General features: G+C 39.1%; 1 protein-coding gene across 1 annotated transcript; it reads left to right on the top strand.

The window, feature by feature from the left end:
• The first annotated feature begins 18,240 nt into the window (after window positions 1-18,240).
• LOC122797925 (zinc finger protein 271-like) lies at window positions 18,241-48,579 on the top strand. The gene is made up of 2 exons (XM_044066444.1): window positions 18,241-18,298; window positions 46,030-48,579. The coding sequence occupies exons 1-2, from the start codon at window positions 18,241-18,243 to the stop codon at window positions 48,480-48,482; spliced, it is 2,511 nt and encodes an 836-aa protein (XP_043922379.1). The 3' UTR covers window positions 48,483-48,579.
• Window positions 48,580-72,089: the final 23,510 nt, after the last annotated feature.

A 72,089-nucleotide genomic window follows, 5' to 3' on the forward strand; every position in this document is an offset into this window, starting at 1 on the left:
GGAGGAAAGTTGGCACTTTTCAAACAAAATTGGCATTTGGTCACCCAGGACAAATGGGTGTTGGAAATAATAAATCAAGGCTACAAGTTTTATTTTCACACTTTTCCTCCTTTCAAAGGCATGCCAGATGTACCTCCTCAGCAAAGGCTGGAGGCTCAGGAACAAATTTCCTTGCTTTTACAGATGGGAGCAATCCAGGTGGTACCTCCATCAGAAGTAGGCCTAGGGTTTTATTCCCGTCTATTCCTAGTGCCAAAGAAAGGAAACACTTGGAGGCCAATTCTGGATTTGTCCATTCTCAATACATACCTAGACATTCCAAAGTTCAAGATGCTAACATTACAGCAACTTCTGCCTATGCTAGGCAAAGATCACTGGATGGTAACTCTGGATCTCAAAGAGGCCTATCTTCACATTCCTATCAGGCTCAGCTGCAGGAGATTCCTGCGATTTCGGCTGGTACTTCTCATTATCAGTTCTCTGCATTGCCCTTTGGTTTATCTACTGCCCAGGGTGTTCACAAAGGTTCTGGCTCCTGTAATAGCTTTCTTCAGACTGAGGGGAATACAAATTTATCCTTATCTGGACGATTGCCTGATTCTTGCTCAAGACAAAGACAAGTTACTTCAACATCTACAGTATGTAATGGCAGTTTTAAGGTGCCTAGGGTATTCTGTGAATGAAATAAAGTCCAGTCTAGTACCCTCTCAGGACATGTGCTTTCTGGGTGTGAGACTGAATACAGCCTCTCAGATGGCTTTTCTGATCCTGGACAAACAAAGAACTCTTCACATATACTTCCAGCAATTATCGGTACTGTCCAGGCTGACTGCAAGGACAGTCCTTCAAGCCTTGGGGTTCATGGCATCTTGCATTCTAGTAATTCCCAATGCCAAACTGCATATGAGGAAGTTACAATGGTATCTCAAAAGTGTATGGACTCAACACTGCCACGATTTGGACACTGTCATTCAGATAATACCTTGCATCCAGAAGGAATTCTTGTGGTGGGCACAGGAATGTCACCTAAACAAGGGACTCTCTGTGACCTGACCAGAGGCGAGTCAGATCATAACGACGGATGCCTCAGACCTGGCTTGGGGAGCACACTTCAATGGGAAATGGATTCAAGACACGTGGCCTCCCAGACTACAGCATTTGCATATCAACATGAAGGAGATGTTAGCAGTCCAGTTTGCCCTGATGGCTTTCAAGGGCCTACTTCAACCAGGACAGGTGTTGATTCGAACAGACAACACTACAGTCATGTGGTACATCAACAAGCAGGGGGAAACCCATTCTTACCCTCTCTGCAGACAAGCAATGATATTGTGGGAGACTGCTCTGAGTTTGCACATCACTCTTCAAGCACGGTTTCTGCCAGGAGCACAGAACTCCCTAGCAGATGTATTGAGCAGACAAATTGTGGATCCCCACGAGTGGAAATTGGATCCTCAGGTATTCCAACAGTTGACAGTGGCTTGGGGAACTCCAGACATAGATCTGTAAGCTTCTCCTCTAAATTTCCAACTACCAAAATTTTGCACAAAGATGTTTCACCCAAAAGCTTGGAAAGTGGATGCTCTATCTTTCAGTTGGAACAACCTTCACGTCTATGCTTTTCCTCCTCTGCCTCTCCTTCCCAAGGTACTCTTGAAAGTCAGACGGGACAAGCCTTGCATGATTCTAATAGCACCAGATTGGCCACGTCAGCACTGGTATCCTCTGCTGAGGAGTTTAATTCAGGAACCTCCTTGGCCTTTGCCACAGCTTCCTCACTTGTTGTCCCAGTCAAGCAGTCATTTGCTCAATGTCAGGGTGCAGTACCTGCATCTAACGGCCTGGCGTATTCTGTTTTAGAGCCTGTGGGATCTCAACTTCCTCAATCGGTTTTAGATGTCATTTTGGAAGCCAGGCGGCCCAGCACTAGAAAGGTTTATGCTGATAAATGGAGGAGATTTTTTCTTTGGAGCACAACAAAGGACTTTGATGTCTCGGTACCTAATTTGACTTTTACACTGCAGTACCTTACTGAATTACTAGACAAGGGTTTGTCGTTTTCCTCTGTGAAGGTTCATGCTGCAGCCATTTCTGCTCACTATGATTGTGACCCTCCTTTATTTTCTCACCCTTTGTTTAAGCAATTTCTTAAAGGGGCAAAAAATATAAGGCCCCCACGTAGAGCTCCTACTCCTTCCTGGGATCTCAATTTTGTGTTGGAGAAGCTTACTTTGCCTCCTTTTGAACCTGCAGCTACGTCGGAATTGAAGTTTTTGTCTTGGAAGACTGCCTTTTTGTTGGCCATTACTTCTGCTTGAAGGGTATCTGAATTGCAGGCTCTCATGGCAGTTGAACCCTTTCTAATATTCCATAAGGATAGAGTTTCTTTGCGTACTAACCCTACTTTTATGCCCAAAGTGATTTCCAATGTGGCCTTGAACCAGTCTATCCATTTGCCTACTTTTTATGCTGATCCCCAAAATAAGGGGGAAAAAATCTTGCATTCTTTGGATATACACAGGCAGTTACGTTACTATTTGAGCAGAACTAAGGAATTCCGACAGACTCAACAGTTATTTGTTTCTTTTGCTTGAGTTCACAAGGGAAAGCTGTTTCAAAGCAGACTATTTCAAAGTGGATTGGTCATTGTATTGCTTTTTGTTATTCTCATCATGGGAAGAATGTTCCTGCTGGGATCAGACCTCATTCCACTAGGGCTACTGCCACATCTACTGCTTTTTTGAGGGGTGTAGCTACTAAGGATATTTTGGAAGCAGCTACTTGGAGTTCTGTTCACACTTTTACTAAGCATTACCATCTCCCTCTTTATTCCAAGTCCAGGGCTGGGTTTGCCACTGCAGTCTTACAGGGCATGTTAGCAGCCCCTAATGCTTTTTAGTTTGCCAGCCTCCCTTTTCCTTTGCTTTGGGATTCTACCCACAGGTTATGACTGCAGCAATGTGAGACGAAGAACATAGTACAGTTTTGTACCTACCATAAATGTAGATGTTCGAGGATCCACATTGCTGCAGTCCTATTTTCCCTCCCTCCTTCCCCTCTATGGTTTGGGGTTGTTGTTGTTGTTCCTTTGGGATAATTGTTATTTTCTCCCTGGTGGTTGTTGGACATTTTCTTTTTTGGCTCTGGCCTTTCCTTTTTAAGGCCTTCTGACATCTGGGGCAAGAAAGACTGAGGAAATGGCGTCGGTCATGCGCTTAAGTACTACTACGTACTGACGTCAGCTCCGGGCGACCATGACCGACGCCAGCCTAACTCTTTGGTATTCGGGCCGACCGAGGACAGCGGACTACCCACAGGTTATGACTGCAGCAATGTGGATCCTCGAACATCTACATTTATGGTAGGTACAAAACTGTACTTTCCTATCATACCTTGCTTACGCCTAGAGTTCCTTCAGTGGGCAGAGGCCTACCACCAAAACAGGGGACTACCTTTCACACCACCCCCTGCCGCCCAAACCCTAACAACAGATGCATCAGACTATGCATGAGGGGCTCACCTGGCAGGGAAGTGCATTCATGGCAAATGGAACCCAAGTCAAATGCACCTGCATATCAATCAAAAAAAATGTTAGCTGTACAGAATGCTCTGACAGCCTTCAAGGACCACATTCTTCCAGGACAACTAATGGTAAAGACGGACAACACCACTGTTATGTGGTACATAAACAAGCAGGAAAGGTACACATTCTTACACACTCTGCAGATAAGCCATGGCATTGTGGAACAGCCTTGAGCTACCAAGTGCACCTACAAGATCAATTCCTGCCAGGAAAATTAAATACACTGACAGATAGACTAAGTAGAAACCTTATGGACCCACACGAGTGGAAACTGGAACCAAGGATTTTCAACATGTTGACAAGCAAATGGGGAGGCCAGATATAGACGTGTTTGCCTCTCCCCAGAACTACCAATTGGACAAATTTTACACAGGGACTCCCACAAACAAGCCTGGAAAGTGGATGCTCTGTCCTTCAGCTGGAAAAACCTATCAGTCTATGCCTTCCCCCCTCTGCCTCTGCTCTCCAAAGTACTACTAAAAATCAAACAGGACAAACCAAGGATGATTTTGATTGCTCCAGACCTGCCGTGCCAACACTGGTACCCCTTCCTGTGCAGTGTATCATGGTTATCCCCATGGCACCTGCCTCAGACACCTTCCCTATTGTCTACGCAGGAGAATCAGATTCTGCACCCTCATCTTCTAACACTGAACCTTGCAGCCTGGCTAATTACATAATCTTTCCTTTAACATCCCTAGTAAACCTGTGATGGATATCATTTTAGAGGCAAGGAGGCCTAGTACTAGAAAATGTTATGCTGAAAAATGGAAAAGATTCTGTGCCTGGAACCAAGCTCAAGGGATGAACACAGCAGCACCCAATTTACCTCAGATTTTACAATACTTAACTGAGATGCTTCACAAGGGCCTGTCTTTTTCCTCCATTAAAATTCATGCCTCAGCCATTTCAGCTCATTATAACACAGAACCTCCTGTCTTCTCTCATCCACTGCTCAAGCAGTTCCTCAGAGGGTCCAAAAATTTGAGACCACCCAGGAGAGCTCCAACCCCAGCCCGGGACATTAACTTTGTCTTGGAGAAACTCACTCTACTTCCTTTCGAGCCAGCTGCTACTGCAGACTTAAAATTTCTTTCTTGGAAAACAGCTTTCCTTTTAGCAATCACTTCAGCTAGAAGGGTATCTAAATTACAGACCCTTATGGCAGAGGAGCCATTCATCATCTTTCATGCGGACAAGGTGTCCCTCAGAACCAATCCATCCTTCATGCCCAAGGTGGTATCCAGTGTGGCTCTTAATCAGTCCATTCATTTGCCAACCTTCTTTCCCAATCCACAGAATAAAGGGGAACGGATACTGCATTCTTTAGATGTGCACAGACAACTTAGATTCTACTTGGACAGGACTAAACTTAAAAGGAAATCTGAACAACTACTGGTGGCATTTGCTGCAGGGGCAGAGAGGGAGGCTATTTCAAAGCAAACCATTTCTAAATGGATAAGCCATTGCATTCATTTCTGCTATAAGCACCATGGAAAACCTATCCCACAGGGGAATCAGACTTCACTCCACCAGGGCTACATCTACCTCTACAGCCTTTCTCAGAGGCGTCCCTACTAGGGACATCCTAGAAGCTGCTACCTGGAGGTCTGTACATACTTTCACCAAGCATTATCATTTGCCAATTTTCTCTAAATCCAGAGCTGGCTGATAAATCCTCTGGATTCAAGAGATGCTACTCATGCAGTCAGAAGATGCCATGTTCCAACACGCATGAGGAGTGGCTTTGTTGCTTAGGGTCAGTGCACCTGGAGGGCCCTCGGGGAGCACCACAACAAACATTTGAAGGCCTTGGCTCAGGGGGTTCCTCTGCCCTCAGACTACCTTTCCAAGCACCTAAAAAGAGGCCTCCTCCTCCTCTATCAGGATCCTCTTCCTCCTCCTTGCTTTTAAAAAGGCCGAGGATCTCAGATGGCAGATCCACAGATATGAGTACATACTCTTCTGCTTTGGATCCAAGATCCACCATTCTGAAAGCTTCTGATCAGACTCTCAGATTCCATACCTTCAAGGAGTGGAGACCTTCGGATCCAAGTAGGTGCAAGCTGTCCCTGGATCTGACTAGTCTGTCAGAATCAACTGGCACACTGTCTAAGCCCTCAGATACAACTCTTGGATCTGACAGTTCTATTGGATCCTATTATAATTGAAGGCTCACCCTCTCAGTCCTCCAAAAAGTTGGATGCATCCCATTGGAGTGGATCCTCTTCCCAGGATTATAGAACTATGGGATCCAGGGTAGTATCCCCTGCAAGGTCAGGACACTCATCAGTCTTGTCTAGGTCCTACATTAGTCTACTTCTCTTGGACATGGATAGGTTGATGATGAGCTTTCTCAAGGCTCAAACTGAGTTGAGCTTGTTGCTGTCCCATGCCCAGCTATCCAGGGGACCCTCTAAATATACAGGACTCCACTGTCCTCCTCCAATCCCTCAGGCTTTGGAACATCAGGACCAAGGGATTTCCATAGAGAGGCTGAAGGTGTTGGGTATGCCTCCCTTCTCAATACAGTAGGGTCCCTGGTGGGCTCTGCTTTATTGCCCTCAGATCAGGGTGTGCCTTGCCTCTGAGATGTTGGTGTGGGCTCAGGTCCAAACTTTTCTGACCATTCCCTCCTCCTGGGAGCTTCAGTTCTGGACATCTCAGGCCTGATATTGTCAAGGTGCTTTGGTGCTGCATTGAGGTCCTTTCCTCCTTCCTGGATGGCCCCAGCTGCTGGGGAGGGGGGGAGGAGCCTTGTCCAGTCCGTCGGTCTTCCAGGCAGTAGAGAGGACCTTCTCCAGTTTGGCTGTTACCTCTCCATCTTCTCTGTCTTCTCTCCAGCCTTTCTCAGGTTTGTATGCTGAGGCCTCATCATCTGTCCAAGGTCAGCCCTCCCACAAGCACCTTCAGGTGGGCACTGCCCCACTTGGGCAGTGCCCAAGCGGGGCCAGTGTCCACCTGAAGGCACTGCCCCACTTCGGCTGTCTCTTTGAAAGTCCTCCCTTGAGTGCCCCCCTCTGAAGAGAATATGTAGGAGGAGACACTTGAACTCCCCCAGAGAGTCTCTAACTTTTATGCTCAACTCCTGAGAGACTTGCTTGGTTACAAATATCTGCATCACAAGCTGAAGCTAAGTAAAACTTGCAGTAGTGAATTTTAGTCTTTTGTTAAGTGCAAACTTGCAGTTTTAAAAGTACTGTATTTTCATTTTTTTCTGTTTCCTAATTGTGTGTTTCTGAACAGTGTGATGTGTGTCTCTCTGCAGTTAGTACCCCACACACCATCCCTGTTCTTGTGTTGGTATTAGTGTTGGTGGCTCTGGAATTGCCCGCCCCTCCTGTAAGTCTGTATTAGAACACTCCTCTTGGGTCCATCTTATTTGCTCACTTAGCCAAGTACAGTGAGATCATATTCAGAGTCTAGTGTTCACTCTACTTAATACAGAGAGAAGATTTTAGAAGGCCAGCCCACTTAGTTTATTCCTTCTTCTCTTGTTGCACTTAAAGAAAAATTTGCACTTTATTCATTTGCTTTTACTGTTTTGTGTTTCCTCCTACTTTATTTTCCTTTTCTTAAAAGTACTTAGTTTTATTTATTCTGCTGCATTTATTATTGATTGGTCATAGCCTGATTAAATTGTAACTGTTATTATAAGTCTTTTGGTTTAAGCACTTGGGCTTCATACAGGCTGTTTTATGTTAAGAAGGTTTGTGGTCTGCACTGTTGTGGCAGGACAGGTAGCTTACATCTTTCTAAGTTGGGAATTGCTGATTGGAGGCCCAGTGTCTGCTATTCTAAAAGTGTAATAGTTCTGGCTTAAGCACTTGGGCTTCAGGCCAGTTATTCTACATTAAGAAGGTTTGTGGTCTGCACTCTTGTGGGAGGAGAGGCTGGATTCTACCCTTCTGAGCTGGGAATTTCTGGTCACAGGCTTATTGTGACTGCTTATTTGAACTGTTTCTTTCTGAAATTGGTGCGCCTTGTTGCTGTAGCATAGACCAGATTCAGGCCTGCTGAATCTAGCTTTGTTTGTATAACTTGAGACACTGATCCAGGCCATCTTTTTTTGGAGAAGGTTCTACTGCACCCTAGTAAGCAGAGGTGTGCAGTTAGAACATGTCTGGTTGAAGACTGCTGGAACAGGCCTCAGTTTTGAGCTTTTTTCTGGTTAATTGGGTAACCTGTTTAAATCAGTTTGTTTGTTTTCTATTGTTTTATTTATTTATATATATATATATATATATATATATATATATATATATATATCTATATATATATATATATATAAATATAATATATATTGCACTTTATTCATCTGCTTTTACTATATTTGCTATATTTGTGTTTCTTCCTACTTTATTACTGGGGGCATTGACTACAACTCTGATCTGTGATATATAACAATAATTATCCTTTTTCTGTGCTTTTAAACTGTTTTTTTGAGTGTATCTGCTTTATTTTCTGAAAAAAAAAAAAAATATATATATATATATATATATATATATATATATATATATATATATATATATATATATATATATACTTGTTTCCCACCTTTCTAAGCTAGTATAGTCCAGTTTTCAGGTCAGTGCTAAATTCTGGGCTGTGTTACAAATTTTGCCCATACCTTACTTGGATAGAAGGAAGTTTCTGTTTTCACCTGTGAGAGAGGGGAGCTTTGAGCAGCCTATCTATCCCTGGAGGAGTGGTTTCAGCCCAGAAATTAGTAGTTTATTGGCTATTTTGGGCTAATTTCTACCTCTTTCATTTCTCTGCTGTAAATACCATATTTGCCCGGTTTTGCACGCCAGGCAGCTCCAGTTAGCAAGGGTAAAACTATTCCCGGCTCCACAAAGTCTCTTCTTCAATTTTTCCCTTGGAACTAGACAAACTTTCAACTTACGCACTCAACCCATTCATTTCTCAGCCCAGCACTTGCTCAAAACTTATAGCAAGCACTTATAAACTCAAGCACTAGACCCTCCTGTACTGTACAGAAGGACAAGGCTTTCAATTCGACCTCACCAGCCATCCAGTAAAACAGCTCACTGTACCTATCCAGGCATGTCCAAAGGGCAGTTTCAGGTGTACTCTCCAGTCCAACTGGTGAATCTGGGCATTTTGAGGCAATGTTACAACTGCCTCATGTACACAGACAGCCCCCTCCTCCTATCACCAAACACTAATACATGCGAGAGATGCATTTATACAGCCAAACTAGAGGCTAAGCTCTCTCAACCCAAGACTGGATCAGACAGACAAGATGAGAAGGGAAATACTTGCATCACACCACCAGTCATACATAGACCGGCTAAACCAGCACCGGCAAAAAACACACATAAATACATGAAAACATACTCGGAGGCTCTAAATAAAAATCTGCAAAACCAACAGAGACCTCCAAAGCAAACATCCAATTCACCTCCACCCCCCAAACGCAAACCATGAGACACATACTTCACAAAACCAGTGTGCCATGCAATCACAGCCCTTAAGGCAAAATAACATACCCAACATACTAGTAATAGGTGACTCTATAGTCAGGTACACTGACGTCCCACTCTGGGCTGAATAAGGAGAAGGCTACTGTTAGCTGCATGTCGGGTGCCAGGATCCACCATATAACACAAGCACCCAGGTCGCTCCAGAACAAGTACAAATATGACTCTGTCCTTGTCCATGTTGGTGTGAAAGACCTGAGCTGTACCTCCCTGGACTACATGAAAAGAGACATGGAGGAGCTCACTGATCATGTAGCCCAGGCCGGTATGACCCTGAGTAGCATCCTGCCCTCGCCAAGAATGATACTACGGTATTAAGAAAAAATTCTCGATTTCAACAATTGGCTAAGTTTCTGGTGTCATTCAAAGGTTATCCAGTGTCTGTCCACCTGGGATGACATGCTCGACAAGCCACGCTGCTTTGCTAGAGATGGCTTGCACCTGTCACCCTTAGGCTTTCAAATACTTGTCACCCCCACAGTGCCTTTTTTAGGCAAGGCTCAAAAGACAAACCCATCGCCATAAATAGCACAAGTAACAAAAAACTGAGGATAATGCTACTCAATGCCAGAAGTCTAAACCTCAAAATGCATGCACTTGAGGTACTCCTCAGTATTTTTATTTTTATTTATTTTATTTTACATTTGTTGACCGAGATAGTCCGACTGGATGCATGTCCATTTTCAGCGGAGGCCCGGGGAGAAAAGCGCCAAGGGTAAGCAGATACAGCATTACATAATACCAGCATTACATATTACAAACAGACTATTTACAGAGATTATGTAAGTAAGCAAGTTAAACAAGTTCCACAGGTTACAGTTAGTCCTGAGCACAAGACAGGATTAAATTAAATTACACAGTAAACTGGTTAACAGATTTTTACACATTCGAGTTAGCCAGGCTTGATACATTGACATAGCCAGTTAAGTGACAAATGTTGTCTGAGTCTAGTTTTAAATTGACCTAAGGTGGAAAGTAAGGTAATATCAGCTGGAAGAGAGTTCCATGATCTACTTACAGAGTTTGCAAAGAGAGAATCACCGGCTGTGTTATTAATTTTGCTAGTCTTAATTAGTAGTTTGTTAGAGGATCGAAGCGGTCTAGGATTGTTATAGGGGGTGATAATATTTTTAAGTGCAGGAGTATTGTCCTGATTATAGAGGATTTTATAGGCCATAATCAGTTGGTTATACTGGATTAGGCTAGGTAGTTCAAGCCAACCAAGCTGATTTAGATTGATGCAATGATGTGTCCTAAAAGGCAGCCCAGTGGCAAACCTAGCAATGTGGTTGTAGCAAATTGTGAGTTTATTAAGGGCAGTCTTGTTCAAATTCGAGAGCAGAGGGGATGCATACAGAAGGGTTGAAAGAAGGTGACAGCGAGCTATGGCAATTTTAGCTGGAGGGGTTAGGAAGGCTTTTATTCTGTAAAGTGACCCTAGTTTTTTATTGATGGTTTTGATAGTTTGGTTAAAATGTAGGTCAAATTTTAGATTATTGTCTATGATGACAGCTAATAGTTTTGTAGATGGGTCAGGGGAGATTATTGTGCCATCATTTGATTTTATGGTAAAGGTGAAAGCGGTAGACCTACGTGTTGGTGAAAATAACAGCATTTTAGTTTTTTGGGGATTTAGGATCAGATGATATTCAGAAAGCCAGTTTTCTATTGTATTAAAAGTGGTCTGGGTAGCTGACCATAACTCTACTAGAGATGTGGCTGAGCAAATCAGAGTAGAGTCATCAGCATATTGAATACAGCTGACTTTTGGGATGACAGTATAAAGGTTGTTAATGAAGATGGAGTACAGCAAGGGCCCTAGTATAGAGCCTTGTGGTACTCCGAGGGTGTTAGGTAGAAGGTTAGAGAGTTTGTTCTGCCAGAGGACAGCCTGCTGTCGACCATTCAGGTAGGATTGAAACCATTGGAGGGCTCTAGTATCTAGACAGAATGTTTGTAGGGTGTGGATTAAAAGTTGGTGATCAACCATATTGAATGCCTTGGAAAGATCCAAAAAGAGGGCTGAGGATATATAATTATTGTTGCGATTATGGTTTATGGTGTTAGTAAAGGCTAGGAGGGCTGAAGTAGTGCTGTGATGAGGACAGAAGCCATGCTGAGTGTCTGCCATAAGGCGATTTTGGATTAGGTGGTGCATGAGTTGTCTATGAATACATTTTTCCATAATCTTTGCAAGTGGAGAGAGTATAGCTGTTGGCCTATAATTGGAGAATTCAGTACAGCTGCCTCCTTTGTGAAGTGGGATTACATAGGATATTTTCCAGATGGTGGGAATTTTAGCTTCTACTATGGTTCGATTGATTAGTATTGAGACAGGGTAAGCAATAGCGTCAGCTGATTTTTGTAGGTACTCGGCAGGGAGTTGATCAGCAGAAAGTGTAGTGGGTTTTAATTTTTTGATCAAGGTATGGATAAGTGAAGTGGCGACTGGTTGGAAGCTGAACGCAAGTAGGTTTCTAGGGGTGCTACTGGAGAAAATTGATATATGTGCAGTAACAGAAACCTGGTTTAAGGCTCCAGCGAGCACCCCAGCACTACCAGGCTACACCTCATACCATACATTTCGGCCACAGAACCAAAACTGAAATACAAAAGGCAGGGCCGTATCCATACTCATCAAGGATACCCACACCTCCAGGTTAGTGGCACAGCACGATGCTTCAGAGATCATCCACATGCAACTAACAATGGGTAAAACTGCAATTCAAATTGTAGCTTGCGACAGATCACCCACCATGTCCCAGGACCCCCATTCTGCATTTCTGGAAACACTGGGAAACATAAAGGTCCAACCAAACACCCTAATATTGGGTGATTTCAATTACCCAAACATTAACTGGGAGAACTACTCAAGTACTAACTCCCTTGCCCAACTTTTCCAAGAATTCATAAACTCAAATGCCCTGGTTCAAATGGTCAACACTCCCACCAGAGGTGACAGCATATTCCACCTGGTCATCACCAACATGGGCGACCGGTGTTCAACACCAGAGGTCAACCCCTCGCTGGTTAGATCTGACCATAAACAAATCCCGTTGGATATACATATTCCACCCCCACCCCCGGACAAGAAAGCCACCATGAAAAACCTTTCAAAATCAGACTTCATGTTAAGACCGAGGTGGAAAGTTTCAAAGCCCCCATGTTGAAGGATACCACTGTCCAAGCTGCAAAATCCTTTACTAATGCATTTTATGGGCAGCTGCAAGAATGCATGGATCGCACCATCCCAAGCAAAACCAAGACTCACTCCTCCAAGAAAAGGAAACCAGTCTGGTGGACTCCTGCCATAAACAAGCTATACAATAGAAGGAGGAAACTAGTTCAGAAAAGAGTAAAATCCCAAGAAGGGAAGACATCCATGATCAGTATCAGCAAGAAACTACGATCCCTCATAAAATCATCCAAGGCGAGCTTTGAAAAAAAAAATTGCCAAGGACTCCAAACATGACCACAAGGCATTCTTTAGCTATGTCAAGAATCTAAATGGCAATGCTCAGATCTGCTCGGAGTTAGTGCACTGAACTGACTGATATCACCAACATTCTTGACAGACAGGTTCAGCGCAAACTTTACCCCCCCCTCACCCCCAAAAGGGCCCATAACCATACCAGAAGAATGTAGAGTCCCTGAAATCACAGACACTAAGGTTAAAACAGCCCTCTCCAAAGCCAAAAATGCAGCATCAATGAGACGGGACGGTGTCCCGAGCTGCGTCCTACACGAGCTCAAAGACTAACTAACCCCTCACTTAAACAAACTATTCAAACTCAGCATCTCCACAGGCTACATACCCATAGAGTGGTGCACAGCAATGGCTATTCAGCTCCACAAAGGTGGAGCCACAACAGACCCCAGGAACTATCGCCCTATAAGCCTGACTAGCTTGGTCTGCAAGGCTATAGAGTGCATCATCATGGAACTCATTAACAGAGACATTGGGAACCTCCAAACACTGGACCCTACCCAGTTTGGCTTTGTTAAGGGCAGATCATGCCTCCTAAACCTGGTGGACTTCTTTGAGACAGTTACCAAGGCTATAGACGAGGGAAAGGTGGTACACACAGCCTACCTAGACCTCGCTAAGGCCTTCAACACCATTCCCCATTCTGGTATTATGGACAAGCTTTTGCCAACTGGCTCACGGACAGAACCCACATGGTGAGAATTGCGGGAGTTAGGTACATCTCTAAACCGGTTACAAGTGGTGTTCCCCAAGGCTCAGTCCTAGGACCCCTCCTGTTTGGCATATACTCCTCAGAGTTACAGGCAAGCACAGGAGGACTATGGCTGACCAAGTTCACAGATGACTGCAAACTAGGGGCTATAATTGACTCTCCAGCTGATTAACATCCTCCAAAAGGATCTCACTGAGACGGATACCTGGTGTCAAAATCATGGCCTCAAGCTAAATGCCAAAAAGTGCATAGTCATCCCCTTTGGAAAAAACAAAGTACCCACAAACTACCACATAGGTGGTAGTCCCCTAAATACGGAAGACGTAATAAGGGATTTGGGGACCCAAGTAGATAGTAATCTCACCTTTGATAATCGCATTGCCAAAGTGGTTAGAAAATCCTTCTATGTGGCCCACCTAATCACAAAAGAGTTTGCATCCAGATCAAAAAAGGTCATTGTGCCCCTCTACTCATCACTCATCAGACCCATCTTAGAGTACCACGCCCCATTTGGGGTGTACCTTACAAGACACCTGCAACAGCTGAAAAGACCACAGAATTACCTCACCAAGAGGATCAATGGCCTCAAACAGATGCCGTATGCAGCTCGACTGAAGAAACTCCAGTTGTACTCGGTTGCATACCGCCTACTCAGAGGTGATCTCTGCCTGACATACAAGGCCATGTCCAACCCAGAATTGATGGACATGCTCCACCTAAAGAAAACCTTATCCCCTCGAGCCACATGCTCTAGGGATCTAACCCTCAACACAACAATAAATAAGACGTGCTGGAGGGATAGATTCCTGTCCCAGAGACTTTCCTTGCTTTGGAACAAGATCCCAATCTACATTAGGCAGAGCTCCTCGCTAACACTCTTCAAAAGAAACCTTGATGAGTGGATAGGAAACAGAACGTTTACCTTTGGGATCACCTCAGTGGCTCTGCCGGACAGAGGCACAGGGAACTAATCTAAGTGGACAGGGAAAGCCAACACATTCTGGCTAGGCTTATAAATGCCTTTGGGCAGATAGTGTAGTATCCACCTATGAACAGAGGACATGGTGTCAAGGAAGGGAGATGGATCCCCCAGACTTCCACCTGAGGAAGTGTCCTTCAGGGACATCCTTGAGATTTTCAAGCAAAAAGGCAGTTGGTCTCCTCCCACTTCATCTTTGGAGGAGTTTGTCTTCCTGAAAGCCTTCAGGATGGGCTCATTTTCTTCCTGGGTGTCCCCCCTGCTGATGAGCTTGTGGATGTTATGACCTGCAGGGCTTGGAAGGAGCTGGACGTGGTGGAACCTGTTCCCAAAAAAAGCAGACTAATTCCTCAGTCCTCCCAAAGACAGAAGTTTTTGGAGCAAAGGTGTCCCAGTCAATGGTACCATAGTGGCCGCTACTACTAAGAAGGAGCTAGCTGAGGAAAGCTCCTCTGTCCATCCCCCAAACAGGGAGTCCCAGGTGATTAACCATTTTGGAAAGAGCATGTTTGTCTCGGCTAGTTTTGGACTGAGAGCAACTAATTATTTTGCCCACTTTACCTGGCTTCAGAGGGACATGATTTCGGATCTTACCACTTCCCTTACAGAGTTGTTGCCTCCTGAGAGTCTTAAGCTGGTCTCCCCGAAGCTGTCTTCTCTGACTTCCTTGGCTAATGCTTCGATGAGGTTGATCTCCAGTCCGGCAGAGGCCACATCTTGAGTGACAGGTACTGTTGTTGCCATTCGGCGGCATGCCTGGCTTCACCTTTGTGGGTTTGCAGTACCTTTCAAGTTATCTTTCACTAATGGCTCCACTTTTTTTGGTCTGTCTGTTAAGGAAACCTTAACCCATAGTGAGTAGGAAGGTAAGACTCTTTCCATGGTAGGGATCAATTTTTCTACTCTCCAGTGATTCTTCTCTAAGACACAGAAGGGAAGTAGGAAACTTAGGTTCTGGACGACTCAGTCTTCCTTCCATGATGCTCCCCAGGAATCCTCTTTCATCAGCTGAGGTAGGGGATTCAATGGCAGATGCCATCCCAGAGGCAGAGGGGGTCCCCAAACTAGGGCTCCCGGGAACCCTTCTTGGAAAAGTACTTTCAGCATTCCTGAAATGCTGACCGACTGTCCTTCCCCTGGAGGCAGTTGGGGGGTCGACTCTCCTTTCACCCACTAGCCTGGGCAAGTGTCACCTCTGATTAGTGAGTACTAAAAATTATTTTCAGGGATTAGTCCATTCCTTCTCAGCCTGCTCCAATATGAAAATGTCTCCTGTACATTCCATCCTGCAAAAGGGAGTTGGTCTGTCTTGAGGGTCATCATTTTCTTCAAAAAAGTGCCATCCAAGAGGTTCCAACAGGACAACAAGGGTCCAGAACTTACTCTTGCTTCTTTTTGGTGCCAAAGAAGACAAAGGACCTGCGTCCTATTTTGGACCTTGGCTACCTGAAGCCATCTGTCAAGAAGTCCAAGTTCCAGATGGTCATTGTTTAGTCCATTCTGCCTCTCTTGTGCAAGATGATTGGATGTGCCCAGTGGATCTCAAGGACACTATCATATAGAAATAGACAGATGCTCCAGGTCAAACTCATCCTTACAGTTAGGGGCTAATCATTACCATTTCAGAGCCCTACCCTTCAGTCTCACCACAGCCCACTGAGTGTTTACCAAATGCATGGCAGTGGTGGCAGCTCATCTCCAACTGCAAGGGTTCCAGGTCTTGGACAGTTGGCTCCTCACAGCTCCCATGAGGCATTGACCATCAGTGGCCACCGATCATACCCTCGGGTATTTCCAGCATCTGGGTATCACTGTGAGTCTGCCCAAGTCCAACCTTGTTACATGCAAAAATCTGGAGTTCATCTGTGTACAGCTGGACACAATATCAGAAACTTCAGCACTGCCTCTCCATAGGATTCAACTCATTCGAAGCCAGGTTTCTGTCTCTTGCTGGACCTACAATACCTATCGGCTCACTTGATACTCCAAGTGTTAGATTCTATGTTGGGGGCCATTTAGTTCATCTCACCAGATATCACCAGTGGGTGCTCCAGTGGACTCTGGCAGTCCAGTGGTCCATTCTGGTAAAATCTATGTCCATGACTATAAAGTTGACTTGAGTGTGCAGGAATCACCTTGTTTGTTGGCTTTAGTCTCAGGATCTGTACCTAGGCAGGCCATTTTGTCTTCTCCCATCTAAGGCCACAGTGACCATGGATGCCTCCCTGTTGGGGTTGGGGGCATTTTCAGGGCAAGGCAGTTCAAGGTGTATGGTCCCCCATAGAGACCAAATTGCGCACAAATTTCCTGGAGATGAGAGCCGTCCTTCTAACATTGCAAGCCTTTCAGGACTGCCTCCCTCTGGGGACTGTAGCAGTTCAAACTGACAACATGGCAGTCGTTTGATATATCAACAAGCAAGGAAGAACATGGTTTTATCCTTTGTGCAGAGAGGCCATGAGAGTGTGGGAATGGGCGATGTCTTCCAGGTGTTTTATTCTTGCAGTTCATATACTCGGGAGTTCCAACGTGTTAGCCGACAAACTCAGCAGGTCCATCTTGAGTCCTCATGAATGGTCCCTAAATCCATCAGTGGCAAGGCTAATCTTTGATCTTTGGGTTCAACTGTGCTGCAGTCTCTTTGCTTTCCTAATCAGTCACGTGCAGCAATTACTTTGTCTTGCTCCCCCATCTGGGGAGTCAACAGGGAATGCTCTTCATGATTGGCCTCCGGTTCTCTTCTATGCTTATCCTCCTATCCCTCTAATATCTAAGGTCTTACAGAGAGGTCATTGCCTGAAGTCCTCTCTTATCCTAATTTCCCCTTTCTGACCTCATCACGCATGGTTCCCCTTCCTAAGGTCTCATCTGCGGTATCCACCCTGGATACAAGATTCCATTCTGGATCTCATTTTCCATCCCTGGAGGTTTCCACTTCCCAGCTCAGGACCCTTCCTCTAATCACATGGTTTCTCCAGTTCCAGTAATCCTTTCACAGTCTGGGCTTCCTTCTCCAGTGAGAAGTATTATTTTGGCTTTTCAAAAGTCTACAAAGAAGGTTTATTCCAGTAAATGGAAAAGGGTTTCCATTTGGGCTAGACAAAGGAAGCTAGATCCTTTTTCATCCCCTATCCCTGATTTTTTGTTCTTCTTATCTTCCCTTTTTCTGGATGGGGTGAGTTTTTAGACCACTAGACTCCATTTGTGATAGACATCTCTAATTTTCATGTCAGCGATTAGCCTACCTTTTCTTCCAAATTGTGTAAAGGTTTTTTTGAAAGGAGTTTATCTCCTTCTATTCTCATGTTGTAGTATTCATAACAGTAGGGAGTTGCTGCTTGCAGCGCCACCGTCCGGCCAGTATACCAAAGTCTTTGTTTCAGGAGGGTATGTGTGACATCTCTTACCAGGGCTATAAACAGATGTTAGGTATAAAAGTGACATCTGCACGTACCCTCATCAGAATTTTTCTGCAGCAGTGATCATCAGATGCCCATTTACCAGTTCCACTTGTGCATCGCGTTTCTTCAGACCAAATTCCAGATCGTTGGAGACCAGATTACCACATTTGACCATTACAGATAAGTGCCCTTTGGGGTTTTCTTGCTTAATTTGCTTACTGTTTAGACTTGCATGTCAGCTAGGAAAGGGAAATGTGCTTGTGGGAGACAAATTCCTCACAAGGACACACACGATAAGTGTATTTTTTGTCTAGGTGTGGCCCACGAGCATACATGCTGTCCAATTTGTAAGTCGTTCATCCCCAAGACTCTCCATAGCCAATTAGTGGCTTTGAATCTATATCTAGAGAACCAAAGACTCCGACACTTGGCGTTAGGCATGGAAGGAAGAATAGGCCCATCTGACAAGCCGCCTCGGAGGAAGGTGAAAAAAGTTAGGCTGGAATCCCAGGCTGCGCCTCAGGTATCCAAGCAGGCTCTATAAGTGATTGAAGACCTGGAGTCTGTTCAGATGATGGTTACCAAAGCAGGCCTGGGAACCTTAACAGAAGCCAGGGTGCAGGAAACTGAAGGTACGTCCACTGAGGTAATTCAGCCATCAGAGTCTGATGGCGGAGGGGAACCATGGCTCGCGTTTTCGGAAGCCCCTGCTCCACCAATTCATGCTAGGCTGATGTACGCTTCTCTTCTGTCTGTTCCTAGAACCCCCTTGAAAAGGAAGCAAAAAACCAAGCCCTCTGAGCCTCCACAGATGCCAGGTTGGGAATCATTCTCTCAAAGTCTGTTTAAGGCATTTCAGGCCTTACAAACACAACTTCCCCCTACTGTCATGCCTCAACAACCCCCCATGTGTCTGAGGAAGATTACTCCTCTTCTGAGGAGTCCTTCTCCTATGAAACACAAATTGAATCCCCCAAGGAATTCATTACACCAGAGGAGGAGGACTCTATTTCTCCTGAATCCCCAGGAGAATAATTCAGCTTTGGGGATACTATCTCCCTCATGAGGGAACATTTTAAGTGGCAGACCTCTGAAGTTTCAGACTCCAAGAAAAGGTAATTTGACCTTTTCCAAATGGAGCATTGATCTCCCTCAGCTGTGCCTCCCTTACTGCCTGCTTTTCAGGATGCCTTCCTAGCTGCTTCACAGTCTCCTGGTTCTCAACCCCAGCAGCTAAATGACCTGATCAATTTTATAGGGCCCCCCAAGACACTCTGTTTCTTTTCAGGAACCCTCCAGCAGACCCAGCTGTTATAGCTGTTTCTGCAGATAAGACATCCAGACAACTACCTTCTACTGCTCTTTACCCAACTGATAAGGAGAGTATATTTATGGACAAGACAGGAAAAAAGGTATATACCTCCTCCACTCTGCCCAGTAGGGCCTTGAACTACCAAACACACATGGCAAGGTATGTTCTAGACACCATTTCTAAAGCCTCCACCCTTCTATCTGAGGTTCAGGATTCCCCTATCAGAGCACAATTAAATTCACTTCTCTCCACAGCATCCCAAGTGATCAAACACTCTATTAAGTGCAGTTATAATGCTATGGAAGCTTCATCCAAAGCTGCAGCTTCTGGATCAGTACTTCAACGTTACTCCTGGGTAAGGCTTCAGCTCCTCACCATGGATGTTCAAACTAAACTAATGGATGCACCCTTAGACAATATATCCCTTTTTGGCCATGCTTTTGCTGAGCTTCTCAAATCCATCCAAGAGAAGGGTAAAGAATTACAGAACCTCAAATACCTTTTGGTGTCCCCTATTCCTAGATATCATAGAAATGACCCTCAGAAGCCCTCCTTTGTTAGAAGGCAAGCTTTTCATTCAGTGCCACAATCAAAGGGATGTAGACAGCCGAGGAAGTCTTCTACCCCCATATTTCCCTCCAGCTCCTCTACCACACCCTTTCCAATCCAGGCCTCATCCACTGCGACTCCCCCCTTGCATCCAGCAACACCCTTATCCCTTCACCTCACGCTCTCCCTTCCCTCTTGGCAGAGACTAACAGCAGAACAATGGGTCCTCTCCATCATCCAGAGAGGATATTACATGACTTGGTGGATGTTCCCACCTTTCCAAGTTATTCCTCAATCATCAAACAATCAAATCCACCTATAATCACCTATAATCACCTATAATCACCCATCATTCATCAACTTCTAAATCAAGGCACCATAGAACCAGTGCCCACCCCTCAAAGAAACACAGGATTTTATTCCAGAATGTTTCTGGTACCAAGGAAAGAGGGTCCCTGGAGACCTGTCATGGATCTATCCTTTCTAAACCTCTTCCTCCACATTCCCAGTTTCAAAATGATCAGCTTACCACATCTCTTGCCTCTGATCCCCTCCCAGGCATTCATGGTAGCACTAGATCTCAAGGATGCCTACCTCCACATCCCCATTCAGCCAGATTACAGGACATTCCTCAGATTGTCAGTAGGCTCCTGTCATTTTCAATTCTCTGCATCACCTTTTGGTCTCTTCACTGCCCCCAGAGTGTTTACAAAATGTCTAGCTCTCTTCATTGCAGGACCCAGGGTATACAAATATACCCATACTGGATGACCTGCTCATCCTTCATCAAGACCACCAGCTCCTACTTTTTCATTTACAACAGGTGTTGAACACCCTCACTCTTCTGGGGTTCACACTAAATGTATAAAAATCTCACCTGATCCCCTCACAGGACTTGATTTTCCTGGGGTGCAGACTCTGCGCAGACTGCATGAAAGCCTTCATCCCAGACCAAAGGATTCAGTAATTCTGCCTATACGTCAATCAAATCCTTACCCAAAACACCCTGTCAGCTCAGGAATTCCTGAGAGTGTTAGGCCACATGGCATCCCTCATCCCCATGCTGCCTTCGGCAAAACTCCACATGTGCAAAATTCAGTGGGTGTTAGAAAACATGTGGACCCAACACTCCCAACCCTTGGACTCTCCGAGTCGACTTCTCCTGTGCCTAAAATAGCAGATCCAGTGGTGGATGTCTGCAATGCAGACCAACCCAGGGACCCACCTTTAGATTCCAGCCCCACAACAACTGCTTTCAACAGATGCTTCAGATCTGTGCTGTGGTGCAGTGTTACAAACAAACCAACAGCACCTCTCAGTACAAGGAAAATCATCTACTCTAAGGAAAAAGGGCCACATCAACATTAAGGCAATGAGGGCACTGTTGTTAGCCCTTCTAACATTCAAGCTGTCTATCCTGCCAAGAACCCTAAAAGTAATCACAGACAATATGACTGTCCTGTGGTACATAAATAAGCAAGAGGGGACCAGGTCCTACACACTATGCAGCCTGGCCATCGAGATATGGAACCCAGACACTTCTCTCAGGGTCCACTTATTAGCTATGTATATCCCTTCAGCAGAGAATGTTATGGCAGACACACTCAGCAGAACCTCCGCCCCCTCTCACGAATGGATGCTTCAGAGAGGTTTTCCTAAACCTGATACTCAGGTGGGGTATTCCAAAAGCAGTCCTATTTGTCTCTCCACTCAACAGGCAAATGCTTAACTTCTGTACAAGTAACCCACATCCACAAGCTTGGAAAGTAGACACCTTCTTCTTCTCTTGGGGGGGTGGTGTACCTGTACACCATCCCCCTTCATTCTAATTCAAAAAGTCCTTCTAAAAATTCAGAAGGACAAACCAAAAATCCTACTGGTAACCCCTTTTGGCCAAGACAGCATTGGTTGCCCCTCCTACATTCTCTAGCCAAGGGAAATCACCACAGGTTACCCCACCATGTAGACCTACTCACACAGAACAAGGGATCCCTGCTACACCCACAGGTGAACAACCTAAAATTGACCTTATGGGTGATAGGATTCTAATCTCTTGCAGACACCTTTATTCAGAGGACGTACTCAATGTTCTGTAGAAGGCTAGAAAACCTAGCACTAGGAGAAACTAAGTAGCTAATTGGCACAGATTCTCCAATTGGTGTCATAGGAACAATTAGGACCCCCTCAGTACTCCCATACCAAGGGTCCTATCCTACATGTGTGAGCTACTCCAATCAGGGCTAACATATTCTTCAATCAAAGTCCATTTGTCTGCCATTTCTGCCTGTCTGCCCATTTCACCCCCCTGGCATCCAGACTGGAAGTCAAAGTTTTTCTGAAGGGAGTCCTCCACATCATCCCCCCACGAATACCCATCCCTCCTCTGTGAGACCTAAACTTTGTATTAATAAAGCTAACCTCACCCCCTTTGAACCAGCACACTCTATTTCTCTGAAACTATGCACAATGAAAACAGTCCTGCTAGTAGCCCTCACCTCCGACAGGAGGGTCTCAGAGATCCAAGCCCATATGGCCACCTCTCCCTACCTTGTTTTCCACAAGGACAGAGTAGTCCTCAGAACAAACCCTTTTTTCATGCCCAAGGTAGTTAATGAACTGATGCAAGCACTCAACTCTCCTTGTTAATAAGGAGAAATTAATCATAGGCACTAAACAACCTATAATTGCAAAGTACCTTGCAAATGTAAGGGAAAACAGCTCTTGTACTTTACAAAAAAACACCAAACCAGGCATGTCCAAGGGTCAGCTTCCATTGATTTCTCCTGTCCACCCAGTGAATCTGGGCATACTGGGGCAAAGCAGCAGTTTCCTCATGTACTCAGACAACCCTCTCCTCCTACCGCCCAACACTACAACTGCAAAAGATGCCCTTACATAGCCAAACAGGAAACAAAGCTCTCTCCACCCAAGATTGTACTAGATAGTCAAGAGGAGAAGGTTAACACCTGCACTACACCTCAAGCAACACATAGCCTTTTTAAACCCACACCACCAACACCTCATATAGCAACACTAAACTCTCCTATGCGGAGGCCCTTAACAGTAACCTGCCCAAGCAACAAGGAACTGCGAAGCTGAAACACAAATAAACATCAATCACAACTGAAGTGTCACCTAGCTCACAACACCAGTGTGCCACCCAACAACAGCCCCTAAGGCAAGACAACGTACCCAACACTTTAGTCATAGGTGAATCTATAGTCAGGCACACTGATGTCCCACTCACCAGGCTGAACAAGGAGAAAATTACAGTCAGCTACCTGTCGGGTGCCAGGATCTGCCACATAATGCATGCACTCAAGTCACTCCAAAACAAGTACAAATATGACAAAAGAGACATGGAAGAGCTCTCGGATCATGTGGCCCAGGCAAGTATGACCCTAGCCCTGAGTAGCATCCTTCCTTTGCCCAGAATGATACCACAGTATAAGGATAACATGATTGACTTCAACAATTGGCTAAGCTTCTGTTGTCATTCAAAGGGGATCCAGTATCTGTCTGCCTGGGATGACATGATCAACCGACCTGTCGCCTTTGGGATTCAGGTTACTAGCTAAGGCTCTTGCCACCCATATAGTGCCTTTTTTAGGCAAAGTACAAAGGACAAAACCACCACTGTAACAGGTACAAGCATGCAAAATCTGAAGGTAAATGCCACTCGATGCTAGAAGTCTAAACCTCAAAATGCACTCTCTCGAGGCACTCCTAAAAATGGAGAACGTTGATATCTGTGCAGTAACCGAGGACTGGTCCAAGGCTCCGGAGAGCACCCATGCAATACCAGGCTACAACTTTTACCACACTTTTTGGCCACCAAACCAGGACCGAAACACGAAAGGAGGAGTGTTCATATTCACCAAGAATATTGACACCACCAGGTAGTTACCCAACACAATGCATCTGAAATTCTCCAGGAGCAACTAACACTAGGTAAGACTGTAATCCAAATTGTAGCTTGATACAGATCTCCCACCATGCCCCAAGATTCTCACTACACCTTTCTAAACATACTGTAAAATGTTAAGATACACCAAACACCCTAATACTGGGTGATTTCAACTACCCTGCCATTAACTGGGAAGACTACTCATGTACCATCACCTTTGCCCAACGGTTCTTGCAACTCATAAATTCCAATGCCCTGGATCAACTAATCCATAGTCCCACCAGGGGCTCCAATATCCCAGACCTGGTCATTACCAACATGGGAAATTGATGCTCCACACCAATGGTCACCCCCTCGTTGGTCAGGTCTGACCATAAACTAATCACCCTTGACATCCACATCCCTCCCCCACTCCCAGTAAGGAAACCTCGGTAAAAAACTTCTCCAATGCCAACTTCATGCTACTCAAATCAGAAGTGACAAACTTCATGACACTCATGCGGACTGGAACTGAAAGTTTGACTGCTGAATCCCATACTAAGGCACTGTACGAGCACATCCACTCATGCATGAATCATGCCATCCCAAATATAACCAAGTTGCTCTCCTCCAAAAAAAAAATAGAAGCTAATCTGGTGGTCCCCTGCCTTAAACAAACTTTACAAAAGGAAGAAACTGTTTCAGAAAAGAGGAAAAACCCAGGATGCAAAAAACTCCCTTACCACCCTCAGTAAGTAAGAAGCTCAGATCCCTCATAAAATCCTCCAAAGCTAGTTATGAAAATAAAATTGCCAAAGATTCCAAAGACACCCACAAGGCATTTTTAGTTATGTCAAGAATCTAAATGGCAATGCTCAGATCTGCTCTGAGCTACAACAGAATGGCATTAAATATACTGATCCCAAGGATATTATCAATATCCTGGCAGATCGATTGAGTGCCAACTTCTCCCCCCTCTCACCCCCTAAAGAGCCCATTTCAATACTGAAAGATTGCCAAATTCTGGTAATAATGGCCACACAGGTAAAAACCACACTCTCCAAAGCTAAGAATACAGCATCCATGGGACCAGACGACATCCCAGGCTGTGTACTACATGAACTACAAAATGAAGTGGCACATCACCTAAGTGTCATGTTTAATCATAGCCTCACCTCAGGCTTCGTGCCCACTGAGTGGCACACAGCTACAGTTATCCCACTCCGCATGGGGGGGAATCCACCTTGGATCCTGGGAACTACCGTCCCATCAGTCTGATGACCCTGATCTGCAAGGCCATGGAATGTATTATCATGAAACTTATAAACAAAGACACTGGCAACCTTCAAACACTGGACCCCACCCAGTTTGGGTTATCGAAGGGCCGATGTTGTCTCCTGAACCTGACTGACTTCTCTGAATCAGTCTCCAGAGCTGTGGACGAGGGTAAGCTGGTCCACACAGCCTATCTGGACCTCGCCAAGTCCTTTGACACCATCCCCCCACTCTGGAATCCTAGATAAGCTTACTAAGCTAGGCATTAATCCCTACATCACTCGATGGGTTGCCAACTGGCTTACTGAGAGCACCCATACTGTAAAAGTAGCCAACTCCAAATCCAGCTCCAGACAAATGACAAGTGGAGTACCTCAGGGTTCAGTCCTGGGACCGCTTTTTTTTGGCATCTACTTCTCTGAAGTACAGGCCAACACTAAGGGACTCTGACTAACAAAATTTGCAGATGACTGCAAACTGGGAGCCATTATTGAATCCCCAGATGATGTGGATATTCTACAAAAGGGCCTTACAGAAAATGATGCTTGGTGCCAGAGCCATGGGCTCAAGCTCAATGCCAAGAAATGTATAGTTATCCCCTTTGGGAAAAACATGTACCCATAAATTACCACATAATTGGCAGTACACTAAAGACCGAAAGTGTGATAAGAGACTTAGGGACACAGGTGGACAGTGGACTCAGCAGCTCACATCAGTCAGGAAATCCTTCTATGTGGCTCACCTCATCACTAAGGGCTTTTTGTCCAGAAAAAAGGAGGTCATTGTCCCACTGTACTCATCTCTCATTAGACCCATTACAGAATACAATGCCCCGTTTGGTATGTACCTCTCAAGACATCTACATCAACTGGAAAGGCCACAGAAATACCTTACTAAAAGAATCACAGGCCCAAAGCAGATGCCCTATGCCGACCATCTAAAAAAACTCCAGATATACTCTGTCGCATATCGTCTACTCTGAGGCAATCTCTGCTTAACATACAAGGCCATGTCAAACCCAGGGCTGTTGGACATGCTACACTTAAAGAAACCCCAATCCCTCAGAGCCACACACTCCAGAGATCTAAACCTTGTCATCACAATGAACAAAACATGCTGGAGGGATAGGTTCCTGACCCAGAGACTCCCCAGTCTCTGGAATAGACTGCCCATACATGTCAAGCAGAGCACCTCTTTGGTCCTCTTGACAATTGGATGGGAGATAAGAAAGTCACCCCGGGGATCACTTCAGTCGCCCTGCTAGACAGGGGTCCAGGGAAGTAAATATTGTGGGAAGAAATAGCCAGGGAATTGTTATGGCTAGGCTTGTATAGGCCCTAGTGCCAATAGCCTAGTACTAGCCTATGAACCTATGAACTCCATTGAATCAATCCATTAACCTACCAGCTTTTTACCCTCATCCACAAAATGCCTCAGAAAGGACCCTACATTCTCTGGATGTAAACAGACAAATTCAATATTACTTAGACAAAACCAAAGATATCAGGAATTCAGATCAAATATTTATTTCCTTCCATCCCAGAGCCCTGGAGAAAGCTGTCTGTAAGCAAACCATTGCCTCATGGATCTCTAAATACATTTCCTTGTGCTACTCCCACCATGGGAAATCCTTACAAGGTAATGTTAAACCTCATTCTACCAGAGCAGCTGTTTCCTCTACTCCCTTTTTCAAAGGCATAGACTCCTCTTCCATTTTAGAAGCAACTACTTGGACCTCAGTACACACCTTCACCAAACACTACAAGCTAGACATAGCATCCCGTGCTAGAGCTGGATTTGCCAGGACTATCCTACAGGGTCTACTTGACCACAGGACCCCTTCCTCCTCCCAGGTTCATACTTAAAGCTCTGGTACTCTCCCCACTGTTATGAATTCTGCAGTATGAGAAGAGAAGGACATAGAATAATTGTGTAAGAACTTACCATAACCTTAGATGTCCTTCTCTTATCTTCTATGTCGCAGTATTCAGTCCCACCCACCTGCTACCCCAGGTATTCCCTGTGGGCACATTGCCATCATCTCCCCTGGTCACAACCTACATAGCCATCCTACTGCCCTGGGACTGACCTACATGTAAGTCTACGGGTCTCATATATTAGGACCCTCCTGGTCAAACCTCAGAAGCACTATTGTATGCAGCAAAACAATCCTGATGAGGGTACGTGCATTTGTCACTTTTATACCTAACATCGGTTTATGGCCCTGGTAAGAGATGTCACATGTACACTCCTGGAACAAAGACTTTGGTATACTGGCTGGACGGTGGCACCGCAAGCAGCAACTCCCTACTGTTATGAATGCTGCAACATAGAAGAGAAGGACATGTAAGGTTATGGTAAGTTCTTACACAACTATTCTTTCTTCTTAGGCCTTGCATTAAGGATCGTCCCCTCTGTGGGATTTGACTTTGGTGCTGCAGTCCCTAACACAAAAACCTTTTGAACCGGTGAGGTCATGTGACATTAAATTTCTTTCATAGAAGATGGCCTTTTAGTAGCCATTACTTGGCTCTGTGCATTAAGCCTCCATTCATGCTCTTTCATAAGGATAGGGTGTCTCTTAGAACAAATCCTTCCTTTTTTCCCTAAAGTGGCCTCTTGAAGCTAATCTCAGTCAGGCAGTTCAACTGCTGGTCTCTTCCCTAATTACTCAAATAAAGGGGAGTACATCTTGCATTGTCTAGATGTCCACAGGCAAATGCATTTTTATTTGAATAGGACTGAGGAGTTTAGAAAGTTAGACCAACTCTTTGTGGCTTTTTCTCAGAACAGAAAGCATCAGGCAGTTTCCAAAGTGACTGTTTCCAGGTGGATTGTGTGTTCTATTTTTAAAATTTATGATTGCAGGCAATTGGAATTGTCTAGACCGGTGAAGCCCCGCTCCACTAGGTCTGTCGCTATGTCTTCTGCCTTCTTGGCTAGACTCTCCCTGGATGAGGTTTGTGTTGCAGACTTGGTCTAATCCTCACACATTCATTTTGCACTACAAACTGGACTGAGTATCAAGGAACAGGGCTTCCTTTGGTTCCTCCATGCTCCAGCATATCCTTCCTTGAAGCCACCCACGGTACTTTGAAGTTGGGGACTGCGACCCGTTTGTGATGAATAATGACACTGATGGCATCAGATAAAGGGTTACGTATTGCCATAACTTGGCATCTGTGCTATCCAGTGTCATTATTCATCACATTCCTGCCCTCCTCCTCCCTTCCTTCTGGGGGTTCAGGCAGGTTGGAGTGACTTGTACACTGACATTTTTGGAGTTTCACACAGTTTCCTCTACATTTCCATCAGTGTAGTAAATTCAATCTGAGGGTTAGAGGTAGCAGAGGGTTATGGGAAGGGGAAGAGCTTGAGCTCTGGATCTGTCTTATAGTTGCCAGTTCAGAGGTCAAATCCAAGACCCATTTGTGATGAATAATGACACTGGATAGCACAGGTGCCAAGTTATGGTAAGTACATAACTCTTTTTATATCTCCTTTTGGTTATATATGTGTAATCAATATGTTCAAAGTAAAAAGAACTTGTGTCACTAATATAACGACATTGTCTACAGTTGGCACATGAAAAAGTACCAACTGTAGTAGCCCCTAGCCTGTATTCTCTAATGAGGTCTTTTTCTAGTAATAACTTCAGATTTTGAACCTTTTTGACAACAAACTGTGGGCTCTCCATATTTCGGCACAGTGGTGCAGCTGTAGCATTGTCGCCTCACAGAAAGAGGTTCTCCAGTTTGAATCTTGACTGGGGTTCCTTCTGTGTTGAGTCTGCATGTCCTCCCCATGTTTGTGTGAGTTTCCTCCGGGTGCTCCATTTTCCTCCCACATTACAAAGACATGCGTCTGGAGTGTTTCTCCCGAGGCTGCCACTGAAAATTGACTTAGTTCCAAGTTGGACTTTCCCAGTAAACAAATGTTAAATAAACAAATGTTAAATAAAATAAATAAAACTTTGACTAAGTTCAGGACTGCCCGTAATTACTTTCCAATTACCTTTAATGATGTTAATAATATCTGTCTTTCTAACACACACACACAACATGGATTTCATCCCAAACACAGCACTACAGCTGCACTAATATCCTTCATTAATACTGTATCACTGGCCCGTGACAATAATAAACTAGTCTCAAGTCTGTTCCTCGACCTGTCCAAAGCCTTTGACAGTGTCTCCCATCTCCTCCTCCTAGACAAACTCTCTCACCTAAGATTCTCTCCTCCCACCATATCCTGGTTTTCCAGCTATCTGCCTAACCACCAACAAGCTGTTAAATGGCACACTGCTCTCCCCCCCCCCCACAAGCATCCCAATGGATGTCCCCCAAGGATCCATACTAGGGCCACTGCTCTTCAATATTTTCACCAACCTACTTTACACTTCTTGTCCCAACTCCACACTTGTACAATATGCTGATGATTCTACAGTCATCACCATTGCTGACAATCCATCTGACCTCCACTCTACTACACAAGCATCATTCAACACCATAGAGACATGGCTTTGTAACAACAAATTAATTATCAACCCTAGGAAAACTAAGCTCATACTCTTCCTCCCAAAAAAGCTCATCAGTCTCAAAACAACATTTTCCATCCTATCTAGCAATAACACTCTCATTACCTCTGATCCTAGCACTAAACTGCTAGGAGTCATAATAGATGATCAGCTTAAATTTGATCTCCAAATCACCACCTCTATCAAAAAGACTCACCAGAAACTCGGACTAATTTACTGAAACAAAAGACATTTAACCAACTCAGCCAGAATAACGCTCTCTTATGCATTTCTTCTTCCCACCCTCCTTTATAGCTCTCAGTTGTACACAAATCTTAACACCACACTCATAACCAGACTTGAAACTACGTATAATAAAGTTGCCAGATTTGCTGCAAACCAAACCTACAAATCACAACATTGCCTATCTCTTAAACAGTTGCAGTGGCTTGAATTCCCTCATTTGCTGCTACTACAGCAACTGTTAATTATCCACTCCATCCTCTATCTACCATCTTTCTGCCCAAGCCTTCAATCAATTATAACTAAACATTCCCCAACCAGGACATTACGTAGCTCATACCAAGACTTCCTACAGATCTATAAACCCAAAACCAAATCAGGGTGTTTACTTTATAACTATAAGCTTGCTACAACTTGGAACCAACTACCCCTAGAAATTAGGTCCCTTAACCAAACAAAACATTTCAACTAGCCACTCAGGAATATCTAGTAAATAAATGGTCCTGGCATTGTAGTCATCCTCCCTGAAACTACCTAACCCTAGCTTATCTCTCATCCCTCCTTTCTCTTCCACTGTCTGTCTTAATATCCATCTACTTCTCTGTCTCGTTGCTTAACCTCTACATGACCTTACTACTCCATGTGTATCTATACTGTATATAACTACTTAGAAATAATTAACATTGTTTTCCCTACATTGACATTGTACCTAAGTTTTGTTGTAAAAATGCTGACATTGTACTCAACTGCTTTTGTATATGATTTATTGTAAATGCCTTTTGCAGTTTGATCTCTAACATTTGTACCCAACTGTTTTCTGTAAAATTTGATTGTAAAATGTTATTTCTCTAATTGTTTTAGCTGCCAGTGCAGTTTTCTTGCTGATTTTATATAAAATGTTAATACTGATTGAGGAGCTTTTCTCCTCGGGTCTCCACTGAAAACGAGTGAATGCTCAGCTGGACTAACCCGGTTAACAAATATAAAATAAATGTAAAATAAATAATAATAAATTTGGACTATAGTTAGGGGTACTGGAAAGGCACACCTTTTATCTATCTGTAATTCTTCCGTTTTAACATCATTGTTTTTCTGACTTTTTAAGTTAATGCCTTTAACCAAAATAAGTGGAAAATTAGTTATTTTACTAACAACCTCTTTTCTCTGGATGCCCTCTATTCAGACAAAGTTCAACCAAAAAATTTACATCTTCATAAAAAAACTCGTTTTACTGACAAGCCTGCTTAATCTTATTTTTTGCCCATGAAAGATGCTCAATTTAATCTTCTTGGGATGATAGCTACTGAAGTGGAGATAATTGTTCATAAATGTATCCTTTCTAAAGATACTACTTGCAAAAGTCTGTAGTTCAACATGCATTTTAATTGTAACATCCAAAAAGTTGACTACAGTACCTTTACCACTAATAGTGAACTTTAAACCATAGTAAACTTTAGTTAATCTTCCCAACAAACTGGATGAATAACTCTTCTGTGTCTCCCCAGATGAAAAATAAATGGTGTATGTAGCTCCTGTAGCATTTAACATATGTAAAAAAGAAATAGACTTAAGAAATGTCCCTCCCACCAACACATGACCATACTAGTGAAGGCCGGGACCACTTTAGCCCCCATTGCACCCCCCCAGTAAGTTGTTGGTAAATGTGATTATTGAATAGGAAAAAATTATTCCTAACAACTATGTCCATTAAACTAGTTATAATATTGATCTTGACTCTATCCATGTTACATATTTTCTCCAAGTATAAACTAATAACTTCTAACTCATCCTCTTGGTCATTACTAGTGTACAATGAATTAACATCAGTACTCCCTAAAAGGACTTCCTCACTGGTGAATTCATATTCTTTCAACATATTTAAACATGACCAGGAGTTTTTAAAGAAAGAACTTACTACTTTGTAGAATAGGGTTAAGAATACTATCCAAATAATTTATTTATTTAACATTTGTTTACTGGGAAAGTCTGACTTGGAATGAGCCAGTTTTCAGCAGAGGCCCTGGAAGAAATGCTCAAAACGCATGTAACATGGGAGGAAACTGGAGCACCCAGAGAAACCCACAGGAACACAAGGAGGACAGGCAAACTCTGTACAGAAAGCACCCCAGCCGAGAATCAAACCGGAGAACCTCTTGCTGTGAGGCAACAATGCAAACCACTGCACCACTGTGCCATCCAATAATATAAATAAATAAGAGTCTATACTGATGGCTTTATATCTAGGGGAAAAAAATATCAGCCTATATCGTGGAACTTCTTTATTCTTGTGGATTTTTGTAATTCCAAAAATCCTACCTAACTCTGGTTGCTCAATGATTAAAAATTGAAAATGCTGAAGTTAATATAACCATGGCTAAACATTTCAAATACAGCTTGATAAATTTCATTAAAACAATCTCTGACAAAGTTTTGCTAAAAATACAATAATGCTTGGTATTAGAAAGCATCTTTGTTAGTTCTTCAACATGCTTGCTTTGCTCAGTTATCATCAGCCCACAGCTATTGTCAGACTTCTTAAAAAGTAAATCCTTATACTTACAAAGCTGAAGTAAGGCATTTTGTTCAGACCAACTTAAATTTGAGGCTGTGTATTTAGATTTACTTTTAACTGAATTATTAGTCTTTTTCGCAAGATTTGGTGAAAACACTTAATATATTCAAGAGTGGCATGAAAGAATAATAGTAATTGTTGCTGGCATGATTATTAGCTTGAATAAAAAGCTGCAACAATGATATGAAATATAAAGGGTTAATTTATAATAGTATAAAATGCAGAAAAATAGTAACTGTGCTGGCAAGCATATATAGCTAAGTTGGATTTTGGTATCCATGTAAAGGAGTATGTTATTGAGAAACAAAGTCTGTAAAAATAACTGTGCAGATGGCAGCTGGAAGGTCATCAACGAAGTAAAGAGATGTAACATCAAGTTTCAGATAGTGCTGGAACACCATGTTTCAGATAATGCAAGAGCAAGTTTCCATGGATCATCAAACTACAAAGAACCAAGGACAAGGTGACAAAGGACAAAGAAAGAACTGTTATACATCAGACTCTGAGAAAAAATATCAGACTTTTTGGTTTAAATATGAGTGTAATAGTAAACAGGCTTTGGGAATTTGTAGATCCAAAAGAAAAATGTAATAGTAAAAAAATGCGTATTAACTGAAGCAGTGTCTCGGTGTATTTATTGCACGTAGTACAATACAGTAATAAGACTAGTTGATCACAGTAAGTAGTTAAGTATACTTTGGTATGCTTGCATGTAAATGCAAGTAACAGCAAGAAACCAACAAGAAGATGTCATAAACTTTTTCAATGGCGAGCCACAGTTGATGGACCGAATGGTTTCTTATTGTAACAACTACAGCTTCTTTTTTTATATTATTCAGTTAACACATTCCGTTCCAGTGCAAACATTTCCTCCTTCTTATGCACAGTATCCAGTAGCAGAACAGTGCATCTCTGCAGATTCCATAGGTCCTGTACATTCACACAGTTGAATCTGCCAACTGTGTTTGACCACCTTTTGGGAGAATCAACAAGAGACTTTCTACGTTTTCTCGATGGAAGATTTGGCCACCTTCCACACAGAAACTGGTAATTCTCTTTTTGTTTCTCATTCTACAGCATGGATGCCATAAACAAAAGAACTGTAAAATGTAACACTACCTTTCATGTAGACAGTAGTAATAGTCCAGCACATGTATGGCCAGGATTTAAAGATTGGTATAAACATAACTGTAGCACTTGTAGTACTTTACTAGGTAAAGTTCATGTCAATGCTTTATGAATGTTTAACTGGTATCTTAAACAGCAACATCATTTGTATGACAGTAAACGTTTATTGTGCAAGTTATATGAAACTGCTTTCTGTGTGCAATGGCATAAATGTCCTGTCACCACATGTAAAATGTTAATTTCAGAGTTACAATATCAGTCAAGTCAGCTATTTAGAAAATCTTCTGTACATCGTGCTAGACAAAAGTGGCATAAAACCACTGCACATTACAAAACACAAAAACAGAGACAAGGTTCATTGTAAACTAACAAAAAAATTTAATAAATTTCTAAGACACAGTCAAAGCGAGTTCAAAAAGTTCAGACAACATATGCAAACACTTTTTCAGAAGTGCATAAGAGGTTTAAAGTCAGCAGAATAGAATACTGACAAATATAATCTGGTTAGTAAAGAATTAAAGCATCAGCAGTTAACTAGGCTGATAGAAAATAATTTATGACGTATTATTCTACATTTAGAAAATGGTTAAGCATACACAGCAGAAACTTTATTCAGTTAAAGAAAGGCACTTAAATAGTGATTTTAAAACCATTTCAACTAACAAAACAGTTCTAGGGCATAGAAATCAAATGAGAGTAGTTAAATGCAGTAAAGACATGACGTCACAAGACTGACATGCATGTATTTTATTTTCACATAAAGTGTAGCAAAAGGCACACAACAGCAAATGTAAATCATGTAAATATATTTGTTTTAAGCATGTGTTAGTTAAGTCAATATCTCTTTTGTTTCTTACAATATTTTGTAATTGTATGACAGCATAAAAAATAGCACAGACTCCAGCAAAAACAGTATTCAAAAACAATATTATGCATAGTTAGGCAAGTTAATGTTTATTACAACTGCATTCTAATATCAAGTTGCAAGTATATTAACAAATGACTGAAGATACAAGTAAGTGCTTAAGGAGTTATGGGTTAAGCATCTGGAATGCACAAAAAGAAAAAAGTAAGTAATCTAAGTTCAAATCTTTCCAGGCTAGAATGGGTAGTTATAAGGAATGTTATATAAAATAAAATGTTACTGGTAGTGAAATTTATAAGGTCAAGGAAACAAGACTGGTCACCAGGCTAAATGGCTTACGTTTTTCTAAAACATTATTGTTAAGTATTCACGTGCAGCATTAACCAAAAAAAACAAAAGTCTGCAAGTAAATACTATACCGAGTACAGTCGATACATGGGCTATATTATGCAGTTAAAATAAATTATGCAGGTCCCTTTACAAAAAGAGAGGGTACAAATAGTAGTAACAGTAAACATATTTTCAAAATAGGTAAAAGCAATTCCTACTACAACCGTAGCAGTTTAGGGGACTGCAAAAGCTTTATAGCAAATGTGTAAGACCAAAGTGTCACAGTCTAGGTAACAGCCAAAGGGCAAGCATACATTTAATTCTCACAGCATAAAGCAAATAAACAATACTACAATAAAATGATGTGTACTACAGGGGGAGGACATACTTTCAGTTTTACACTAACTGTGTAAACAGTACTGCAAAAGGGACTCAAATAAAAGTGCAAAGTGGTAATAGCAAAAATACATTTTAATGTTTCAAGTAATGTAATTAGCAGGCTTCAGTTTAATTCTAGGCTTAAAAATTAGATTGAGTGTACATTACAGCCATGTATATACAAATGCAAAAACAATATGTACAAGCAAGTGTATTCTGTACCGTATATAGTAAATGGTTTATCTATGTAAATAGAGTAACAAGTCAAAGCTTGACATTTGTGACATATGTTTTTTTTTTCAAAAAACAAGACTGCAATGCCTTTGCAATAAATTACTGTATAGAACATCACTGTATAGAGTCATATTCAGATTCATCCAGTTCTAATAGTAATGGTTGTCATCGTGTTGACAATATAAAACTGTTATCAAAAGAAAACTAAAGGTTTTGTTTCCCAATGTGTTTCTTGTTAATAGCAATATAACTTAACTAAAAAAAGTGCATACTAGTGTAGGCAGTTTTATTTAAAATAAAACAGAGGGAATGTATAGACTGATAAATAAGTTTAAAAATGTATAAATGTATGTGCACATATATTTGCTAGTTAGATGCATATACATATCTGTTGCTATAATATATGTAGAAATAATATAGTTAGTTAAATACATGTATTTCTGTTTGGTAGCATACATATATTCTGGTACAGTATGAGATAAGCTGAAAGTTCAGTGTCTGGAACATGCTTCAAGGACTATAGATAAAAATGCAGCTAAAGACACGAAGCATTCAACAGACATCTGCATTTCATTTGCATCATTCTGAAAATCAAAACAGAGGGAATTGCAATACAATTTCAGTTGTAAAAAGCATACAACATGTACCTTTGGGAGGATAACATTTAACACAAATATAACAGCATGGTTAGCTGAACAAGGTCAGGCATACATAAAAGTAGAGAAAAATATCAAAGACTGACATAAACATTTCAGTAAACATCTCTATCTCTATTAGATGCTGTACATTACCTCAGTAAACATCTCTATCTCTATTAGATGCTGTACATTACCTCAGTAAACATCTCTATCTCTATTAAATGCTGTACATTACCTCAGTAAACATCTCTATCTCTATTAAATGCTGTACATTACCTCAGTAAACATCTCTATCTCTATTAAATGCTGTACATTACCTCAGTAAACATCTCTATCTCTATTAGATGCTGTACATTACCTCAGTAAACATCTCTATCTCTATTAAATGCTGTACATTACCTCAGTAAACATCTCTATCTCTATTAAATGCTGTACATTACCTCAGTAAACATCTCTATCTCTATTAGATGCTGTACATTACCTCAGTAAACATCTCTATCTCTATTAGATGCTGTACATTACCTCAGTAAACATCTCTATCTCTATTAAATGCTGTACATTACCTCAGTAAACATCTCTATCTCTATTAAATGCTGTACATTACCTCAGTAAACATCTCTATCTCTATTAAATGCTGTACATTACCTCAGTAAACATCTCTATCTCTATTAGATGCTGTACATTACCTCAGTAAACATCTCTATCTCTATTAGATGCTGTACATTACCTCAGTAAACATCTCTATCTCTATTAAATGCTGTACATTACCTCAGTAAACATCTCTATCTCTATTAGATGCTGTACATTACCTCAGTAAACATCTCTATCTCTATTAAATGCTGTACATTACCTCAGTAAACATCTCTATCTCTATTAGATGCTGTACATTACCTCAGTAAACATCTCTATCTCTATTAAATGCTGTACATTACCTCAGTAAACATCTCTATCTCTATTAGATGCTGTACATTACCTCAGTAAACATCTCTATCTCTATTAGATGCTGTACATTACCTCAGTAAACATCTCTATCTCTATTAAATGCTGTACATTACCTCAGTAAACATCTCTATCTCTATTAAATGCTGTACATTACCTCAGTAAACATCTCTATCTCTATTAGATGCTGTACATTACCTCAGTAAACATCTCTATCTCTATTAGATGCTGTACATTACCTCAGTAAACATCTCTATCTCTATTAAATGCTGTACATTACCTCAGTAAACATCTCTATCTCTATTAAATGCTGTACATTACCTCAGTAAACATCTCTATCTCTATTAAATGCTGTACATTACCTCAGTAAACATCTCTATCTCTATTAAATGCTGTACATTACCTCAGTAAACATCTCTATCTCTATTAGATGCTGTACATTACCTCAGTAAACATCTCTATCTCTATTAGATGCTGTACATTACCTCAGTAAACATCTCTATCTCTATTAGATGCTGTACATTACCTCAGTAAACATCTCTATCTCTATTAGATGCTGTACATTACCTCAGTAAACATCTCTATCTCTATTAAATGCTGTACATTACCTCAGTAAACATCTCTATCTCTATTAAATGCTGTACATTACCTCAGTAAACATCTCTATCTCTATTAAATGCTGTACATTACCTCAGTAAACATCTCTATCTCTATTAGATGCTGTACATTACCTCAGTAAACATCTCTATCTCTATTAGATGCTGTACATTACCTCAGTAAACATCTCTATCTCTATTAAATGCTGTACATTACCTCAGTAAACATCTCTATCTCTATTAAATGCTGTACATTACCTCAGTAAACATCTCTATCTCTATTAAATGCTGTACATTACCTCAGTAAACATCTCTATCTCTATTAAATGCTGTACATTACCTCAGTAAACATCTCTATCTCTATTAGATGCTGTACATTACCTCAGTAAACATCTCTATCTCTATTAAATGCTGTACATTACCTCAGTAAACATCTCTATCTCTATTAGATGCTGTACATTACCTCAGTAAACATCTCTATCTCTATTAAATGCTGTACATTACCTCAGTAAACATCTCTATCTCTATTAGATGCTGTACATTACCTCAGTAAACATCTCTATCTCTATTAGATGCTGTACATTACCTCAGTAAACATCTCTATCTCTATTAAATGCTGTACATTACCTCAGTAAACATCTCTATCTCTATTATGCTGTACATTACCTCAGTAAACATCTCTATCTCTATTAAATGCTGTACATTACCTCAGTAAACATCTCTATCTCTATTAAATGCTGTACATTACCTCAGTAAACATCTCTATCTCTATTAGATGCTGTACATTACCTCAGTAAACATCTCTATCTCTATTAAATGCTGTACATTACCTCAGTAAACATCTCTATCTCTATTAAATGCTGTACATTACCTCAGTAAACATCTCTATCTCTATTAAATGCTGTACATTACCTCAGTAAACATCTCTATCTCTATTAAATGCTGTACATTACCTCAGTAAACATCTCTATCTCTATTAAATGCTGTACATTACCTCAGTAAACATCTCTATCTCTATTAAATGCTGTACATTACCTCAGTAAACATCTCTATCTCTATTAAATGCTGTACATTACCTCAGTAAACATCTCTATCTCTATTAAATGCTGTACATTACCTCAGTAAACATCTCTATCTCTATTAAATGCTGTACATTACCTCAGTAAACATCTCTATCTCTATTAAATGCTGTACATTACCTCAGTAAACATCTCTATCTCTATTAGATGCTGTACATTACCTCAGTAAACATCTCTATCTCTATTAAATGCTGTACATTACCTCAGTAAACATCTCTATCTCTATTAAATGCTGTACATTACCTCAGTAAACATCTCTATCTCTATTAGATGCTGTACATTACCTCAGTAAACATCTCTATCTCTATTAAATGCTGTACATTACCTCAGTAAACATCTCTATCTCTATTAGATGCTGTACATTACCTCAGTAAACATCTCTATCTCTATTAAATGCTGTACATTACCTCAGTAAACATCTCTATCTCTATTAGATGCTGTACATTACCTCAGTAAACATCTCTATCTCTATTAAATGCTGTACATTACCTCAGTAAACATCTCTATCTCTATTAGATGCTGTACATTACCTCAGTAAACATCTCTATCTCTATTAAATGCTGTACATTACCTCAGTAAACATCTCTATCTCTATTAAATGCTGTACATTACCTCAGTAAACATCTCTATCTCTATTAGATGCTGTACATTACCTCAGTAAACATCTCTATCTCTATTAGATGCTGTACATTACCTCAGTAAACATCTCTATCTCTATTAAATGCTGTACATTACCTCAGTAAACATCTCTATCTCTATTAGATGCTGTACATTACCTCAGTAAACATCTCTATCTCTATTAAATGCTGTACATTACCTCAGTAAACATCTCTATCTCTATTAAATGCTGTACATTACCTCAGTAAACATCTCTATCTCTATTAAATGCTGTACATTACCTCAGTAAACATCTCTATCTCTATTAAATGCTGTACATTACCTCAGTAAACATCTCTATCTCTATTAAATGCTGTACATTACCTCAGTAAACATCTCTATCTCTATTAAATGCTGTACATTACCTCAGTAAACATCTCTATCTCTATTAGATGCTGTACATTACCTCAGTAAACATCTCTATCTCTATTAAATGCTGTACATTACCTCAGTAAACATCTCTATCTCTATTAAATGCTGTACATTACCTCAGTAAACATCTCTATCTCTATTAAATGCTGTACATTACCTCAGTAAACATCTCTATCTCTATTAAATGCTGTACATTACCTCAGTAAACATCTCTATCTCTATTAAATGCTGTACATTACCTCAGTAAACATCTCTATCTCTATTAGATGCTGTACATTACCTCAGTAAACATCTCTATCTCTATTAAATGCTGTACATTACCTCAGTAAACATCTCTATCTCTATTAAATGCTGTACATTACCTCAGTAAACATCTCTATCTCTATTAAATGCTGTACATTACCTCAGTAAACATCTCTATCTCTATTAAATGCTGTACATTACCTCAGTAAACATCTCTATCTCTATTAAATGCTGTACATTACCTCAGTAAACATCTCTATCTCTATTAGATGCTGTACATTACCTCAGTAAACATCTCTATCTCTATTAAGATGCTGTACATTACCTCAGTAAACATCTCTATCTCTATTAAATGCTGTACATTACCTCAGTAAACATCTCTATCTCTATTAGATGCTGTACATTACCTCAGTAAACATCTCTATCTCTATTAAATGCTGTACATTACCTCAGTAAACATCTCTATCTCTATTAAATGCTGTACATTACCTCAGTAAACATCTCTATCTCTATTAAATGCTGTACATTACCTCAGTAAACATCTCTATCTCTATTAAATGCTGTACATTACCTCAGTAAACATCTCTATCTCTATTAAATGCTGTACATTACCTCAGTAAACATCTCTATCTCTATTAAATGCTGTACATTACCTCAGTAAACATCTCTATCTCTATTAGATGCTGTACATTACCTCAGTAAACATCTCTATCTCTATTAGATGCTGTACATTACCTCAGTAAACATCTCTATCTCTATTAAATGCTGTACATTACCTCAGTAAACATCTCTATCTCTATTAAATGCTGTACATTACCTCAGTAAACATCTCTATCTCTATTAAATGCTGTACATTACCTCAGTAAACATCTCTATCTCTATTAAATGCTGTACATTACCTCAGTAAACATCTCTATCTCTATTAAATGCTGTACATTACCTCAGTAAACATCTCTATCTCTATTAAATGCTGTACATTACCTCAGTAAACATCTCTATCTCTATTAAATGCTGTACATTACCTCAGTAAACATCTCTATCTCTATTAAATGCTGTACATTACCTCAGTAAACATCTCTATCTCTATTAAATGCTGTACATTACCTCAGTAAACATCTCTATCTCTATTAAATGCTGTACATTACCTCAGTAAACATCTCTATCTCTATTAGATGCTGTACATTACCTCAGTAAACATCTCTATCTCTATTAAATGCTGTACATTACCTCAGTAAACATCTCTATCTCTATTAGATGCTGTACATTACCTCAGTAAACATCTCTATCTCTATTAGATGCTGTACATTACCTCAGTAAACATCTCTATCTCTATTAAATGCTGTACATTACCTCAGTAAACATCTCTATCTCTATTAAATGCTGTACATTACCTCAGTAAACATCTCTATCTCTATTAAATGCTGTACATTACCTCAGTAAACATCTCTATCTCTATTAAATGCTGTACATTACCTCAGTAAACATCTCTATCTCTATTAAATGCTGTACATTACCTCAGTAAACATCTCTATCTCTATTAAATGCTGTACATTACCTCAGTAAACATCTCTATCTCTATTAAATGCTGTACATTACCTCAGTAAACATCTCTATCTCTATTAAATGCTGTACATTACCTCAGTAAACATCTCTATCTCTATTAAATGCTGTACATTACCTCAGTAAACATCTCTATCTCTATTAAATGCTGTACATTACCTCAAAAATGTAACAGTTCTGACAAGGAAAGACATCATGCAAAAATGTCACAGTGTATAGACAATAACACAAAAATAAGACTAAATTCAACAGGGGAAAAAGGGTATGATTTCTACCAATAGTTAAAATACTTACCATTTTGGGATAACAGGCCAGTACTTCATACAGATCAAATGGTAAAAATACCATCCGCTTGTATAATGATAGGACAACTTGTTTGTTTGCCTTTTGGCTTTTCCCGCTTAAGGGTTGCCACAGCAGAACACCGGTCCGCTAATGATTGGCAGTTGGTTTTTTTTATGGTGTCGAGTTGCCAGCCCAACGCCCAACCTTCAACGAAGGCACGCCCATTCAACGCATGTCTTTCGTACACCCACTCGACCGCGGGGAGGACATGCAGACTCCACACAGAAGGCACTCCCAACCCAAGCCAAGAATCGAACGGGAGAACCTCTTGCTGTGAGGCAACAATGATAGGACAACAATACCATAAAAAACAATATTGCACTTCAATATTACATTTACAAGTTTTAAAGATACCAAATGCAGATTTAAAAGAGCTTTGAAAACTAGTAGAACAAGATATCTCACAGATTGTACATTTACAAGCACAAGAGAATCCTTCTATTTAGTAAGTCATTGCAAGTATCTTTGATAGACAGATTACAATTTAGTACTAATGTATCTAAATTTGTAAATTAAACAACATGTTGTGTAACAGTACAATATTGCCTTCAAATTTCAAAATGTTTGTTAAAGTGGCACCACAGTTTGTATGCGTGGTTTCAAATAACCCAGTGTTAATAGTAAAAGGCAAAAACAGAAGCTGACACTGCCTATAATTGGTGGGACATATTCACAAAATGGTCATCATCTGGGACCAAATTGTTAAATTGGTTAATACATCCTGTGTTAGTAGTTGTGGGAGTCATAATAATAATGACAGCTTGGAATTGTTTTATATGCTGCAGGTTACAAAGAATTGCAATAACTCAACAAGTTATGATTGTAAATATGAGCAAAGTGGTAAATGCTGTAAATGATAATGCTGATGAAGCAAATGCAGTCTTTTCTTTAAAGTTTAGTCATTTCCTGCAAAAAAATAATAATAAAATAAGGGGGACCTGAAAGAATAATAGTAATTGTTGCTAGCATGATTAATAGTTTGAATAAAAAGCTGCAAGAATAATATGAAATATAAAGGGTTAATTTAGAAATAGTATAAAATGCTGAAAAATAAGAAGTAAATGTACTGGCATAGCTTAATTAGATATTGGCATCCATGTGAAGGAGTATATTATTGAGAAACAAAGTCTGTAAAAATAACTGCGCAGATGGCAGCTGGAAGGACATCAACGAAGTAAAGAGATGTAACATCACATTTCAGATAGTGCTAGAACACCACATTTCAGATAATGCAAGACTGAGTTTCCATGGATCATCAAATTACAAAGAACCAAGGAGAAGGGAACAAAGGAAAACTGTTATACAAAGAAAGAACTGTTATACATCAGACTCTGAGAAAACAATATCAGACTTTTTGGTATAAATATGAGTGTAATAGTAAACAAGCTTTGGGAATTTGCCATAGAGAGCTGACAGCATCTGTTTTGCATACTTGTAGATCCAAAAGGAAAATGTAATAGTAAAAAATGCATATTAACTGAAGCAGTGTCTCCGTGTATTTATTGTACTTAGTATAATACAGTAATAAGACTAGTTCATCACAATAAGTAGTTAAATATACTTTGGTGTACTTACATGTAAATGCAAGTAACAGCAAGAAACCAACAGAAGGCAGTATATATAATTGCTCATGGAGGATTAAACAGGCTAGGATTTTTTAAGGCACATACTAGTAATATTGACAGTTACATAATTTAAAATGTACTTTAAATTAAGCTTGCGTACATAAAGTCCAAAGTCAGTAATTAAATTCTTGTAACATACTCTACAAGAGGGTATGAAAGTAAACCCCTTCGAAAGAACGTTGAGTTCATAGATGGAAAAACATGGATTGATAAGTTAAAAACAAGACAAACCATACTTAATGACCTCTGCCATGCTTCTTTCCTCAGTTCCCCTTCAAATTGTTCTCTACCGGGCGTATTGATGGACCCATCCCCAGACGAAAAAATGGAGAAGGCTGCGGTACAGGATGTGATGCTGTGGAAACAGTGGTTGAATCATTAGTAATATTACCAGTGTTTGAGGTGGCAAGATTCCCGTTATTGGAACCGATGGTGGTACTAGTAGTTTCATTCAAACCATCATTTAATCTAAAGTCATCCCAGTTGCTTATTACCATTACCAACCACCACTACACCAGTCCCTGTGGCACCAGTAATAGTACTGATGTTCTTAGTTTTAATAATATATGCTATATGATTGGTATATGTTACAGCATCCCAATCCAATTTTTTCTTTTCACATTGAATCAAAGTGGCTACATATCAGTCAGCCTTAACAGAAATGTTGCCATACAATTCTCAATGTAAATGAAAAGCATTGGATTTAATAATAAAATCATTCACCTTATGTATTTCATCCTTCGAATGAAGGATTCTAGACTGGTTAAATTATATTAAGCATAGCCTTCAAACCAGCTTTATTGTAAATCTCCACTAATTCATTATAAATACTACTTGTAGAGTTACATTGTCTGGACATTTATATACCCTTAACCCTAAGGGCACCTGCTCCAATTCTGTACATCTTTCAAAGTAGTAATTGCCATATTCAAGTGACTGTAGTTTAACTACCTTATTTTCCAAACTGAAGAACGAGAACTTACAGTTCATGTCCGTAGCCTCCCCACTGTAAACATTCGTACTTGGAGTGGGAATTACATTATTTGAAAAGGAATTGGTGTAGAGTCTATCAGCAGAATTATGTACTACATCAAAACTGTTAGAATGTTCTCCTGCGACAAGAGTGGAATCACTGGAAAGGAACTATTCTTGAAGAAGAAGCCACCATAGCACTAGTGTTCTTTAAGTTAAAACCAGTCCTTGAAAACATTACCATGGAACGAATACCTGGTAAGTTCGCTCTCCATTGCTAAACAAATTCACTTTGATAGTACCATTGTACAGAATTTTGTCAGCACCCCATTCACTTTATCAATTGCTGACAAAAATGTTTGATTTAGAATGTGTAAATTTTGAGGCAATGAGTGAATGGCCAAATCCAAAGCACGATTATTTCCACTGTTAGGAATTAACTGTACTGAAGAGGTAAGGTTAATGCAGTTACCTGTTACCTTCTCCAGCTGTAGCAAAAGAAGCCATATTGATGAACAAACATTATGAATTTACAAGCAACCAACTCAAAGCAAAGACACCAGTAAGTAAAAAACAGCAACAAACGTTGCTGGTAGTCTAAAAAGCAAACAGCTCGTATGAGACAAGAACTGTAAAACACAATATTAGCACTTTCATTCATGGAACTTCATCAGAAAACAAAATCACTAATAAACTAATTAGTTTAAATACTACAGAAGTCCCTCCTCCATTTATGTAATAACATAAGTCACACATCCATTCATACAGATGTTAACTACATTTAAATTGACATTTCAACAAAATTACACAAAACGTAACATCTTATGATATTTTAAATAAATCATTAAGTTAATTTCAGTTTAAGAATACTCTTTAGATTAACATTTCCATTGAGTCCCGGAAAATGGAATGACCTTAAATGTATCTGCCATTTAAATTCTTTAGCTTCCAGGACATTGTTGCAACTAAAAACAAAACTTTCAGTCTTAATGTGTTTCAAAACACTAAAGTAAAATTTACAAAAATGCTTACACCCCAAACTATGCTGAGCCAAATTATTGCAGACATCTTTATCTTTAACTGCCTTCATATGTCCTCTACTTTTAAAATGTAGTTCTGACACTTTTTCCCACATAAATTTGTGAACAAGTATCATATATTCTCTAATATGGTCTTTTTCTCATAATAACTTCAAATTCTGATAGACAGAGGCAGAAAGTAATGCCTAAGCTAAAATAACACTCACATAACCTCTATAAACTTTCTAACATACCTGCTCCTAATAAAAGCCCATGAACACAGGGACAAAGCTATGATGTATTGCACAGCTAGGCTTATAAAGGCCCTAGTCATCAAAACCCTAGTATATAACTATGAACCTGCAAACCTATGGACAAGTATTCTTACTAGTCCATCAGAGGCAAAGTGCATGTTGGAGCAAAAGTAAGGCATGAAGTCTAGTTGTTTAATACCTGCTAGCTCCTAAATATATCAAATGCAAAAGGAAATTTACACTGCCATAATTTTGTTTTTTTGTCTCTAGCATTATAGAGATTTTAAATGATTAAATCCATTGTATTGGAAAGTAATGGAGTTGATTACTTTTGAAGTGTAAATGTAAAATACTCTTTTTCCCTTATTGTAACAATGATTATAGTTTTCACTGCTTCCTGGGTAGAGTTTTGTGTTCAAGAATACCCATGATGCCCTTAAATGAAGTTGAGGCTAAGTAGGAGGGATTTGTTTTATAATGAACAGTAAGATGGGAAGTGCACCAGATGAACTCGTGGAAACTTGTTTGCAGAAATAAGAAAAGCAGACGACCACATGGCATTGTTAAATGTATTTCAAAGGAGCAGTGAGGTATAATGACAGGTAGAGTTTTGTGATATTCATTATTGTAATTCTTTGTAGCAACAATCCATTGTTTGTTTACTACAGTTAGAAATTAAAAAAAGGCTTTGTGCAAGGACACAGTAATAAAGTTACACTGTAAGCTTAGTGGTAAGAAAACATGTTCTTAGACACTGTTTTTTTTTTTCTTTTAAGCCAACAGTGATGCAGATTTCTCTGAGATCCAGAGTCTTCAGTCATCCCACAAGAAAGTCCAGGATGTTGAATTTAACAAAGCTCTCTCAGAAAAGATCGCAATCACAAGGGAAAATGCAGTGCATTCTGAAACCAGACATAACTGCAAGGAAAGTGATGATGGATTTCTTAAAAAAAACAAACTAGAAAAGCATCTACAAACTCCCATGGAAATGGCATGCAGTCAGCTTAATCACAGCAACAGTGTAACATTCAATATTAATGATTTAACTGATCAATTAAGTCACAGTGGGAAAAGACAAAATAATACAGTGGCATTACATGATCAGATGTGCAATAAAGAGAGGCTCTACAAATGTGTCACATACGGCAAGAGTTTTACAGATAGAAAGACTATAACAGTACATATGATAATTCATACTGGTCAGAAGCCCTACAAATGCACCACGTGTGACAAGAGTTTTACAAAGAGAAGTAATATGATATCTCATCAAAGGACTCACAGTGGACAGAAGCCCTACAAATGCAGTGTGTGTGAGAAGAAGTTTACACATAGGAGTAATATGATATCTCATCAAAGTTCCCACAGTGGACAGAAGCCATACCAATGCAGTCTGTGTGATAAGAGGTTTGCATGGAAAAGGACTATGGTACTTCATCAGCATATCCACACAGGGCAAAAACCCTATAAATGCACCATGTGTGACAAGAGGTTTGCATGGAAAAGGACTATGGTACTTCATCAGTATATCCACATGGGACACAAACCCTACAAATGCACCATGTGTGATAAGAGTTTTGTACAGAGGAGTATTATGATATGTCATCAAAGGACCCACAGTGGACAGAAGCCGTACAAATGCAGTTTATGTGACAAGAGGTTTACACATAGGAGTAATATGATATCTCATCAAAGTACTCACAGTGGACAGAAGCCCTACCAATGCAGTGTGTGTGACAGGATGTTTACAAGAAAAAGGACTATGGTACTTCATCAGCATATCCACACAGGACACAAACCCTATAAATGCACCATGTGTGACAAGAGTTTTGCACAGAAGAATCAGATGGTAATTCATCAGAGCACCCACACAGGACAGAAAAACTACAAATGTGCTACATGTGGTAAGGGTTTTACAAAGAAGAGTAGTATGTATAGGCATCAGAATATACACAGTGGGCAGAAACCCTATAAGTGCACCATGTGTGGCAAGAAGTTTACTAGGAAGGGTAGCATGGTAAAACACCAACATACACATACTGGAGAGAAGCCCTATAAATGTACCACATGTGACAAGAGTTTTGCACAGAAGAATCAGATGATAAGTCATCAGAGTACCCACACAGTACAGAAAAACTATAAATGTGCCACATGTGGAAAGAGTTTTAGGCAGAAGGGCAATATGTATAGCCATCAAAATACACACACGGGGCAGAAACCCTATAAGTGCACCATGTGTGACAAGGCTTTTACACGGAAGGATCACATGGTAAAACACCAACATATACACACTGGCAAGAAGCCCTATAAATGTACCACATGTGACAAGAGTTTTGTACAGAAGAGTCAGATGGTAAGTCATCAGAGTACCCACACAGGACAGAAAAACTACAAATGTGCCATGTGTGGTATGAGTTTTATGCACAAGAGTAATATGTATAGGCATCAGAATGCACACAAGGGGCAGAAGCCCTATAAATGTGCCATGTGTGACAAGTGTTTTGCACAGAAGAGTCAGATGGTAAGTCATCAGAGTACCCACACTGGGCAGAAAAACTACAAATGTACCACATGCGGTATGAGTTTTAGGTACAAGAGTAATATGCATAGGCATCAGAATACACACAAGGGTCAAAAACCCTATAAGTGCACCATGTGTGACACAACTTTTACACGGAAGGATCACATGGTAAAACACCAACATATACACACTGGAGAAAAACCCCATAAATGTACCATGTGTGACAAGAGTTTTGTACAGAAGAATCATATGGTAAGTCATCAGAGTACCCACACAGGACAGAAAAACTACAAATGTGCCACATGTGGTAAGGGTTTTAGGTACAAGAGTAATATGCATAGGCATCAGAATATACACACTGGGCAGAAGCCCTATAAATGCACCATGTGTGACAAGAATTTTGCACAGAAGAGTCAGATGGTACGTCATCAGAGGACCCACACTGGACAGAAAAACTACAAATGTGCCACATGTGGTAAGAGTTTTAGGCACAAGAGTAATATGCATAGGCATCAGAATACACACACAGGGCAGAAACCCTATAAGTGCACCATGTGTGACAATACTTATACACAGAAGGTTAGCATGGTTAAACACCAATGTGTACACACTAGAGAGAATCCCTATAAATGCCCCATTTGTGACAAGAGTTTTGCACAGAAAAATCAGCTGGTAAGTCATCAGAGTACCCACACTGGACAGAAAAACTAAAAATGTGCCACATGGTAAGAGTTTAAGGCAGAAGGGTCATATGTATAGGCATCAAAATACACACACTGGGTAGATTTTTTTCACAAAATCTCACCAAGGCGACACTGATATATAGACTGTATTTATATAGCATATATCATGGACAGAAGTAAGTCAAAAACAAAAAAGATACCTGGGTGCACAAGACCCAGGATAAAAAAGTGCTCAACCCTGGTAGGTGCACTGGTGCAAGGACTGGAAAAAATGACAGTGCAGAATCCTCAAAATACAGAAATATTCCTACACTGGGCTAGGCCAGGCCCAGGGGGAAGATGCCCCCCTGTTGTAGAAAGAAGTAGCAGTCCACAAATATCACAAAAATTGATTGGCCAAAGAAGAGCCATAAAGATGACAGAGTGGACTATTGAGGATAAGAAAGAAATTATGTATTGTTACTATTATGTAAAAAGCCCAGAATTTCCAGACACAAGATATGCAAAATGATTAAGAGAGAAATTAGAGGAAAGAAAAATGCTTCCGCAAAAAAAACTGTCAGAAGGTTTAATAAAAATTTGGGATCATCAGTAAGACAGATTTTTGAAAAACAGTATATAGATCAAGAAACTTTGATCTGTTTGGAAAAAGAAGCATCCGAGGAAGTGCAAAAATATAAACAACAAAACCTAGAGATGTTTGAAAAATATAAAAAAGAAATATCGACATGGGAAAGAAAGAGAGATTTGATATGGTGCAATATTTATGCAAAGGAGAAAGCCAAGTTAACTAATATACAGAAGGCAGTTTCAAAGATATTCAAAGAGAAATACAGGCAAAAGCATCCAGATATGGAAAATTTCACAGTAAAATAATTAATAGCCCAAAGGTGTAATGTGGAAAAGAAGATTAGTAAAGCAGAAGTTAAAGAAATAGAAGTTGAAGTTATGGAGTGCCTGCGAAGTGAAGGATTTAATGTAGAAGGTCTAACACAGACTACATCACAGCATGATGGAGTGAGTCCCCAGAATAAGGAAATGCAAGAAGATCAGGAGACGTGAAGAAGAAGAAATGTGGACATGGGAAAGGAAAAGAGATTTAATATGGTGTAATATTTATACAAAGGAGAAAGCAAAACTAACCAATACAAAAAGAGCAGCACCAAAGATATTTGAAGAGAAAAGCAGACAAAGGAATCTGGATATGGAAAACTTTGCAGTACAAAAAATAAGAAGACTAAGAGGAAAAGTAGAAAAAGATGAGTAATGGAGAAGTCAAAGAAATAGAAATCAAGGTAATGGAGCAGCTGCAAAGAGAAAGATTCAGTGTAGTAAATCAAATGCAGAAAGCACCACAGCAGGATAGAGCAATGGATATCCAAATTAAGGGGAAACAAGTAGAACAGAAAGCAATTGGTCAGGTGCCATATCAAGATATTTTGGACCCTTCCACAGGAAACCAGTATACATTTTCACTTGAAGCTAGACAGCAAAGGAAGGAACAGGAAACTTTGATGCAGTCAATGCTGAGGAGTGATAGGCCAGTGAGTTCACATATGACAGAACAATAGATGACACAGGATGAAATCGAAAAGAATGTGCCACAGGAAGATGCTATAGAATCTTCTATATAATGCCTGCAGGAAACAGAAAATAAGGGATGTATCCTCAGTTTGGAAGAAAATGAGTTAAGAGAAGAGTTGCTTGATTTAGTAAATATATACAGCTATATCAAGATCAATGAAAGAAATAGACTGCAGAAGGTTAATAATACCCCAAAAGTCAGAAGTTTGATAAAACAAATGAATGGAGTAATTAGGACTGTCCATAGAGATCCATGCGATATAACAGAAGTAAACAGAATATATTACTGTGCTGCTAAATTAATAACTGATAAAGTTCTACAACAGGAACACAGGGTAGCAAGGGAAAAGAGGGGGCGAAAGTGAATACCATCATGGAAATATTGAATAGAGAAAACTATAAAGCATCTAAGCCAAGAAGTGTCACTGTTAAAAGATTATAGAAGAGGGAACAGATCAACAAAAATACTAAGAAAGATAGATGTGATACAAGCAATGCGCAGTATTAGAACAGACCAGGATCTATCATGAACTATTGCAAATAAACTAAAAATTTCAGCACAGGTGGAAACACTTGGAAGATACAAAGGTAAATATAAAGGAAAAATACAAAATAAGCAATTTATTTGTCATCCAATAGAATTTTATAGAGAACTGGGAAATAAAGTAAAAGGAATTGAAAGACTGCCAAAAAATGAAGAAATAGATACATTTTGGAGAACTGTCCAAGAAGATCCTGAGGAACATAATAAAGATGCTAAATGGATAGATGGGTTAAAAATACAGCATATGAAATGGGATGAAGTAACAGCCAGAGAGAGTGAAACAAAGTTAAGAAAAGCCTCTAATTGGAAAACCCCAGGCCCATATGCAGTACCTAACTTTTGGCTGAAAGTATTAACATCTCTGCACGAGGATTTAGCTATGAGTAAGAGCTATTTATATGCGCACCCCAAACAGACTGGTTCCTGTTATATACTTGAAGAGGCATGTCATTGAGCGCTTCTTCATCAACCATTAAATAATGAAAACACAAAACAGCAAATGGCCATATAAACGATTTCTTTCCCTGGGAAAGAAATCGCTTGTCCACCTCTCTTACTTTGCCGTTTTCACCACTGTAGTGAAATCTCGAAGTTGGTATATTTAGTTAGGGGGGGGTGTGGGGTGTATTGTTTGTAGTGATGTGTTTTTTTGTTTAGGGTAAGCAATTTCTTTCCTAGGGAAAGAAATCGCTTATATGCACATTCGTTGTTTTGTGTTTGTATAGTTTACGGGGCGATGAAGAGGCGTTCGATGAAACGCCTCTTCGAGTATATAATATAGATCCAAACAGACACCGCACTGGTTAATAACAAGAAAAACAATGCTCTTACTTAAGAGTGAACCTGCAAGCTACCCTAAAAAATTGTAGACCAATAACTTGTCTTCCAACAACCTATAAACCATACACGGGAATTGACGCTGATAGAGTTTATAGTCATTTAGAAGAAAACTTCATTATGGCAGAAGAACAAAAGGGCAATAAAAGAAAGTAATATGGAGCAAAAGACCATTTCTTGTTAAATAAAGTTATAGTGGAGAACTGTAAAAAGGGGAAGAATCTAAGTATGGCATGGGTTGACTACAAAAAAGCATTTGATAGTATCCCACATTCATGGATAAAAGAGTGCTTAAAAATGTATAAGATACACCCTACACTGATTGACTACATTACAGTAACCATGAAACAATGGCAGACCACTTTACAATTAAGCCATGATAAAGGACAGATTATCTCAGGGACAAAAATTCAAAGGGGAATATTCCAGGGTGACAGTCTGTCACCATTGCTATTCTGCCTTGCCATTAATCTGTTTACTTAACAGCTTAGGCCATGGCTACAATTTGGCTCCTAGAAAACAACAAACTCTAATGACTTCTCATCTTCTCTTTGTCGATGATTTAAAACATTATAACTCTTCAGACGAGGAACTGAAAGCACAGCTGCAGGTTGTCAAAAGTTTTTCAGATGATATTGGAATGTCATTTCGTCTTGATAAATGTGCAAAAGCAACCTTTAAAAAAGGAAAACTGCAGCACCAGGAAAACATCAGTTTGGGACAAGAATGTGATATAAAATAACTTGAGCAAGAGGGAGTGTATAAATACTTGGGAATTGATGAAGAATCAGCAATAAAACACAAACAAAAGCACAAAGATATGCTTACAAATGAGAGTAGCTTTAGAAGTTACTGCTGCAAAGCTCATGTTAATAGTATTCAGCATGTTATTAAAAGAAACAGGCCCAGGCACATGGCAGTAACTGTAGTCTCTGCCACACCAACTGGTAAAATGTAGAGCTTTCTAGCAAGTCCCAAAGTTCTCACAGCCTCGGTGAAGCATAAGAGTGAGTCATCACACTCAAAGAATGGGTCCCAACCTAGTTTCATTGTTAACTGTTGTAATTGTGGCAATAATCTTGAATCTAAAAGAGAGACATGCTTAGCTTTTGGTCAACAATGCCATAAATGTAACAAATGGAAACCATTTCAAAATATTTTGTAAATCAAAAGCCACATATTTTTTTTTTTATTAAAAAGGAATATTTTAAGAAACAAGTCGAATTAAAAAGCCATGTCCCAGAGTCTCATGCTTTTTATGTTGATGGTGTGTCACTGCTTAATTGAACAGTCAATGCAGTTGATTTATAGGCCAAGAATGACGTATTTTTTACTGTTCGGATAAATGGCAACCTATAGAGCTTAATGTTGATACTAGCTCAAAGTGCAATGTCATGTCTGCAGAAATATTTGTTGATGTATGTGCTGGTGAAATGTTATTGTATGGGCTGGTGAAAGGCTTGAGTTGACAAAATGTGTGAAGCTTGTTTTGTGCTGGTGAAAGGCTTGATTTGACAAAATGTGTGAATCTTGTTGCTTATGGTGGTGAAGAAATTCAAACAGAAGGCTCAGTAATGCTTTCATACTGCTCTGCAGGTAGAAGCTACAACTTACTTTTTATGTGGTCAACAGGCATGTCCAGTCATTATTAGGCCTCAGAGACTCTTTGAAAATGGGACTGCTTTCATTTAATAAGGAAGTCCATCATGTTATCTTAAAAGACCACTACTGTAATTTTGCCAAGCATATTTTTTGTACCTGGCCGATCTATTCGAAGACAAACTAGCATGCTTCCCATTGTGTACTCCGTGAAGTTAGACCCAGATGTCAATCCAGTTATCAGCCAGCCAGAAAAGTTCCAGTAGCCATGCAGATGAGTGTCAAAGCCAAGCTAGACAAAATGGTGGAACAAGGTGTGATTTGTCCAGTTAGTGAACCAATAGAGTGGGTGTTGTCGTCCATGGTGGTAGCTCATAAGAAAAGCTCAGATGACATCAGAATATGTGTAGACCCACAAAATTTGAACAAGGAACTAAAAAGACCTCATCATCCAATGTGCACTATCGAATAAGTCACAATTCTCATGCCAGGTGCCACTGTTTTTTCTGTCTTAGATGTGATGGGTTCATTTTGGCAAATTTTGCTTGACAAGAAATCCTCACTTTTCAGTACTTCCAGAACTCTGTTTTGAAGGTACAAATTTTTGAGAATGCCATTTGGGATAAATTCACAAGTGAAGTCTTTCAATGTGCAATGGAGCAAATTCTTTTCTACGTATCCGTGTGCTATTACAGTAGATAACATACTAGTAGTAAGTAATGGTGAAGCTGAGCATGACAGAAACCTCAAAAAAGTTCTGGAAAGGGCACATAAGGTGAATCTTAAGCTGAATCCACAGAAATGCAAATTCTGGCTACGAGAAGTCATTTATGTTAGTCATTTATTCACCAGTTCAGGCTTATGACCAGACCCTTCTAAGCAAACAGCCATTCTCAAGATGCCAGCTCCAGACAATATTCAAGCCCTGCAACATTTTCTTGGCATGGTTAGCTACATAGGGAAGTTAATTCCAGATGTGAGTTAAATATCAGCATCACTCAGAGAACTAACACATAAAGATGTATCTTGGTTTTGGTTAGAAGAGCACCAGAGATTATTTGATGTCCTGAAACAGAAGATTGCAAGTCCACCTACTCTCAGATATTAAGATGTCCACAAACCAGTTACACTTTCTTGTGATGCTTTGAAATTTGGTCTTGATGCAGTCATTTTACAAGAAGATATACCTGTTGCTTATGTGTCCAGAACTCTTACCCAAGCTGAAATGCAATATGCTCAGATAAAGAGCTTTTGGCAATTGTGTTTACATGATCCAACTTCCATGATTATATTTATGGTGGACCTGTCCAGATCAAAACATACCACTAACCTCTAGTCACTACTCTGAGAAAGCCTATGCATGCAGCTCCTTCCAGATTGCAACACATGATACTGAGATTGCAAAAGTATCATTTCAACCTTGTCTAGAAGAAAGGCAAACTTCTTTATCTTGCTGATACATTATCCATATCACCCAGAATTTCCACTGAACAGCATGACAATAGACACTGATTTTGAAGTCATAGAAGTGAGAAATATTTCTTCCTCATATCTTGAGCTGAGAGATCACACAGCTGCAGATCTAGTTTTACAAAAGCTCAACCACTTTCTTAAAGAAGGATGGCAGTCAAAGCAATCCAATGTACCTCAGAAGTGCAACCTTATTTTCCATACAGAGATGTGGTTTTGTCTGACAATGGTATCATCATGAAAGGTCCTAACATTATTGTTCCCAAGTCTTTGAAACCAGTGTACATTGCTGTCTTACATCAAGGTCACCCAGGAGCAGACTGTACCAAAAGAAGGGTGAGTAGACTAGTATTTTGGCCTTCTATGTCACAGGATATTGAGAGGGTACTTTCATCTTGTTCTGGTGTAATAGTACAAAGCCACATCAACAGAACCACTTCAGCTGAACCAGATGTGTGGACTCCCATTTACAACCCCTCACAAAGTTATTTCTGACAATGGCATGCAGTTTACAAGCCAACAGTTCAAAGGATTTGCCAAAGAGTGGGACTACTCATGTCACGAGTAGCGCAGAGTATCCTCAGTCAAATGATTTAGCAGAACTGTGTGTTCCAGTTCAAAGTGCAAAACAGTTACTAGAAAACTCCAAGCAAGACAATAGCAGTGGTTTCCTGAATCTCAAAAACATTCCCCGTGATAAAAATCTTGGTTCACCTGCTCAGCGACTTCTGTCAAGATAAACCAGAACCACATTACCAATCAGTAGTCAATTATCGGTTCCATGTGTCAAGAAAAACAGGACAGGGAAAGCCAATCTGTTGAAGGAATGCTGTGTCCCAGAAGTCTTACTACAATAAGACCATCAAACCATTCAATCAATTATGAGAAGGAGAAGTGGTAAGGATGCAAAAGTCCAAAGGTTATGATTGGATTGGAGTTGTGAAGAACATCTGCCCAGAGCCGAGATTGTACATTGTGGAATCACAAGAATCAGAATTCAGGTAGAATCAGAAGCATTTAATACCGGTGTCTGAGCCTATACCACAGCACATAGCCTGTGAGAAAGACTCTTTTTATCTCAGAGTGAGTTGTTTGGTGTTCCAGTTCCAGTGGAAGTTTCAGAGGCAATTTCTATTCCTGTGACACATCCCAAAGCGTGCTGTTCACTGAAACCTGTCCCTGTTAGTATGTCTAGTCCTGATGGTTATGGATCCGGTCAAGAGTCAAGACCATGTTCCAGATACATAGTGACTTGGACATGACGATATGAATTCTTTTCTTTAAGAGGGAGGATGTAGATCAGTGTGCCTATCACTTTAAGAAACCTCCTGTGGGCGTGTACTAGATGTATTGATCACTGAGCACGGGCAATTTTGGGTTAAGATGTAGTGTAAGCATGTCTGTGGGTAAGCTCTATCTGTTAGTAAGTTCACTCATAGTTATTGAAGCTGATATCCATCCTGATGTGTTTTCATGTAATAAAGCTTCCTAAATGAACTACCCCACCTGTTTGTCATCCTTGGAGTAAGGAACGAGTGACATTGCAGGAATAAAAATCTATCAAGATGTGAGTACGATTATTAATAATAATTTAAAAAAATTGAAGAAGTGTTACTTATTAAAAATAGAATGAATGTTTTTTTTTATTTTTGAGATGTTAGTACGTATTAACATGATTATATTATCCAATATTATATACATATTGCATTCAACAGCTTTAACACCTGACAAAAAACTTTTAAAGAAAATGGAAAAATGTTAACTTCATTCTTATTGTATCCTAAAAAGCAGAAAAGTGCTTATAGAAATCATATAAGATTATGGAAGTATGGTGGTACTAGCTTCCCAGGTGTAGAATCTTATTCTGTTGCTGCAAGTTTTACCTCTATTATACTCTGGATAGACTCAACTTACACTAGTCAGTGGATAACCATGCAGGAGCAGATTTTACTAAATTCTTATACATTTATCAAATATGATAAATTAGATATATGTAACAATCCTTTCATCAGGATGATAAAATTTACCTTAGAAGGAAATTCATTTCAGTCTTTAGACTCTCTCTCTCTCTCTCTCTCTCTCTCTATATATATATATACATATATATATATATATATGGAATTAATTCTTAAAACAGTTCAGAAATATGTTTTAAAACTCTACTAATATCAAAATTTAAATGTTTCTGCTTTCCCATTGCACTCTAGATTTAAGGAAACTCAGAACATGTTAAAATGAATTTACTAAAAAGGAATGGATTCGTATTATCATCTGATTGCTTGCTTTGAAAAAGCAAAAGCTATGTCTCCAGAATATTTCATAAAAGATTATAAGTTGGATGAATCTGTTAACCAGTTTATATTATACAGTAAGAAATTAAATTAATTTGTAGATAATATAAGTGAAGAGGAACAGGACACTATTCCCCCATTATATGAATATATGAATGCTCTCATTGAGGGTAAATTGACCTGTAAAGGAAGCCTGCCTAAGTTATATAAGTTAATTATAAATAATAATAATAGTAATAATTTTGATGCAAACTTCTGGAACTTTTTAGATAGTAGTGGATTGAGTGACTCAGTAGATGGTAAGAATAAAACTTTGTCACTTAAATCTGTTAGTCAAACTTCTTCAAGTTTATACTGGAAAGTTTTATATAGAAATATATACATAGAATGTTTGTTCCTCCCTATGAAATCTCTGTGTTAGTAAAATGACTTCTTCAGTATGCTGGAGATGTAGTAAAGATGTAAATGGGCTCTGTCCTAGTCAGACTTTCCTGGTAAAACAAATATTAAATAAAAATTAAATAGAATAAAAGCTCCTTGGATACACATGTTTATTGAATGTGAAAATTAAATGTATATTAGGAAGAGATAAGTATGTAAAGGGTTATGGTCTGATAATTGTTCTTTAACTAGATCATTACTAAGAATGAATATTCCACTTCCTTTATCTGTAAAAGCCAAAAAAAAATGTTATGGCATATCCTGGCAGTTGCTAAAAAAGTTATTACAAAGAAAATTGGAAATCAAATTCAGTTCCTATATTCTAAGAATTTTTAAATTTAACAGCATACTATGTAAAACTGAAAAAAGTGATCAGAACAAGATCTGTAAATTATACTAAGACTTTTAGCAGTTGGGATAGCCTTGAAATGTTGCTGTTGAAATACCAAGACTCTTAATGTGTTAATGGTGTAATATTTCCTTGATGATTCAATGTATTCCTAACATTGTATAATACTATGTGATGTTGAATTTCTTTATTTCTATTTGTATTGTAAATATGTTAAATTTAATTAAAATGTTACAATTAAATCAAAAGGTGCCTCAACAAAGTATTAGTTTAAGGGTGTGCAGGCATATGCAACCAGCTTATTGTATGTTTTTTATTTTTTATATTTTTCCCTAACGGATTTGTTTTTCCTTTGAATGGTACAGGTTATAGGTCACATTAAAGGTGGGAAAAGTTTTGAAATGATTTATTGTGGTCTCATTTTTTATATCACAAAAATCTGGCATTTTAACAGGGGTGTGTACACACACACATATTATATATATATATATATATATATATATATATATATGTATATATATATGTATGTGTATATATATATATATATATATATATATATATATATATATATATATATATATATATATATGTGTATAAAATGTATACATGTATGAGACCAAAGATATCACACACATATAAAGTCATTCAAAACAAAATCCTGTTTTTCAGAAATATATTTACAAAAAGGCAACTGTGTGCCAGAGATTTGTTTAAAATTTTTATGAACCTTAGAAGAAGAATATATGACAAATCTGTCATCTTTTAGTGATTTTTTTTTAATACTTATCCGATTAACTCATCTGATTGATCTGATGTAAGTTAATCTTATGCGTTTACTTAGCAAGTTCTCATTTTTTTTTATCTCAGTACAGTGTATGTTATGCTGTACCTTTTTGTGAGTTTGGTAATCATTTAACTGTTCATAGCACATTTCCAGGAATTGTTTGACACTAAATAGTTATACGGAAAGCACAACTGTACAATTACAAACAAATGCGGATTTTCTCAATATGAGGAATAACCTATTTTAGTGCTCATGTCCTGTTATATTATTGGATAGCTTATGTGCCAAATGTGTTTGATATTAAGCTGTTGCAAAGACTTCATTCAGTTTTATTCAACTGTATGTAACATTTCAAAAACAAAAAAATAAATATTTCAAATAGCATAGTTTGCCATACTAGAAATATGCTTGACATTTTCCTTATGAAGAGGAGGCATGTACATACTTTTGTTGTTAACACAAGCATTATCTAGACAGTGATAACCATTAACAACTTCATTCTCATCGGAACTACAGAAAAAAAATACTCAGAATTCATGCTAACATCATAGTTCACATTAATTTCATTCCAGCTATTATTGAAAGACAATATAATAAATGTAACTTTCTAGTTAGATTTATAAAAGGCATAATGAGCCAGGGGAAAATTGGAGAGACAGATGTCAAACTACAGTCAACATTTGACAAAAATATTGGTGGCTGTTGATTTAAAATGTCAGTTATCAAAATTAGTCCAAGTTCAGAGAAGCAAATGTGCATAGTCAGTTACTATACCAAAAAGTTATTCTAAAACCTCTAATATGTTTTGGTCTGTTCTTCATGTCCTCCGCAATGGTCTTTGATTTGTTTCTCCTATATCTGTAAATTCCTGATGTTGAGAAAGTCATCATTGGCCTGCAGCTGATTCCTTTTTCAGATTCATGGTGGAATTTTGTTTTAGATCCAGTCTGCTATGTGACTCAGGAGTGTTGATAGTAACCAAAAAGTTATTTCTGAACTGCCTTGGCATTCTGTGGTCCCTTGAGCCTTTAAACAAACATGTTACCCACCAGAAGCATCCCTTCAATAGATGGGCACTTTGTCTTTCAAAAGAAATGCCTTGCCATTATTTTAAACAGTTATATTATTTTGTATGTTTTTGTTTCAAGTTGTTTTGGCATTAATTTTTTAAGAATGTAATCTCATTGGTTGTCATTTTATTCTTCAGTTCAGTATGAGTTTTCCTCATCTAATCTGCCAACATTTTTGTCTAATCATTTCATATTCTGTCAAGATATTGATCCTCTCAGTATTGTAGCATTGACCTTCCTGCCACAAAGTAAAATGTTTATCATTTTCATCCTTTGGGTCATAAGAATTAGGTGGGAGTTTTGCACTCCCTAAGTCCATGAAGTGTACTTTCTAACTGTAATTATTTTTCTGTAATTTGACACTAAATGTAAAACAAATCGTAAATTTTTCAAGCTTAAATTCCTTAATATTTGTTGAAAATGTAAGTTAAAATTAGGTACAAAGAATGAAAACAGTGTTATGCGTTTGTCTCTACCTGTAACATATCCATAAAGTAGTCTTGCTACCCCCCCATGTTAATTCATGATTTCTGTTAAGGGCAATTTGGAAAACATTTCATTAATATATTATGAGTTTTTGACTGTCTTATTCTTAAAATAATTATTGGTATTTAGCAATTCTAAAGTAGTGAAAAAAAAAACAGTATTGCTATGAAATCAAACCAGTGAAATAGTGGGAATGATGAAATGGCTGACAAATAAAAATCATTACACAAAACAGAATATCTATAATTATAAACACAAGCTGTAAAAAGGACAATTACAAGAGCAGTTCAGTAAAGCCAATGATGTAGTCAGGTATTCTAGGTAAGTACTAGTCTAGCTGTAAAAAGGACAATTACAAGAGCAGGTCAGTAAGGCCAATGATGTAGTCAGGTATTCTAGGTAAGTACTAGTCTAGCTGTAAAAAGACAATTACAAGAGCAGGTCAGTAAAGCCAATGATGTAGTCAGGTATTCTAGGTAAGTACTAGTCTAGCTGTAAAAAGGACAATTACAAGAGCAGGTCAGTAAAGCCAATGATGTAGTCAGGTATTCTAGGTAAGTACTAGTCTAGCTGTAAAAAGGACAATTACAAGAGCAGGTCAGTAAAGCCAATGATGTAGTCAGGTATTCTAGGTAAGTACTAGTCTAGCTGTAAAAGGGACAATTACAAGAGCAGGTCAGTAAAGCCAATGATGTAGTCAGGTATTCTAGGTAAGTACTAGTCTAGCTGTAAAAGGACAATTACAAGAGCAGGTCAGTAAAGCCAATGATGTAGTCAGGTATTCTAGGTAAGTACTAGTCTAGCTGTAAAAAGGACAATTACAAGAGCAGGTCAGTAAAGCCAATGATGTAGTCAGGTATTCTAGGTAAGTACTAGTCTAGCTGTAAAAAGGACAATTACAAGAGCAGGTCAGTAAAGCCAATGATGTGGTCAGGTATTCTAGGTAAGTACTAGTCTAGCTGTAAAAGGACAATTACAAGAGCAGGTCAGTAAGGCCAGTGATGTGGTCAGGTATTCTAGGTAAGTACTAGTCCAGCTGTAAAAAGGACAATTACAAGAGCAGGTCAGTAAAGCCAGTGATGTAGTCAGGTATTCTAGGTAAGTACTAGTCTAGCTGTAAAAAGGACAATTACAAGAGCAGGTCAGTAAGGCCAATGATGTAGTCAGGTATTCTAGGTAAGTACTAGTCTAGCTGTAAACAGGACAATTACAAGAGCAGGTCAGTAAAGCCAGTGATGTAGTCAGGTATTCTAGGTAAGTACTAGTCTAGCTGTAAAAAGGACAATTACAAGAGCAGGTCAGTAAGGCCAATGATGTAGTCAGGTATTCTAGGTAAGTACTAGGCTAGCTGTGAAAAGGACAATTACAAGAGCAGGTCACTAAGGCCAATGATCTGATCAGGTATTCTAGGTAAGTACTAGTCTAGCTGTAAAAAGGACAATTACAAGAGCAGGTCAGTAAGGCCAATGATGTGGTCAGGTATTCTAGGTAAGTACTAGTCTAGCTGTAAAAAGGACAGTTACAAGAGCAGTTCAGTAAAGCCAATGATGTAGTCAGGTATTCTAGGTAAGTACTAGTCTAGCTGACCTTGCAGGCCATTTTAAGTGTAATCAGTCTCCCTTTTTGTGCTTGGATTAACCCTTCCTATTTAATGATAGATTGACCTTACCCATCCCATGGTCTATGGTAATATTTTACCCATACTGGGAATAACTGGGATCATACCATAGTTAAGTTGAGGGGTTCCATGCATGGGATAAAGCATTTGGTAGCTGCCTGTATTAATTACTAGCACACAGGGCAGTCCTGGGTAAATTTTCTGTTAACCATCCATAGATCAAAGTTGTGCTTGAATATGGACAGAGATTAGTTTTGTTTTACAGCTAGTTGGGGTCTCAATTAGAGTTGTGGTATCTTCTGACAGATATATGGATGCCAAGATTCATCTCTCAGGCCTTGCTTAAGAGGTGAATTTTTTGACGTCCATGTCTCGAATATATCATCTCTGTTAAGGTGCTTACTTCAAAGTTCATGTCTACTTCTGTTAAGAACTTGATAGTGTAACTGTATTAACTTTTGCCTGCACAACTTTCTGGTGGTTATAATCTCTAATGCTATATATGTCAATATGGATTTGGACCATTCCACAGTACCACCACTGCCCTGCTATCCTTTACAGACTGCATTAACAAAAAACGCAACAATATTCTTTCCTCTTCAGTCTTTGTAAATTTGTCTAAAGCTTTTGACATGGTTAATCACCAGCTCCTTTTAAATATATTGAAATTCCTTTCTCTTGAATCTTCATCCTTAAATTGGTTCAAATCTTACTTAGACAACAGACAGCAGGCTGTACTATGGGACAACAATCTGTCTATACACCTCCACATTTCCCTTGGTGTTCCCCAGGGATCCATATTAGGCCCACTGCTATTTTCCATTTTTATTAATGACCTCCACTTAGCAATTCCTCATGCAACCTGTATTCAATACGCAGATGACTCCACTATAATTTGTTCAGCTAATTCTCCTTCTGAGCTACAGTCCCTTACCCAAAAAGCATTTAATACAGTAGAACAATGGTTTTTAAACAGCTGCCTCCTACTGAACCCCCCCAAAACTAAACCTCTACTTTTTACTCCAACCCGAAAGTCAACCCCAGCTTACTTCACACTCATATCTAAGAAAGGCACTCTCATGTCTCCTGACCCAACCACCAAACTTTTTAGGAATAACTATAGATAGCAACCTGAACTCTGATACTCACATTAACAGTACAATAAAAACAGTCAACAAGAAATTGGGATCCCTGTATAGAATCAAACCCTTTCTTACACCATTAGCCAGGTCTGCTATAGCCAGAACTCATTTTATCTCCACTCTACTCTATGCTTCACCTATATACACTAATCTTTCAAAAAGCAACCTCAACAAACTGGCAATTTCCTATAATAATAATGCTAGATTTGCCACTGGTTCTCCTTTTAGAATTCATCATTGTAGCAATCTAAAACAACTAGGATGGCTAGAGTTCCAAAATCAGCTTCTATTTCACCAGCTTGCTATTACCCATTAGAGCCCGTATCACCCCACCAATACATCTACAGTCTCAACTCTCATTACCCCCTATAACAATCTTAAGAATCTACGCTCCTCTAATAAACTACTTATTAGTACTAGCAGATCAAGCAACTTAGCAGGGGACTCTTTGTTCTCTAATTCTGTAGGAAAACACTGGAAGCTACTTCCCATTGAACTCCTATCTCTGTCCTCAGTAACACTTTTTAAACAGAAACTAAAACTATTTCTTAGTACACATTGGTTATGCCCTTGTACTGACCCTGACTAACTTTTTTGCTTTATACCTATGTATACTTTTCACCTAATACTATACTGTACTAACTACTGACTTCTCCTTAATGATCCATATAAACCATGACACTGCAATTTAATTCTATGTATATATGTATATAGTAAACAACTTTTTTGTATATTACCTTTACTATTTGTATTGTGCTCACCATTAGTATTGTACTTTTTGTTTAATAACAGCTGCATCAAGCTTGTACTGTTGCAACATTTATTCGTATATTGTGTATATGTGCTGGAGCTTTTCTCCCCGGGCCTCTACTGAAAATGAACATGTATCCAGTTAGACTAGCCCGGTCAACAAATGTAAAATAAAAATAAAATAGATACAAATTTTTATGGTCTTCTTAAAAAAGTCCATCCTGCAAGTGTAAATCCTATGAATCTTGAGTACTTCTATGAAAGGAAGGAAGAGAAGTCATTAGATAGGAATAATTATAATAATAATGCCCATGAAGACAGCTATGTGCCAAAGATTTACAGTGGATGCCAGCCACATTGTTTTCTGTTTGTTTGACATTTAATGCCTTTCAACATGACATCCATTTAAAAAAAAAACTGTGGTATTTCTGTGAGTGCTACTCATAAAAAGAAGGATCAGATCTGTTAGAAACATCCATAATGAGTGTATTAGACAAATGATTTTCCGCTTATAGTGTCATAGGTTGGTTTCATAGGTTGGTACTAGGCTATCGGCCCTACAGCCTATACAAGCCTAGCCATAACAATTCCCTGGATATTTCTTCCCACAATATGTACTTCCCTGGACCCCTGTCTAGCAGGGCAACTGACGTGATCCCTAGGGTGAATTTCCTATCTCCCATCCAATCATCAAGGTTCCTTTTGAAGAGGACCAAAGAGGTGCTCTGCTTGACATGTATGGGCAGTCTATTCCAGAGTCTGGGGAGTCTCTGGGTCAGGAACCTATCCCTCCAGCATGTTTTATTCATTGTGATGACAAGGTTTAGATCCCTGGAGTGTGTGTCTCTGAGGGATTGGGATTTCTTTAAGTGTAGCATGTCCAACAGCTGTGGGTTTGACATGGTCTTGTATGTTAAGCAGAGATTGCCTCTGAGTAGATGATATGTGACAGAGTATAGCTGGAGTTTTTTTAGATGGTCAACATAGGGGATCTGCTTTAGGGCTGTGATTCTTTTAGTGATGTATTACTGCAGACTTTCCAGTTGTTGCAGATGTCTTGAAAGGTACATACCAATTGGGGCATTGTATTCTATAATGGGTCTGAGAGATGTCTTGAGAGATACCTACCAAACTGGCATTGTGTTCTATAATGGGTCTACTGAAACTGAAGGAAATTCCCTATCTCTAAACTCAATGTGCAGAGAACATATAGACTATTTTCACAGACATGTACACATGCAACACCTGGCTATTACAGCACAGAAATGCAGGTAGACAGACTAATACTGCACATAATTGAAAACACTTTTTAACACTTTTTGAACTGAACACTTAATTGCATGAGACTTTAGTATTGCACAGGTACTTCCATTTAGTAAATTTGCAGTAGCATTTTTAAAACAGAATTTAACAACTATTTCTACTTTTTGTCAGATTTGAAGTACTTCATTTTGTTCCATTATGTATGTTGTGTGGTGACTTTAGTGTGTGTATTATAAGTCTGGACCTACACAGAGCTGATGTTAGTAAGACATAACTCTTTCAATCTCTACATATATATAGTATATCAAAGCTGTACGTTCATTATACAGAATGCATGATATATAGTATATCAAAGCTGCACGTTCATCATAGGGAATGCATGATATATAGTATGTCAAAGTTGCACGTTCATCATAGGGAATGCATGATGTATGGTATATCAAAGCTGCATGTTCATCATAGGGAATGCATGATGTATGGTATATCAAAGCTGCACGTTCATCATAGGGAATGCATGAGATATAGTACATCAAAGATGCACATTCATCATAGGGAATGCATGATGTATGGTATATCAAAGCTGCACGTTCATCATAAGGAATGCATGACATATAGTATGTCAAAGTTGCACGTTCATCATAGGGAATGCATGATATATAGTATGTCAAAGTTGCACGTTCATCATAGGGAATGCATGATGTATGGTATATCAAAGCTGCACGTTCATCATAGGGAATGCATGATGCATCGTATATCAAAGCTACATGTTCATCATAGGGAATGCATGATATATAGTGTATCAAAGCTGCATGTACATCATAATGAATGCTTGATATATCGTGTATAAAAGCTGCACGTTCATCATATGGAATGCATGATGTTTCATATATCAAAGCTGGATGTTCATCATAAGGAATGCATGATACATAGTATATCAAAGCTGCTCGTACATCATAGGGAATGCATGATATATAGTATATCAAAGCTGTACGTTCATCATAAGGAATGCATGGTATATAGTATATCAAAGCTGCACGTTCAACATAGGGAATGCATGATATATAGTATATCAAAGCTGCACGTACATCATAGGGAATGCATGATATATAGTATATCAAAGCTGCACGTTCAACATAGGGAATGCATGATATATAGTATATCAAAGCTGCACGTACATCATAGGGAATGCATGATATATAGTATATCAAAGCTGTACATTCATCATAAGGAATGCATGATATATAGTATATCAAAGCTGCATGTTCATCATAGGGAATGCATGATATATAGTATATCAAAGCTGCACATTCATCATAGGGAATGCGTGATATATAGTATATCAAAGCTGCACGTTTATCATAGGGAATTTCTGATGTGTAGTATATCAAAGCTGCATGTTCATCATAGGGGAATGCAGGATATATAGTATATGAAAGCTGCACGTTCATCATAAGGAATGCATGATATATAGTATATCAAAGTGCATGTTCATCATATGAAATGAATGAGATATAGCATATCAAAGCTGCATCTTCATCATAGGGAATGCATGATACATAGTATATCAAAGCAACAGGTTCATCATAGAGAATGCATGATGTGTAGTACTTCAAAGCTGTACGTGCATCACAGGAAATGAATGATATATAGTTTATTAAAGCTGCACATTCCTCATAGGGAATGCATGATATATAGTATATCAAAGCTGCATGTTCCTCATAGGGAATGCATGATATGTACTATATTAAACTGCACATTCATAATATGGAATGAATGAGATATAACATATCAAAGCTGCACATTCATCTTAGGGAATGCATGATATACAGTGTATCAAAGCTGCACTTTCATCATGGGGAATGCATGATATATAGTATATCAAAGCTGCACGTTCATCATAGGGAATGCATGATGTATAGTATATCAAAGCTGCATGTTCATCATAGGGAATGCATGATGTATAGTATATCAAAGCTGCACGTTCATCATAGGGAATGCATGATATATAGTATATCAAAGCTGCACATTCACCATAGGGAATGCATGATATATACTACATTAAAGCTGCACATTCATCATAGGGAATGCATGATATATGCAACATGTTCATCATAGGGAATGCATGATATATAGTATATCAAAGTGCATGTTCATCATACAGAATGAATGAGATATAGCATATCAAAGCTGCAGGTTCATCATAGGGAGTGCATGATATATAGTATATCAAAGCTGCATGTTTATCATAGAGAATGCATGATATATAGTATATCCAAGCTGCATGTTCCTCATAGGGAATGCATGATATATAGCACATCAAAGCTGCATGTTCATCATAGGGAATGCATGATATATAGTATATCAAAGCTGCACGTTCATCATAGGGAATGCATGATATATAGTATATCAAAGCTGCACATTCATCATAGAGAATGCATGATATATAGTATATCCAAGCTGCATGTTCCTCATAGGGAATGCATGATATATAGTACATCAAAGCTGCATGTTCATCATAGGGAATGCATGATATATAGTACATCAAAGCTGCAAGTTCATCATAGGGAATGCACAAAATATAGTATATCAAAGCTGCACGTTCATCATAGGGAATGCATGATATATAGTATATCAAAGCTGCACATTCATCATAGGGAATGCATGATATATCTTATATCAAAGCTGCACGGTCATCATAGGGAATGCACTATGCATCGTATATCAAAGCTGCACGTACATCATAGGGAATGCATGATATTTAGTATATCAAAGTTGCATGTTCATCATAGGGAATGCATGATATATAGTTTATCAAAGCTGCATGTTCATCGTAAGGAATGAATGAGATGTAGTATACCAAAGTGCACGTTCACCATATGGAATGCATGATATTTAGTGTATCAAAGCTGCATGTTCAGTATAGAGAATGCATGATATATGGTATATCTAAGCTGCATGTTCCTCATAGGGAATGCATGATATATAGTACATCAAAGCTGCACATTCATCATACGGAATCCATGATATATAGTACATCAAAGCTGCATGTTCATCATAGGGAATGCATGATATATAGTATATCAAAGCTGCACGTTCGTCATAGGGAATGCATGATATACAGTATATCAAAGCTGTACGTACATCAGTGGGAATGCATGATATATAGTACATCAAAGCTGTACGTTCATCACAGGGAATGCATGATATATAGTATATCAAAGCTGCACGTTCATCATAGGGAATGCATAATATATAGCGTATCAAAGCTGCACGTACATCACAGTGAATGCTTGATATATCGTATATAAAAGCTGCACGTTCATCATACGGAATGCATGATGTTTCATATAGGTTCATAGGTAGGTACTAGGCTATCAGCCCAAGGGCCTATGTAAGCCTAGCCAACAAGGTTCCCTGGCTTACGCCACCAAAGAAAGTTATTTTCCTGTGCCACTGTCGAGCAGAGACACAGAAGTGATCCCCGGGGTGTATTTCCTATTTCCCATTCACTCATTAAGATTTTTCTTGAGTGCTAATGAAGAACTTTGCTTGACATAGATGGATAGCCTGTTCCAGAGTATAGGAAGTCTCTGGGATAGAAATCTATCCCTCCAGCATGTCCTGTTTATTGTGGTGAAAAGGTTTAGGTCCCTAGAGCGTGTAGCTCGGAGGGATTGGGATTTCTTTAGGTGTAGCATGTTCAACAGCTCTGGGTTTGACATCGCTTTATATGTTAGGCAGAGATCACCTCTGAGTAGGCGTATGCTACGGAGTAAAGCTGGAGTTTTTTGAGGCGGTCAGTGTAGGGCATTTGTTTGAGTCCAGTAATCCTCTTTGTGGGGTACCTCTGTGGCCTTTCCAGCTGCTGTAGATGTCTTGTGAAGTACATTCCAAAAGGGGTATTGTACTCTATAGTGGGTCTAATGAGTGTAGAGTAGAGGGAAACGATGACCTCTTTTTTCCTGGATGAGAACCCTTTTATGATGTGGTGTGCCATGTAGAAGGACTTCCTGACTACTGTGGAGATGTGACTATCAAAGGAGAGACTACTGTCCACCTGGGTCCCAGGGAATGCATGATGTTTTGTTTGTCAAAGCTGCATGTTCATCATAGGGAATGCATGATATATAGTATATTAAACCACACGTTCATAATATGGAATAAATGAGATATAACATATCAAAGCTGCACATTCATCATAGGGAATGCAATACAGTGTATCAAAGCTGCACTTTCATCATGAGGAATGCATAATATATAGTATATCAAAGCGCATGTTCATACAGAATGAATGAGATATAGCATATCAAAGCTGCACATTCATCAAAGGGAATGCATGATATTTAGTATATCAAAGCTGCATGTTCATCATAGAAATGCATGATATATAGTATATTCAAGCTGCATGTTCCTCATATGGAATGCATAATATATAGTACATCAAAGCTTTACGTTCATCATAGGGAATGCATGATATATAGTATATCAAAGCTGCACGTTCATCATAGGGAATGCATGTTATATAGTATATCAAAGCTGCACGTTCATCATAGGGAAGGCATGATGTATTTAAAAGCTGCATGTTCATCATAGGGAATGCATGATATACAGTATATCAAAGCTGTATGTACATCAATGGAAAAGCTGTACGTTCATCACAGGGAATGCATGATATATAGTATATCAAAGCTGCACATTCATCATAGGGAATGCATGTTATATAGTATATCAAAGCTGCACGTTCATCATAGGGAATGCATGATGTATTGTATATAAAAGCTGCATGTTCATCATAGGGAATGCATGATATATAGTGTATCAAAGCTGCACGTACATCATAGGGAACGCAAGATATATCGTATATCAAAGCTGCATGTTCATCATAGGGAATGCATGATGTTTCATATGTCAAAGCTGCATGTTCATCATAGGGAATGCATGATATATAGTATATGAAAGCTACACATTCATCATAGGGAATCCATGATATACAGTATATCAAAGCTGTATGTACATCAGTGGGAATGCATGATATATAGTACATCAAAGCTGTACGTTCATCACAGGGAATGCATGATATAAAGTATATCAAAGCTGCACATTAATCATAGGGAATGCATGTTATATAGTATATCAAAGCTGCACATTCATCATAGGGAATGCATGATATATCGTATATCAAAGCTGCACGTTCATTATCGGGAATGCATGATGTTTCATATGTCAAAGCTGCACGTTCATCATAGGGAATGCATGGTATATAGTATAAGAAAGCTACACATTCATCATAGGGAATTCATGATATATAGTATATCAAAGCTGCACGTTCAACATAGGGAATGCATGATATATAGTATATCAAAGCGCATGTTCATCATACAGAATGAATGAGATATAGGATATCAAAGCTGCACGTTCATCATAGGGAATGCATGATATTTAGTATATCAAAGCTGCATGTTCATCATAGAAATGCATGATATATATTATATCCAAGCTGCATGTTCCTCATATGGAATGCATAATATATAGTACATCAAAGCTGCACGTTCATCATAGGGAATGCATGATATATAGTGCATCAAAGCTGCATGTTCATCACACGGAATGCATGATATATAGTATATCAAAGTGCATGTTCATCATACAGAATGAATGAGATATAGCATATCAAAGCTGCACGTTCATCATAGAGAGTGCATGATATATAGTATATCAAAGCTGCATGTTTATCATAGATAATGCATGATATATAGTACATCAAAGCTGCATGTTCATCATAGGGAATGCATGATATATAGTATATCAAAGCTGCACGTTCATCATAGGGAATGCATGATATATAGTATATCAAAGCTGCATATTCATCATAGAGAATGCATGATATATAGTATATCCAAGCTGCATGTTCCTCATAGGGAATGCATGATATATAGTACATCAAAGCTGCATGTTCATCATAGGGAATGCATGATATATAGTACATCAAAGCTGCAAGTTCATCATAGGGAATGCATGAAATATAGTATATCAAAGCTGCACGTTCATCATAGGGAATGCATGATATATCGTATATCAAAGATGCACGTTCATTATCGGGAATGCATGATGTTTCATATGTCAAAGCTGCATGTTCATCATAGGGAATGCATGGTATATAGTATATGAAAGCTACACATTAATCATAGGGAATTCATGATATATAGTATATCAAAGCTGCACGTTCAACATAGGGAATGCATGATATATAGTATATCAAAGCGCATGTTCATCATACAGAATGAATGAGATATAACATATCAAAGCTGCACGTTCATCATAGGGAATGCATGATATTTAGTATATCAAAGCTGCATGTTCATCATAGAAATGCATGATATATATTATATCCAAGCTGCATGTTCCTCATATGGAATGCATAATATATAGTACATCAAAGCTGCACGTTCATCATAGGGAATGCAAGATATATAGTGCATCAAAGCTGCATGTTCATCACACGGAATGCATGATATATAGTATATCAAAGTGCATGTTCATCATACAGAATGAATGAGATATAGCATATCAAAGCTGCACATTCATCATAGGGAGTGCATGATATATAGTATATCAAAGCTGCATGTTCCTCATAGGGAATGCATGATATATAGTACATCAAAGCTGCATGTTCATCATAGGGAATGCATGATATATAGTACATCAAAGCTGCAAGTTCATCATAGGGAATGCATGATATATAGTACATCAAAGCTGCAAGTTCATCATAGGGAATGCATGAGATAGAGTATGTCAAAATTGCATGTTCATCATATGGAATGCATGATATTTAGTATATCAAAGCTGCATGTTCATCATAGGGAATGCATGATATATAGTTTATCAAAGCTGCATGTTCATTGTAAGGAATGAATGAGATGTAGTATACCAAAGTGCACGTTCACCATATCGAATGCATGATATTTAGTGTATCAAAGCTGCATGTTCAGTACAGAGAATGCATGATATATAGTATATCTAAGCTGCATGTTCCTCATAGGGAATGCATGATATATAGTACATCAAAGCTGCACGTTCATCATAGGGAATCCATGATATATAGTACATCAAAGCTGCATGTTCATCATAGGGAATGCATGATATATAGTATATCAAAGCTGCACGTTCATCATAGGGAATGCATGATATACAGTCTATCAAAGCTGTATGTACATCATTGGGAATGCATGATATATAGTACATCAAAGCTGTACGTACATCACAGGGAATGCATAATATATAGTATATCAAAGCTGCACGTTCATCATAGGGAATGCAAGATCTGTAGTGTATCAAAGCTGCATGTACATCACAGTGAATGCTTGATATATCGTATATAAAAGCTGCACGTTCATTATACGGAATGCA

The sequence above is a fragment of the Protopterus annectens genome, chromosome 3.part1 (genome assembly GCF_019279795.1).
Source record: "Protopterus annectens isolate FY-2018-M chromosome 3.part1, PAN1.0, whole genome shotgun sequence".
NCBI classification, from domain to species: domain Eukaryota; kingdom Metazoa; phylum Chordata; order Ceratodontiformes; family Protopteridae; genus Protopterus; species Protopterus annectens.

Coding starts and splice junctions, on each gene's coding strand:
- LOC122797925 (XM_044066444.1), top strand. CDS start 18,241: ATGGTTACCAAAGCAGGCCTGGGAACCTTAACAGAAGCCAGGGTGCAG. Junction 18,299..46,029: donor CAGGGTGCAGGAAACTGAAG/GTACGTCCACTG, acceptor TTTTCTTTTAAG/CCAACAGTGATGCAGATTTC.